The 51,271-nt window shown below is 37.3% G+C and overlaps 1 protein-coding gene across 1 annotated transcript; it reads left to right on the forward strand.

Moving 5' to 3' along the window:
- Positions 1 to 14,263: 14,263 nt before the first annotated feature.
- On the forward strand, positions 14,264 to 41,712 carry LOC146000008 (uncharacterized). The gene is made up of 7 exons (XM_083137313.1): positions 14,264 to 14,608; positions 30,745 to 30,860; positions 32,129 to 32,283; positions 35,629 to 35,790; positions 37,601 to 37,853; positions 39,843 to 39,957; positions 40,709 to 41,712. The coding sequence occupies exons 1-7, from the start codon at positions 14,354 to 14,356 to the stop codon at positions 41,009 to 41,011; spliced, it is 1,359 nt and encodes a 452-aa protein (XP_082993439.1). The 5' UTR covers positions 14,264 to 14,353; the 3' UTR covers positions 41,012 to 41,712.
- The last annotated feature ends 9,559 nt before the right edge of the window (positions 41,713 to 51,271 follow it).

The following is a 51,271-nucleotide window of genomic DNA, read 5'->3' on the forward strand; positions in this document are numbered from 1 at the left end:
GGGGTAACAAGGGCCACTGCAATGTCTAGTTTATAAAAAGAGCTATAAGAATCATAGCTGGAGTAAAGAAAACTTTTTCATGAAGAACACTTTTCCGTAAATTTTATGTGTTAACTTTCCCTTGCATATACATTTTATGAATGCTTAATGTACGTTAAGCAAAATATTTCCAACTTTGCCACAAATGAGGAAATACATGGCCTAAACACAAGAAATAAAGATAAACTACACATAAAACACTGCCGCCTTAAATTATGTAAGAAAGGCACAGCAAGTTATGATGCTATAATTCTGTGCATGTGGGTGTTCTATGTGAATGTTCCTTTATCAGTTTCATCATATCATCATTCATCCTCGTGATTAGCCAAAACTGGCAGAAAAGCGAAGTAAAATAAACCAAATGAATATATTATTCTCTCAATCCATATATTACAAATTCGTCTTGCGATATTTGTTCACAAGTGTGATGGTCTTTATAAGTTGCAAAACAAATTAGTAAAACTTTGCAGATTTTGTTATGAAATAAGAAACCTACTCCGAGAAGGCTTGATGAGAAATTTAATAATTTTCTGTGAACATTAGGGATCAAGATTTCAACTTTTGGCTCAATATGGGTTTGAATTTTAAAAAAGTGATATAGCCAAGCCAGGGTGCAAAATCATTGAAGACTGGTGGGGGATAGAAAATCTTAATTTAGATATACTCACCCTCATATATATACATATATACACAGAGCTCGAAAAATTTTCTTCAAAGCTAGGCGCCAACTCTGAAAATCAGGCGTATTGACCGTAGTGCGCGCGGAGCCGTCATTTTGTTAATTTGTTCCAGATTGATGGAATCATTCTTAATGTTGCCACCAGAGGTCAATAGAATCGGTTACGCAATGTCCGCGCGTTCATTATATCCCCAGCGGTTAACAAAGGGAGCGGTGCTCTTTGTTAAAAGAAACACCCAAGCGGGCGGTTTTCTCTTGAAGAAACTGGAGTAGGAAAGCGATGTTGCCAAATTGAAGGAAAGGGTAAAGAAAGGGTAAAGAAAAAGAAAGAGAAACAAACAAATAAAAGAATATGTAAAGAGAAAAGAAATACAGATAAAGATTAAAAAGGACAATATTAATAAAGATAGGAAAGAGGCATATTATAAATCCTCATATTTACACTGAATACCCCTAACTTTTCTACTCGAAAAATATATTATTCAGAATATACATATATAGTTAACTTACCTTCACTCATCGTCATCATCATCGCTGTCTCCCACGTGAATCACGAATCTCTCCTGGTTACTATCCGTGTCGTGGTTAATATATTTTCTCTCAATTTTGATGGTGTGTTGAATACAGGACAACCAAAGCTGGGCATCAATTGTCTCTGTTCCATCACGCAACAGCTGGCATACACTGGCACTTAGAGTAGGAGATACATTGTTTTTTCTTCACATATGATTTTTAACTTGGCCCACACCAGTTCTATGGGATTAAACATGAAGTGTTGCGACTCCCTCCCTACCATTGCATGTCCACGTGAGGCTGCAAGCTCATCCACTACGTACTTTTTAGTAATGTTTGCCGATTTAATTATTTCTAATAAAAGGGCTTTTATAGGAACAGGTTTCGGTAATGGAATGTCGTGCCTCTCCATGAAGGAAATAATATCCTGCAGTTTTGTCTTCATAGTTGGGATTTTCACTAGCAGCCTCGAGTGGTAACTTGCATTATCGCAAATTATGATACACTTCTTATCACTCGTGGCAGCAGATTATTGGTAAACCAATTTTCAAACACTTGTGCGGTCATTTCGTCATGGCTATCAGCTTTACAATCTTCAATGTTCTTAGCTGAAAGATACAGTAGAATAGGCAAGACAAGAAACTCCTCGTGGCCTCACGCTCAAGCCATACGTAGGGGAGGGACGCACAGAAGCAGGGTTGGCAGTGCATACGGGCCAAACTGTCTACGCAGAACGAGAACACAAGAAAAGTAAGCAAGAAGATCTGGGTGGTATGGCGGTAAACGTACAACGGAATGACCGTGTTCAGCTAAGATGGAATCAATTTTGAACATCTTCAAACGGGGTTTGTTTCACCAATGAATACAATTCTGGTTTGAACATGTGTGCGTCAAAGGGGGGTGTTGTTTTGAACGAGCCACTGAATCATAGTATATTTTCGGGAGGAGGAAGAAGGCGCAGGATTTATTTGTACGTTATTGTATGAGGCGTTGTCAACAACAACCATACTGTTTAGTGTCAAATTTGGGATTAACTTCTCTCGTAGCCACTTCTCAAAATTTTGGGCATTCATATCATGGTGATAATCGCCAAAGAATTTTCCAGATTTGAACATTAACAGTGCACCTGGAACAAAACCCTCTTCGCCGCCAGCATGTACAACAATTACACGTTGCCCTTTAGACACCGGTGCTTTGACGGCAGCCAAGGTTCCATCCACCCAAGCTTCTTTCTTTGTTGTCGAGCTGTGAAAATAAGTCTCGTCAACGTAACGTGAACGTAAACGTGAACTTCTTATTTCGTCCTTTTCTATAAGCAGTTGTCTATTATTTTCTGCTTTTTCCCACTTAAACTCTAGGTCACGTATTATCTTGCGCGCACACTAGACACTACCTTGGAAGTCTATTATTTGTTTCAAAACCCTTCGGATACCTTCCCCGTCCGTAAGGTGAAAATCGTACACAACACGCCTAACAACACACTTATCGAACTCGTCTATATCACTTTTGATTTTTCGGCGAGGTCGTGTTGTATGCGTATGAAAGTGTTTCTTCAACGTAGTGCATGCTTTACTTTCTATTCCAATTCTTCTAACACTGCTGAATGAAAGACCACATGCGCGAGCCACCCTCCTTTGCAAACTATTTTTCGGACATACGAACTCCCCCCTCGTCTTTCATAAATGCATATACATCATATACAATTTTTCGCCCTTGGCTGTGAATTACTTTCCGTCCACCGAGTTTACTTGCTTTCTCTGAACTGCAAGCTTCCATGCTATCAAGTACACTGCACACAAAATCACACACAAAAGAAACACACCTTTAAATGGAGACAAGGAAGTCGATCACGTTGTTTCTTCGTGCTCACACAACATTTATGACTTTCGGCAACCATGCCTGTGCGCACGATAAGGGAAGTTCGCGCATGCGCTTGCCGCGTTTCCGATCCAACACACCGGTGGGAGAGTTTCTTGTCTCACCTCTTGTACTGTACAAACAATTTGGGACCCACCCGTCACAGCTCCCAGCATGGAGCACCATGATGCGTTTTCCTCGTGCTGACGGCGACTTCAAAATACAGTTGCAAGAACCATCGTCCCACCCTTTTTTGACGACGTCGTGAGTGTCGAACTAAGTTTCATCTAAATAAATAATCTGGCAGCCGTCTGATCTCAACTTGTTGAGTTTGTGAAGGTAACGATACCGCCAAGCAACAATTCTTGTCGACTCCATTATTGCATTTCTTTTCTTCAGCTGACGAAAAGAAAAACCAAGTTTCTTCAGAAGCTCTCGAAGCGTCGTTTGTTTGTAAGGGAAGTCTGATATTAGTTTCAGTTGTGTTAATAATTCACAGACACTTGGTGCGCGTCCCTTAGAAAAAAAAATTGTAAATCTCTCTCCTAACAAAATCGCAAACAAATTCGTCCACTTTATGAAATTTTCTCTTTTTATTACCAAGCTTCTTTGGTGTAACTGGGCCTATTTCTGTGTTCTTTCGCACTGTTTTCCTGTCTAATTTCAAAATATTTGCTGTCTCCGATATTGGTCCTCTTCCTGAATTATTCCTGGAGACATATTCGTGCACACTGCATACAAATTCTTGAGCTTGCTTGTTCAGAATTTTCTTTCTTTTCCTCAGCACTCTGGAAGTGCCGCTGCTAGTACTTGGCTGGGGGTCACTTTCGTCAGTTAAATTCTCCCACGGTCTCCACATGATACAATACAATACAATATATTTATTCATCGTTAGACATTGTACAATGCAATAGATGTCGTCAGTTATTGGTTACATATTTGTTATTGTATATATGTAAATATATAATTATATATAGAGAGAGGGATTACATGGAACTACAATATGTTATAGATACTAATATGAGAGTATATGCATATATAAAGTAAGAGTACATAGACATAAGACAATTATAATATTAGTGACGATGAAATAATATAAATATGGCAGTGGCAATATACATAACAATAAATCATAAAACAGGAAATAAACAATACAATACATTCTAGAATATTAAATCATTTTTGGGGTGGATTTCGAATTCTTCTAGATTGTAGAAGACCTTTTCTTTTAACCAGGGTTGAAGTACACTTTTAAATTTTTTAAGAGAGACACTGTGAGCAGCTTCTGGTAACATGTTGTATAACTTAATTCCTAAATACTTGTAACTATTTTGTGTTTTACTTAATCTGATTGATGGTGTGTCGAGCTTGTAACAGAATCTTGTATTGTGTCTGTGCACAGTGTGTCTTGCGTTATAATTAGGTACATTTTCTTTTGTATACACTAGACAGGTAAATATATATGAGCTTGGCACAGTCATTATCTTTAGTTCTTTAAAGAGATTTTTACAGGAAACAGACTGATCAAAGACTCCTGCCATGCTTCGTAAAGCTTTTTTTTGCCAGATAAATACATCCCCAGCACCCGATGAGTTTCCCCACAAGAGAATTCCATAAGTCAGAAGGCTATGAAAATATGCATAATATGATTGCAGCAACAAATCCTTGCTAATGCATGTTCTAAGCTTTTTAAGTAGAAATAGCACCCTGGCAAGTTTGGAACACAGGTGATTTGTTTGCGACTCCCAAGATAATTTGGAGTCTAAGTGTAAACCAAGAAGTTTTACAGAAGTCCATTCATGGCCATTTCCTAATGTAAAAAATATTTTCTCTGTTTTATTTTCATTAATTGCAAGTTGATTTGTTTCAAACCAAAAAGTGGACCTTTCCTCTATTTCCTTATCAAGCTTCTCAACTGTAAATTTGTCACTGCCCACCGTAAGGAATGTGGTATCATCTGCATATAAAACAGTCTTATGAGGAATAATATTAGGTAAGTCATTTATATAAATATTGAACAACAATGGGCCGAGGACAGAACCTTGCGGAACTCCACTTTTTATATTTAAGAATTCTGATTTTATGTTGTCTACAGTGACCATTTGTTGTCTATTTGATAAGTAGGATTTTATTAGAGCAAGTTCCGTTTCTTTGATGCCATAGAAGTGTAATTTTTTTATTAATATTTGATGGGAAACAGAGTCAAAGGCTTTACTCAGATCGATAAGTGTTGCACTTACAGAAAGTTTGGATTCAAATGCATCTAACACTGTGGAAACAATGGTTTCATTCGCTTTCACAGTGGATAGATGGGCTCTGAAACCATATTGTGCACTTGTATATAAATTATTATTTGTGAAATAGCTATCGAGTTGATTATATAAACAGTGTTCTATAATTTTGGAGACAATGGGAACAAGTGATATAGGACGGTAATTGTCGGGGCTCGATTTATCACCCTTTTTATACACGGGTATGACGACCGAGAGCTTGAGGCAGGAAGGAAAGTGCCTACAATACATCATCCAGTTTATGAGAATGCAAAGTGGGTACTGTAGAATATCAATGATTCCTTTTAAAATAAAGTTCGACATTCCATAAAAGTCTTCAGATTTTGAATTATTTAGTTTTTGTGCTGCTTTTAAAATATCAGCAGGTTGGGTCACCGGAAGTCAGTCAAAATGTTACCGATGTCTTGTGACATGAGATTATTATATTCATAATCAAATTGATTCATAGAATTGTGGTTTGTATCCAATTTGTTACCTACCCTGACAAAGAAATCATTAAATTCGCTTGGAGTAATCGGAACATTTTCTTTTCTTCCTGGTTTCCCTCTGCCTAATTCTGCCTTAATGACATTCCAAGCTGCTTTGCATTTATTATTGGAGTTATTAATAAATTTATCATTTGCTGTGCATTTAGCTTTTCTAATTTCTGATCTGTAAATATTTCTTAATTTGATATATTTGTTCTTATCTGCGTTACCATTTTTAAATCCATTATAATACATCATAAGCAAGATTTTTAATTTACTCAAGTGTGGATTATACCATTGACCTAAGTGTCTTTGTTCGCGTTTAGCTTTAATTGGTTTCTCCTTTTTTTGAAATCTAGGACAGCAGTCGTTACATATATCAGAGATGGTACTCATAAATTTCTCAAATGATGCATCAACATTTGCACTTGAGAAAATTAAATGAATCCAATCAACGTCTTTTAATTTGTTTCTTAGTATATTCAGTCTGTTATCATTAATTAGTCTAACATATTTAATTTGTTTATGTATAGTATTCAGAGGTATATTATTGTTCAATTTTAACCATAAGCCTTTGTGGTCCGTTAAATAAAATGTATTGAATATCCCTATCTCATAGCAGTATTTATCTAGGTTTGTTAAAATGTTATCTAGACAAGAGTCTAGTCTTGTTGGCCTATTGTTTGCGCAGTAATAGTTGAAAGATTTTAAAATATTTAGAAGATGTATTTGCTTAGGGGTACTGTTTCGAATGTCAAAATTGATGTCTCCAAGAATAATTATTTTATGTTTGTTAAAGTTTTTGTCTAGGTACGAAATAATATTTTGCACACACTCGATAAAAAATTCTACATTACTTTCAGGTGCTCTGTACACCGAGATAACAATTGTTCTTAAATTTGGCAGTGACATAGCAGCCACTTCAAAACACCATTCTATGCAAAACTGACTAACATCTAAGATTTTAAAGCTGGTATCTAGGTTGTCACTGATATATAGTGATACACCACCATGATTCATATTTGATCTGCAATAGCCAGTAATTAACCTGAAACCTGGAGGTACATATATTTGCAATTCTTCATCCCGTAGCCAGTGTTCGTTTATGCTTAAAATACAGTAATTTATTCCCCCCATTAATATTTCTAGTTCATCTAATTTATTTCTAATGGATCTAATGTTCAGATGCAGTAGTAAGATATCATTTCCATTACAAGGTGGTATCCCTAACTTGGCTTGCCGTAATAATCGTGTTTGAATATTTTCGTGGATTAATCTCGCATCATAATTATGAATTATTGGATTGTCCACCACCCGACTCAATTAGGGCCTGTCTTTGCTTATGAGGCCGGGTGGGGCAGAAAGTTTCCCTGCTTTGGTTCCGTTTCTTGCCATTTCAGCTCGATAGGTTTGGAGCTTTTACTTTGATTTGCACTATGATTTTTAATTATCGTACATAATTGATCACATACCCCCTGCTTACCTGACCAATTTAAATGCAAACCATGGTTTGTGTGTTTATCATTCCCTAACCTACTTATATCTAACATTTCTACATTCTTATACTTTTTACACAAATATTTGATTTTCCTGTTTGTATTATGTACTGCAATATTTACACACGAGTCAGACCGCAGATCATATCTATGAGGTATATTTACAACAATCACTTTCGACATGGCCAGATCATTCAGTTTCTCTTCCAGTGTTTCTGCAACATCCTGTCCTTCGTTGCAGGCCACATTGTTTGCACCAGCCATGATAACTACACACTTTTTTTCCAAATTTACAGGTTTTATGCCACTTACGATCTCTTGTATTTTAGCTCCAGGCTTGATAACACCATGGACTGGAATTTCACCTAGTTGTTTCTTCATTACACCTGCTAGACCTCTGCCGTGACTGTCTGCAAAAATGTGCACTTGCAGATGACTAGGTTTTTGCCTATTTCTCTTCTCAATTTTAGTTGGATTTACTGCTGAGGCATATTTACAAAGATTGCCTGTATCTTTCACTGTACACATGTCTTCCACTGGGAGTTCCTGCAAGATGCTGAATCTATTCTTGTTTATGAAATTTACAGTTTCGTTGCTTTTGCTCGATTTTCTGCCATGCTTCACAACTTGTGTCCATGTATGGGTGGAGTCATTACTTTTGTTTCTTTTTTCGATGGTTTCTAGTTTGTTTCTCAGCATTTGATTTTCATTTTTTAGTTCCAAAATATCACTTTCAAGTATTTTAACAATTTCTAGAAGAGTTGAACCATCATGATCTTCATTGTCCTTTGGGGAGATAGTGTGGCCGCCATCTTTGATGCACTGGGGACAAAACCATTCAGTATTTTCTTCAATTCCTCCATCTTTCGGGACATTTCCACATCTAAAATGCAGCCACTTATCACAAGAATCACACAAAATGCCGTTTTTTACTACCCTCTTACATTTTGCACATTTATCATCACACTTTATACGTAAATTTGTAGGAGCAGATACACACACATCTACGCTAGTCGGCGCCATTTTTTTTTTTAAATAATAAAACCAAAATCTAATATAAAAACTAAAAGCACAACACTATAACAAAGCAACAACAAAGAAATAACACAACACAACACAACTAGTTAAGAAAATCAACCCCGCACGTGGTTATTGCGCAAAAATAACGAGAGGCTCACGCACCCGCCTGCTCCGCCTTGCAACTACAAGAAATGTAAAGAAAATGTGGCAACAACGTCTGAGTGCACGTGGTTATCGGGGGCGGTTTGGCTATAACGACGTAGGCTATAATAACCGAAACAGACAATATGAGTTGCTGTATTGTGTTGATCAATCACCATATTCTGTAACTGATCGACAATACTGGAGAGTTCAAAGATTTCTTGAAACTTGAAGTACGTCTTGTTAAGACACGTCGTTAAGGGGCCTGGAGACAATGCACCCCAAAAGTCCACGTGGCCCCCGGCGGTTTTTATCCCCCTGTATTTTACTGAAAATTTTACTTTGATGACAAATATTGCCAAATATTTTTTCTGTTCTTCGGTAAATTGTCTTTGCGGTTTGAAACACTGCTCTTGGAATTTTCCGTCGCAGGGCAGGGGCGCTGGAACAGTAACAAGTACAATCGATGTTTTATGAGGTGTTAGTGGAAATTATGTTTATTTTTGTAATTAGTGGGGGGGCAAATGGTAATATATTTGCCTTCCGTGGGATTTTTGTGGTACAATAATGGGAGTTAGTTTTTCTGAAAGGTATTGGCACAAGGAAAACGAATATGGATGTTGCCAGTCCCAAAAATTGTGCAGGGGGGGTGGGGGTGGGGATTCAAAATGGCCGACAACTCGTTTCACCGAAACAGCAATATCTTCATCATTTAAACGACTACAATAAATTTTCAAAGCTTTAAATACTTCTTGATGCAGTTTATACAATTACTAAAATATTGCGAATAATATAAATGAACCTGTTAGCCTCTTAGGGATTGCTTAATACAGCTCTTCTGGTTTTCGTTGAAGGGTTACTTTCTGTTACAGAGTATAAAACATATTTTGGAATGAAACAAAATATTCATTGTGTACCTTTCATTATTTATTTTATTTAATTATGCCATCATCATAAATTTTAGATACAAGAACAGAAAAACTCCATGGCATCATATTGATGTATTTGTTTGTTACCGAAAACACAATGAAATGAATTAAATATTATAATAATCTGTTGCAGAAGATCATTACTACAAAGTGTTTGAAAACAGGAGGTCATCCAAATAAAAATAATGTAAAATAATAATTACACTTATTAATCAGTTTCTTTGTCTTCATCTGAACTACTATCCCCATTCCGGTTAAAACAGTTATTTACATCATCGCCGGGGTCCACACATTCACACATGTCACTGCATGGAAAGCCATGACGTCTGCATTTACATACAAGTGTTGAACATCTACTCTTTTTGCATGAACATTTCATTAGTTCCAGAATGGCCTGTGGGTCAGGTTGCATCGTCTTCATCTGGGGTACAAATGTACCGTTTTATCTTTCCCATCCATAACAAGCATCTGGCTGTGGAATCTTCGGATTCGCAACATAGATAGATAGATAGATAGATAGATTTATTTCCTGTAAGAACCATACATGTAACACTAATTACAGATTGGTATAGGAAACGTCATATAACATTACAATGTATTATATACGTATTATACATTACTAATACAAAATGTAGATAAATGTAGATAACAATTGATAATTAATCAAATTTGATTTGAAAAAAATCCACAACCGAATAAAAACAATGATATATAAGCATACTTTTAAGTTGATTTTTAAATATGTTGAGTGGACAGTCTTTTAATTTCTTAGGCAAATGGTTGTACAATTTATATCCATTAAAGTAAACACTCTTATTAAAATTAGATGTCCTGTGGCTTTCATAATGAATGTCATCTTTCTTCCTCGTTCCATACGAATGTACGCTGCTATTTGTTTTAAGATTGAGAATATTTTTCTTCATAAATATTAATGCTTCATATATATACAAACATGGTAATGGTAAAATCTTTAGGCTTCTAAACACCTGCCTACACGATTCACGATAATTGGCACTGATTATTATTCTAACGTAACGACTCTTTTCTGTAAGATAAACAACTGTTTGGCACCAGGTGTATTTCCCCAAAACATAATTCCATATCTTAATCTTGAGTGAAAGTTTGCATGATAAGCCATAAGAACGGTTTCTTTACTACATATTTTGCTTAATACCTTAAGTCCATAACAGACTGAGCTTAGTTTGGAGAGTAATACATCAGTATGAGTATTCCATTTCATATTTTCATCAACAACACCTAAAAATTTTGTATGTTGTACACAATTAATAATATCATTATTTATTTTTAGTATAGGTTTGGGACAATTAATCTTTTGTAGATTGTGGAATAGTATATAGGCAGTTTTTGATCTATTCAAAATTAGCTTATTTTCAATACACCATTGTGTCAAGTCGGTTAGTACTTTATTAGTTATAATTTCCAATTGGCACAAGTCACCATGCTTAGTTATGATATTAGTATCGTCAGCAAAGAGAATTATATTGGAGTCGTTATTATTAGCTGGAAGATCATTAATAAAGATAAGAAAAAGTAAGGGTCCCAAAATGGAACCTTGGGGTACACCATGTTTTAGAGGCAAAACATTTGATTGATAATGACTAGCATTATGAGTAACTTCAACATACTGCATTCTTTGTGATAGATATGATTTAATCCAATCATTGGCTGTGCCTCTAATCCCATACTTATATAATTTCTCAATTAGTATTTTATGGTTAACACAGTCAAAGGCTTTTGAAAGGTCACAGAAAATATTTACAGTATTTAATTTTGAATCCATTGAATGTAAAGTGTTAGAAATAAATTCATAAAGTGCAGTTTCTGTAGACTTATTTTCTATGAATCCATGCTGACTAGATGTAATTATATTAAATTTTGTAAGAAAGTCTTTCAATCTTTTATGCATTAGTCCTTCTAGGATTTTATCTAACCATGACAATAGAGATAACATCATTTCACCATACCATGGCTTGATAATGTGCTCTCAATATAGCATAGTGAAGTGCTGACTGTGTTGGTGGTATTTTCTCTGATTCGGCAATTTTCTTTTGAAACAAGGTAAACCAGACAGCTCCAACATCCGATTTTGCAGCGTTTGGCATGTAAAGTTTGCAAACAAACCATTCTAACGAATCAAAAATACCATTAGATGGTGTTGCATTCAATCCCAAGTTTGAAAAAGCTTGCAAAATATGTGTATCACATGACAGTTTACCTTTACCAGCGAAAGCTCCTGTGGTATCGCTTCCAGTGAAGGCATGAAACCCAGGGAATTCATTCACTTTTTCTTCACCTAAAGCATTGTAGATTGGTTTTAGAGCAATCTGTCTTTTCTTCTTACCACTCCCTACAATATACGATGTTCTAGAACATAGCATGGGGTATCGCCGAAGAGCCAATATAACAACATCTGTATCTGGTGAGTGAATATCAATAGTAAGGTTGCATCAATTTTGTGGCAGCTTCCTCGTGTGAGCTTCGTAGGTGCTGTACTGTGATGTGAGTAGCTGCGTGCCGCAATGACATGTAGTTTCAGTTCTTTAAACCGACTGATAATTTTATTTCTCAAGTAGGCAGTTAACTCTTCTTTAGTCTGCACACTAGACAGCAATGTTTTCATGGTAATGTTCTTTATTCTTGTATTGTCAACGATATGATATGCGATTGATGCACTTCCTCCGAGACGTTTTTGGCGAGTTACATTCTTCAATGAAACCGGAATATTATATCTATCAAAAACAACTTGCACTTCGTCATAGGAGTTATAGTATGTCTGTAATCTTTTAAGGAAATGATTGGACAAATCTTCACAAGTATAGATAGAATGAGGCTTATCAAGGCTCTGCAAAAATTCCATACCATCTACAATTGCAACACACATGTGGTTGGGCGGCTCTGGATCTTCAGGTGCTTGGTCACCAATTTGAGATTCTAGAATGGCAAGAAGGTTGCTCTTGCTACTTGATAACAGCAGGTTACCTTCATTTCACTTGTCTCTCATTATATTTCATGGATATTGCAGTTTGTGATATGCTCATGACAGCCTTGTTAACACTTGATTGCTTGCGTTCTGAAGACATATGTTCAACAGTACCACAAATAAGCCATCTGAAAAAAGAATACACTTCTCGTGGCACATGTTCTTCTGTTGCTTCTAATGATCTTGTGAATTCCCACTTCTTAGTGTTCATTATAGACTTACGAAGATAACTAGCAGCATCATACAAACTCCTCATAATCAAGCCCAAATCTTCATCATTCTGTGATGTCATAGCAATATCTCGTGCATACTTCATACTAACAATTTCAGGTTGATTTCTTTGTGATGGACTGTGAAATTCAATATCTGTAACATTTTTCTGCACCAATTTCTTAATTTCTTTCCTTGTTATAGATGGTTTGATTGATTGATTTAGTTTATTTTACTTCGCATTTTGTGCCTCTTGGCTAATTTGCGAAGATGGGGATGAGTGATGAAATTGATGAATGGACATTCACAAACAACCAAGCCCGACCGGGATTCGAACCCGGGACCCTTGGCGTCGCAGCGCGATGTGCTAACCACTCGGCCACAGGGTCGGGCTTGTTATAGATGGATAAGCGACATTATTCATAACACGAATGTTTTCATAAGTGGTTTGCACATCAGCTATACTCAAGGAACCAGTCTTTAAACACTCATGAATCATACAGACGAATTCAATCTCTGATGTAGCTTCAGGGGCTGTAGATATATTGGGTGCACTGGTATCAGGACATCGTAGTACATGTCACATTATTTGCCCAGCACGGCAAATGGTATCTAATCTCGATAGCGTGATCATCTTCAGGGTTGATTGCTGTATTGAGCTTTATCTGGAGGGCTTCATTTCCACTTTTAGCAATAGCATCACTCAGGCTTTTTTGAGCATAATCAACCGACAGCTTCCTGAGGGAATTTGCACGTGTCTGACCACCATTACAGAAGAAGCATTCATCTTTGTTGAATGGAATGCAATGCGAACGTGTTAGTCTTGGCGTGCTGCTTTCCGTCACAGTTGGTGTTTGCTGATTTTGGCTTTCATAGCGCTTTTTCATACGCTGCAATTTTCCATTGTGAGTGACATCTTGATAACGACTTCGGTGCCATGATGCCCTGTTTTCTGCCAGCATATCAGCAGTCATTCCACGTAGACGAATATTAGATGATACATACTTCACGTTTTCGTATTCAGCATTCTCTTGCACACTTTGTAAAACCTTTTCATGTGTGGTGGGGTTTGTGATTAGTCCTTCGGTTAATTTCTGTTGACATATTATACACAGTGCATAGTTGATTTCCATGTTTAGCCTCGAAATCCATCTGAAAAAGAAAGTTTTTTTGTATTTAATTATGCATAACTTATGCATAACATGAGCTTGTTAAAGCTTTTTTAAAATAAATATGTAGCGTTACCGCTAGTTTTTACACAATTCCCATTATTCCTAATAATCATAATTGTATAAACTGCATCAAGAAGTATTTAAAGCTTTGAAAATTTGTTGTAGTCGTATAAATGATGAATGTTTCGGTGAAACGAGTTGTCGGCCATTTTGAATCCCCACCCCCACTCCCCTGCACAATTTTTGGGACTGGCAACATCCAAACTAACTCCCATTATTGTACCACAAAAATCCCACGGGAAACTACATGCTCCCCCACTAAATCGCGATTTGAATTTTTCTGAATCGAAGGGACACTGTATGAAAGCGGGATTTTGTTTTTACCTTGGAAAGGGAAATGGTGATTGCTTGGTGGTTGGCAACGCTGGTATTATCACCTGTGGAGGGACACAGGTACTCATTAACCTGTGTTGCCACTGATAAATACTGTAAACAAACATGTTTACTTATGAAATGATGCTATAGTCATATCATAACTATGTCACGTGTACGAAATTTTAAGTACATATGCCCTTCTTTCGTACGAGAATTCAGCGAACACCTCAGGAACAAAATGGAGTATAATAGTAGTGCACATGTGATAAAGGATCCAAAATTGAATCATCTATTTGATGGTCCTGATATTTTAAATGTGTATAATTCTACAATAACAAATTTGTCTGCAGGAGCTCCCGGTCCAGACTTACTACAAAAGTGTGTTCATATATTTCAGAGAGCAACAGAACATCGATTGGTATGTTATTGACCGACACACGTATTTATGGTGAAAAGATTTCAGTAAAAACGGAATTGCCGGTATCATAAACATATAAATTGGCATTTCTATGTTAATATGGTGAATAAAATACCAAAATTGATCCAAAAAGAATAATAATAAATAAAAAGTTAAATTCAGAAAGAAGTATGTGTAGTTATTGCTGTAATATTAAGTATTTTCCTGTGTAAGAAAGTACATTTTTCAGTATCAAATTTTGCAATATAATTATTCGATGTTCAGTGATGTTTATTTCGGATTTTACACTTGATTTTCCTCATTTCGAGACAAAATATGGCTGAAAAAGGTACTATTATCGTATGAGGGAAACACCTACGAATCATATATTTCAGACTTCTTTATATTGCTAACGTGTTATTTTCGAATGCGGAACATTTCTTAAGGTGAAATAATGCATTTCTAGGTAAGATAATGTCTATTTCTTCTATTTACGAGTACTTACTGTTACTTGTTTCGAATCTGTAACACATTATGGCCGTGATAGCGTAGGTTTAGGGGGCGTTCTGAGAGTGTTTTGTCGAATTATGCAGTTTTCCATCACCAGAAAATATCTACTTTCGTGCCCGGATTTGAAATTATGCTAATACGTCTAAAACCATTGACGTTAGCCTCACAAACCATTGACGTTAGCCCCACAAACCATTCACGTTAGCCCCAAAAACCATTCACGTTAGCCCCAAAAACCAGTTTCCATAAGTTTGGGGTAAGTTAGGTTAGGCAAGCATAGTTAAAAAAAAATTAAAAATACTCGACACCTCATGTTCTAGTGAAAACACGGCGAGGCTGAAACACTGGCTGCATCATCTTAACACATGGAACATTGCACTCTCGTGCAGAAAGCGAATGGCGGGAGCAGAAACAGTGTGTCGGACAGAGATTTTCGCAGAAAACAAGACGCATTCACATTAAAATGGATCAAATCTACATTCAGGAACTTCCACAACGCTAAAGAAAATGATTTCCGTAAGTACTTTCTCCTGGAAATTTGAAGGAATCCGTTTCCCTCATACGATAATGTTACCCATTTTTTTATAGTTCTTTGCATCATTTTCATTTGTGTTACGATAACAAACCAATGTATGGGGAGTACCGAAATATTTATTTCCTGAAAAGAAATCCATTGATATCTCTATTGACCATGCCATGAGAATAATTTAATGTACGAACCAGTGGTAATGAGTAAAATAATGCAAAATGTAGCATCTTGTATTCATTGCTCAAAGTGAGAATTGTTAGGTGGAGGAAGATGCTTGCTTGAGCCTTGGGCTTGCTGGGGGTTACATAACATGATTTTCCTAGCTGGGACCCCCCACCCCCACCCCTTTACACATACACGTCCCCCTTCGTTTACTATACCGGAGACGGATTTCTTCAAATTTACAGGAGAAAGTACTTACGCAAATCATTTTCTGTAGCGTTGTTGATGTTCGGGAATGTAGTTTTGATCCATTTTAATGCAATGCATGTGGTTTTCTACGAAAATCTATTTCCGACGCACTATTGCTGCTGCCGCCATTTGCTTTCTGCACAAGAGCACAATACACGCTATTGCTGCTGCTACAACATGATGTGTCGAGGATGCATCGTGAAGTTGTTGCTGGGTGTGGAAGATGCCGTGGAATTTGCAATTCCGATGTTGTCCGTATATGCTAAATTGAATGAAAGGAGTGCTAATGGAACCTAACCTAACAGGCCTAACCTAACCTAGTAGGCATACCTCGTCCCCGTGATGGTTCGTGGGTCTAAGAAATAAATATTATTTTCGTTAGAAATCCATTATTTCACCTAAAGAAATGTTCTGCAATGCAGAAAAGTACGTTATCAATGTAAAAAATTGCAAAATAAATCATTGATAGGTGTCTCTGGTATAGTAAAGTAGTACCTGGAAATGACTTTCTGTAGCATTTTGAAAGTTCGTGGAGGTGTTTTCTTTCATTGTGGAATCTATTTGACCGGGAATTCATGTGTTTTTCAAGAAAAATATCTCTCCGATGCACAATAGAAGTTGTTTTTATTTGCTTCCTCTACATGTACCGGATGTTGTGTACGTTTTATGACGTAACTCCCTGAAAATGTTTCCAACCACGCCGTTGTTTTGGTGCATTTAACTAAGCTTGCCTAACCTAACCTTACCGGAAATGGTTTGTGGGGCTATCCGTGAATGTTTTTTTGGGGCTATCCGTCAATGGTTCATGGGGCTATCCGTGAATGGTTTTTGGGGCTACTAGCCCCGGTAAGGTTAGGTTAGGCAAGCATAGTTAAAATAAAAAAATAAAAATCTGTGCAAAATGTACAATTTGCACACGTGGAACATGAAAGTAGGTATTTTTCGGTGAAGAAAGTTGGAAACACTGCATACCCACTGATGATGCACAACGCGACTCAAGCTGAGCCTACCATATTGTGTGTTCCGCAAGCGAAAAAAGGAAGAACAATAATTACTGTTAATGTGAAAAATTGAAATTATTTTCGTGAAAAAAGCAAAATGCAACCTTCACGAATCTTTCGCAATGCAGAATACTTAAGTACGAATGTTAAAAATGAGAAAATAAACGAGTGAGAGGTGTTGTGCCCATACTACATTGTTACCAGAACAAGTCCCTATTAATATACGAATGTGTAAAAGTGGGCTAAGAAACAATCTCTGCCTTTACTTACATCTTATGATCAGGACTCTAGAAATACTTTACAATGAGAGTCATGGCTAATGTTGAATATTTACAAACAAAACATATAAAACATGTATGTTTCCCCAACACCATTGATGGCATTATTCTACTGCAGCATGATAATAATTAATAAGAAAAGACAATGTCGTGCCTGTGCACACAATATTGATATTGAATAACTGAGATACCACCGACACATGTAACGTGTTTGAAATGTTGAATGAGAAGTTGAAATGAGAGATTATACACTCTAATGTTCACTTATGGATTTTTTAAAGATTCGAGGTAAAGAAGTCCGAAATATATGATTCGTAGGTGTTTCCCTCATACGATAATAGTACCAAAAAATGTATTAATTATCCTGGCTCCAATTGCTGGAGATGCTAATATGTCCATCGGTCAAATTCATGTGTGACGTACATGACTGACTTATTTCTTCTATGTAAAAAGTGTTAAACTGACATGTTAGAGTAAATGATATTTGAATGAAGAAATATTTTTATCTCATTTTATTGTAAACCACTCTCGTAAAGAAAAAGTGTGTTTTTTATGCTTTGTTTCTCCTTCTGACTTACATGGAAAGAAAGGAACACATTATACAACCTGTGTTAAATAATATAGAAATTCTGCTCTTGTAATGACCCTAGAATAACAAAGCATGATAGGCATATTCTTTACATTTCAAAGTATATGAAACAGTGTAGTATCATTAACATAAGATTTATCATATTGTACATTCAGTAGAATTTTTTACATTCAGTATCGTATCTTAGAAACCTTACGTACAAATTATTTGACTACTCAAAATATTTCCAATGAAATATTTAAATATTTGATGCAACTTAATTCCAATCGCCAACTGAGAATACTGCTTGTATTTTCATCTGTATGCTCTATATCTAACATCTATAAAATGCTCATTCAATAAAATTATATGTCTTCCTTGGGTGAAGAGTGTACTGAAATGAGTGCACATTCAATTATGTACAGCAAAACAGAATGAAAATAATGCTACGTTACGTATATCAGGATTGTTAAAAGTTTCCTTGATGTGAGGTTTCAATTCCTCGAATAGTTTTGGAATGTTAGCTGTCCTGACTGCAGCAAATTACGTGAATGGAGGACACCTTTTCTGATCATGTTCATCAAATTCAAAGGTGTGTGATTTTATCTCGCATCATACAGGTGCTGTCCACTCACCATCACGGATTTTGTAGACAAAAAAAAATATGTGTTAAAGGACCATATGACACATGCCTAAAAATAAAATATTTTCCTTTTCTGTTGATTTGTTATAGTGTTACAAGCTTACAAAGAAAGACTGTTTGGTAAAAAAAAAATTATGGAAGGAAAATGATGCAATTTTCAAACCATTATAAATGAAAAACAAAAAATGGTAGAGACCTAAGATTTCTTTTATTTGAAAGCTTGTTCAAAGCACTTTCAAAACCTTATTAATGAACATAATTATGAAACCCTCTTTAACTCTAAATTTTTGTTTGGAAAAAGTGAAGAACCACAGGATATGAGTTTTGCTGCTATAATGAAATATGGAAGCTGTACTATTTGCAATGCCATTTCTGCACTAACTTGTAATGTCATGTAGAAAATTCTTGGTAAAAAATTAACAAAATCCATTTTGAACCTTCTTTAGAAACCATTTTCTCAAAAGCACCAATCTCAAAACTTCTGCAAATTGCACAATGTAGTCTTTGGTTACTGTAATTGCAGAAGGTGCAACTAGACCTTTCAAATTCAAATTCTTTATTTGCGAGGGCGAGGTTCAGCCTGAGGCTGTTCTGCCACCTAACCCGTGTCATCGATTACCTTGCAATGGGTAAAACTGTCAAAGCTGGGAATCGGATTTCTTCAAATTTACAGGAGAAAGTACTTACGGAATTGAGTTTCTGTGTAATTTCGGAAGGTCGTAGAAGTGTTTTCTCGCATTTTTCAATGTATTTGGCCGCTAATTCATGTATTTTTCTATAATGTCCGTTCGATGCATGAAAGCTGTTGCTTGCATTTCCATCCATGTACTTGAACCGGATGTTGGGAGCATCTGATGACGTAATCCCCTGTAAGTGTTTCCAAACACACAGTTTTTTTTTTTTCACTATATTGGCCACCTAAAGCAACCTAACCTAACCTAAGCTTGCTGTGATGGTACGTGGGGTTATCGTGGATGGTTTTTGGGGCTATTCGTGGATGGTTATACAATCCAGAATGTTTTTTTGGGCTATGCGTGAATGGTTTTTGGGGCTATGTGGGAATGGTTTTCAGGGCTATGCGGGGATTTTTCTCTTAAGAAGGTTGAAACACTGCTTTGGTGTTTGAAACACAACGCTAGTCAAGATTTGCCCGTCATTTTGCGTGTTCAGGAAGCGAGAAAAGAACAAACAATAATTACTCGATATGTCTACAATAAGTTAGATACTAATTTCTTTACTTACTTACTTACTTACTTAGTCGCGTCCTCTTCTACCTGCCGGTGTCGAGGGGTTACAGAGAGTTCTCCAGACGTTTCTGTCCATAGCCTTTTCCTGTGCCTCTTTCCATCTTATGCTTCGTTTCTCCAAAATCTCTTTGACACTCATATTCCATGTCTTTCTTGGTCTTCCTTTTGGTCTTGTTCCTTGTGGACGTGCTTCCCATATCTGCTTTGGCAGTCTCGTCTCACTCATTCTGCTCAAATGGCCGAACCATCTGAGTTGATTACGTTCAACTGTTTCTTGTAGTGGCTGAGCATTTAAAGATTGCCGAATGGTTTCATTCCTTATCCGATCTTTCCTGGTTTTCCCACTTATTCTTCGAAGGTACCTCATTTCCATTGTTTGTACATTTTGCAGGTGTTTTCCAGTCATTGTCCAATTTTCACTGCTATATGTAAGTGTTGGTATATAAATTGTTTTATATACAGTGAATTTTGTTTGGGTAGATATTTCTTTTTTGCCTATAAATCCTCAGTTTATCATTTGATATAGCTTTCCTGTCTTCATGATTCTATCTCTTATTTCTTCCTCTTCTTTTCCTTGACTGTTTATAATTACTCCAAGATACTTGAAATTTGTCACTTGTTCTAAAGGTTTGTTATTCAGTTTTAACTTATGGTTTGTCTTTTCTCTGCTAATTATCATTGTTTTAGTTTTCTCCGTATTTATTTCCATATTCTTTTTCTTTAATTCTTCATTAAGAATATTTAGGTTATATTGTAAACTAGCCTGTGTATTAGCTATTAGTATAATATCATCAGCGTATATGAGCTCTGTTAGTTTAATTGATTTCATATTCCAGTATCCTACATGAAATTGTTTCATTTTTATATGGCATTCCTTTATCACTTCATCTAATAGGATTATAAATAGATATGGTGATAGTATATCTCCCTGTTTAACTCCTGTTGTTATTTCAAATTCCTCTGACTGGTGGTTTCTCGTCCTCACGTAGCATCTGCATCCTTTGTACCAACTTTGGATTGCTTTTATTAGGTTTTTATCCACTCCTTTCTTCTCTAAAGATTTCCATATCTCATTCCAAGGAACTCTATCAAAAGCCTTTTGTAGATCTATAAAACATACATGTGCCTTTTTATTGTATTCTATTGTCTTGTCTGTTATTTGTTTGAGGGTGAAAATATGGTCTTGTACACTTCTTGCTGGTCTAAAGCCTGCTTGACTTTCTTCCAATTGCTCTTCGACATATTTTCTGAGTCTGTTCTCCAGGATTCTTGAATATATCTTCCCTGGCACACTGAGCAATGAGATTCCCCGATGGTTTCTGCATTCTCTATTATCCCCTTTCTTGAAGATTGGGATTATTACTGATATCTCCCATTCCTTCGGTACAGTTTTCTTTTCCCATATAGCATTCAATAGGTTCAAAAACAGTTGCTCTCCAGCATTTCCCATGTATTTAAGCATTTCTGGTGTTAAACCATCATGTCCACTAGCCTTACCTAACTTCATTTTCTTTAATGCTGCTTTTAATTCTTCTACTTTGATATCATTTATTTCCTCTTCTTCATCCTCCATTTCTGTATCTTCTGTTCTTTCGTTTCCTGTTTGAACCTCCATCCTGTTAGTTTGTGTTTCATCCTTCAGCAATTCTTCGAAGTATTCCTTCCATCTTTGCATGATTTCTTCTGGTTTTGTTCTTAGTTTACCATCTTTTCCTTTTATGTATTTTAATGGGCTTTCTTTATCTTTTCTCATAGTCTTTAAAACTTTGTAGAATAGTTTTTGATTTTCTCGGCTGTTCTCTTCCATACTTTCCCCAAATTTTCTCCACAAGTTCTTTTTAGCCTCTAACACTTTCTTTTTTACTATATCCCTTTGCCTCCTATACTCTTCGAAGCTTTCTAAATCATTAACTGATAGGTACTTTTTCCACAATATTTGCTTGTGCGTGACTTCTTCTTTCAGCTCATCTGTCCACCATGCCGTTCTTTTCATTTTGTTTCCAATGTATGTTGTCCCGCAGCTTTCCTCTGCAGACTGTAGCAAAATCTTCTTAAATTCATCCCACAATTTATCTACATCTCTTTCTTCCTTTTCATGTTTCTCTTGTATCTTTGCTTCTATTAGTTGCTGATATTTTTCTTTAACTTTTGTATCTTTTAATTTATATGCCTTTATTCTTATTTTATTTTGTTTTTCCTGTCTTCTTTTTCCTTTAGTTTTTAGCACTCTACTTCTTTGTACTACTCTTTCCATTATTAATAGTTTATGGTCACTCCCAATTTCCGCCCCTCTTTTGACTCTGGCATCTCTTATCTTTCTCATCGTATTTCTCTCTACTATGAAATAGTCAATTATAGATTTTTCCCTTCTTGTTGGTTCTTCCCTAGTGTATTTATGAATTTCTTTATGTGGGAATTTGGTATTTACCACTACCATGTCATTTGTTACACATAATTCTAAGATTCGTGTACCATTATCATTTAATGTCTCTTCTCCATATTGTCCTATTACCTGTCTCCATTCTTCCGTATTGTTTCCTACTCTTCCATTTAGATCTCCTACTATCAATACTTCTTCCTTTCTTTCATCTATGATTTTCTGTAGTGAATCATAGAACATGTTTTTATTCTCTACTGTATCATCTTCATTTGGACCATAAACTATTATCATTGCTATATTTTCTTCTTCTTCTTTAATGTTAACAATCATTATTCCCTCACTTATGAATTCCCAATCTATTATATTGCTTTTCTTTTCTTTGTGGATCAGAAGTGCCACCCCTCCTCTAGCTCTTTCCATTCTCGGTACTCCACTATATATCAGTACATATCCGTCATCTAACTCAATTTCTCCATTTCCTTTTTTATTGGTTTCAGTTAGGGCTAAATATTTTACTTTGGTGTTCTTCATTTCTTTTACTATTTCAACTTCTTTTCCATTAAGGCCTCTGATGTTCCAAGTTCCAAAAGTCGTATACCTTAGTCCTCGCCAATTATCTTTCCTATAGATCCATCCGGCCAATTCTCTGTCTTTTCTTTTAATCATCTTTATTTAAGAAGTGTAGGTGATTGGCCTGCAGCTTCCTAGCATAGTGAAGGGGCTGCCTTCTTGTTGCTGCTATGCCAGCAATGGGGTTTGGATGTTTCTCCCCTTTTTTCTTTTGTGGGCTCTATGCTCCAACCTCCACTTCCTTGGAGGACCTGGGATTTTCTGATAGGGGTTTACTCCCCTTAGAAGGATCGGCTTCTCTATGCCTAAGAGTTCCTTCCACCCTTTGGTTTTCTGTTGGGGTGACCTTCCCCTAGCCTTTGGAGATCCCTCTCCTCCCTGCAAGGCAGTAGGGGCAGTGCTTATTTAATGGCGGCACTTTCTCGCCATGTCGTAGTGCTGTTATGGGGCTTTTCTGGGATTTTATGAGGATGATCTTGCCATAATCCGTCCTCCCCAGACCTCAACAGCACTACCGCCTCGGTCCGGGACTGCTTATTTGGTATTTCCTTATTCGCAGCTAACCACCATATCTGATGGCCGTTCGCTATCCGCCACCTGCGACCCGCCCAGTAGCTGAGGCTCGCCCTGGGACTAATTTCTTTAAAAAAGCGAAATCCCTTGTTAAACAATCTTTCGCAATGCAGAATAAGTAAGTACGAATGTCAACAATTACAGAATAAACGAGTTACAGCCGATTCCCGGCTTTGACAGTTTTACCAAATCTAAACGCAAGCCTGAATGTTGATTTTGAACACTTGAAGAATATAGAAATTAGTAATTCAATAATTAATATTTTTTAAATTATGATGCAACAAGGGTTGGTTAAATGGGGTATGGAATGATCCTATTTTAAGTAGTTTCCCACCACTACACACTCGTGTAAGTGCATGCACACACAAAATGTTACCAATAATATATTTGATGCTCTACAGGTTTCCTGATAAGCAGCAGTTAGAAACAGTGTAACATATTTTACAGTAAAAACCCAAAACATTTTTTAAAAATTTCTCCCTGGTTGCAAACAAAAACATTGCAAGGTCTGATTGCATCTCTGCAAGTACAGTAAATAAAGACTATATTGTACAATTTGCAGAAATTTTGAGAAAATGAATTCTAAAAAAGGTCAAAATGGATTTTTAAAGTTTTTACAAAGAATTTTCTACATAACGTTAGAAGTTAGTGCAGAAATGGCATTGCAAATAGTTAGTACAGCTTCTACAGAGCATTCCCTGACATTTGCTATGAGACTTGGCAGCAAGCGGCTCGGCGTCAGCGCTTGTCTTTTTCGGTGAATGGGGTCTGCGACAGTCGCACGCTACAGTCTGTTTCTTTCGCTCTCCCTGCCTTCCCTCTCTTTCCCTTCCTGTTGACGTTGCAGACTGATGCCAGTATAATCCTGCCTCGGAAGTTGTGTTGTGTCGTGTCCGTGTGTTGAAGACTGTGGCTTAATATGGCACCACAAAAGTTTACATTACAACAAAGGATTTATCTTGTTGATTGTTACTTCGGTAAGAGGAATTGTGGAGAAGTGCGACCATGTTTTGCAACAAAATGTCCTGGTGTTCCCGTCCCACATAGGACCACTATATTAAACCTCGTAAAAAAGTTTAGAGTAACATGGTCAGTTCTGAATAAAAGTGGAAAGAAAAACCCACGTTCCAGAACAGTCTCCTCGGAAATCTATCGACCACCTCTCACAAGAAACGGGTGTTTCAAAAACCCTCTAGGTCCCCTGATTTGTCAGTCTGCAATTTTTATTTATGGAGAAATCTAAAAAATAAAGTATACAAAGACAATCCGCACACCATCCGTGAGTTAAGAGAGAGTATTGTATGAGAAATTGGGAGAATTACAGTAGACGAACTTGCACGTGTAAATGCCAATTTCCTTTGGAGATGCCAGGAATGTGTTGCAGCAGAGGGACATCATTTTCAACACCTTCTGTAGTCAAGGTTAGTACACAATATGAAAACTGTAATTTAATAGCCGACTGTCGCGAACCCCGTTCGCCGGGAAAGACAAGCGCTGACGCCGGGCCGCTTGCCGCCGAATCTCGTAGCGAATGTCAGGGAACGCTCTGTATATTCTATTATCACAGCAAAACTCGGGTCCTGTGGCTCTTCACTTTTTCAAAAAATAATTTAGAACTTTGAAAAATTTTAATTTTAGAGTTGAGGAGGGTTGTACAAATAGGTACCGTAATAAGGTTTTGAAAGTGCTTTGAACAAGCTTTCAAATAAAAGAAACCTTAAATCTCTACCAGTTTTGGTTTTTGATTTATAGTGGTTTGAAAATTGCATTATTTCCCTTCCGTATTTTTTTACCAAACATTGACTTTCTTTGTGAGCTTGTAACACTTTAACAAATGATCAGAAAAGGAAAATATTTTATTTTTGGACATTGTCATGTGCTCCTTTAACGTATATTTTATTCAGCTAATTTTGTAATTCTAAGGTGACACATTTATTACGTACCTGTATGATTTGAGATGAAATGGCCCAGGTGCACTTTGGATCAGCTTGTCTGACACCTATTTCATTCATCAATAGGCCCCCTGCCCTGTGCTGTTGCCGAAAAATGCTATGATATCTCCTTATCTTGCAGTGTTATTAAACAAAGAGTAATTTTGCCAACCAATGGCATTGAATGTTTTGTACTACTATTTTTTTTTTTTTCCCCCGGTCATCCGTTTAGAGGGTTATGTCCCTCTCTTCAGCACGTGCTAGATACTTTAAATATATAATAATAGTAATAGATAGGCTAAGTGCACTTACTACTATTCTGGATGATGTGTTTGAAAGTCATGCAAAATCATGTAATTGAAATGTCTAATGGCAAATTTCTCATACTTCATGTAATTCGAAACAATAACATATGAATCACTTGATACCACTTCATTCTGGTATCGGCTGATACTGATTCAGTGGCATTGGTGTCGGCTCAGCTTTTATAATTTCAGGTTGTTATGTTCAGAGGTAGAATTTCAAGTGTTGCCTTGATCGGATTGTGGACGATTTTGGAATATGTATAGGTGTGTTTCACCTACGTCACAAACTCTTGCATTGTGGTAAAATTTGCCGCAAACATGGTGGCTGTGCACATCCTGATGTCCCATGAAACCCACCTATATCCAGTCTTCTTCCAGCTTAATTCCAGCTTTAGAAACTTGAATTTTAATTTTGCCTGTTCAGATAGTAGTTTTTCCTGACTATCAGTTATTTGCCAAACCATTGAGATAGATTTCTGCCTACAAATGATTCAATGGATCTGATTCTATAGGCTAGAAGGTTTAACCTGGCACAGTTCGTGTCGAACTGTAGATTTCCTTCTGCTAGCCGACTTTTCCAGCCATCATCTGGGGGTTTTCCTCCATTGGCAGAAGCCTTGGAGACAGCACGAGATTTGTACTCCACCTACCAGGGGTTGTCGTTTCCTTCATGTGGTGGAATCTGAGTCCTTTGTTGCCACATTGTCGTAGACGTGAATGTTCTGGCAGTGGAGACATCTGTGCTTGCACTCCCAAATGACTGCTCGTAGTATGGTCTGGAGCCACACTTGCTCACTTGCCAAGTTTCTAGGTGCTTTGCCTAAACCTAAAAGTGAAAGGAAAATATGTATGTAAGCAGAAAAGCACGGGGGGGAAACTCCAGCATCTTTTGATGAATAACAGTTCCCGTAATTTTTTTTGTTTGTCTTCAGCCTGTCTTTCAACTTGGCAGTCAATTTTAGGTGATCGTAAACACTATACATCTCATTGATTAGAAAATATGACATCACGTCTTGAATTTTCTGCATGTTTCAGAGCTCGAAAATATAGGAAAAAGGATCCAGATAGGAAAATTACTGAAATATGTTGTTTTATGTAAAGTAAATTAGCAAACATGTAAAATATGTAATATCCTGGCAAATATGTAAAAATATGTAACATAAAACTTATGCAAAATCATGTCAGTTATGTACCAGGGCAAATCGAAAAGTCTTTGCACGTAATTTTTTTTTCTAGCTTGTTATAAGTGTTATTACAAAAGCTAGATATACGAGTGATGCAGTAGGCTTTTCTTGGAATGGCTCTATTGTAACTTCCGATTTCTTCCACGGCACGGTGCTGTTATCAGTTGGCAAAGATGGCCAGAGTGCTCAGGAAGTCCACGCCATATGAGCAGCGAAGTTTTATTAGTTTTTTATGGTGCAAAGGACAAACAGCTACAGATATCCACAGGGAAATGGGGACAAGTGTTTATCAGTGCAATGTGTGCACTGGTGGTGCAAAGAGTTTGAAAATGGACGGGAAAATGTGGAGGACTCATTGTCGACCTCATTCCTCGCTGACACCGGACAACATTACACATGTTGATGTAATGGTGAAAGCTGATCGACATGTTCATCTGAAGGACATTGCCACTGAACTTGGTATTTCCTACGATCAATGGTTGTCGGTTAATAACGTCTGTACACGTGTCCCCATATACTGGCTCAATTTCCCTGTGGCTGTTTGTCCTTTGCACCATAATAAATGAATAACACTTTGCTGCTCATATGGTGTGGACTTCCTGAGCACTCCGGCCATCTTTGCCAACTGATAACAGCACCGTGCTGTGGAAGAAATCGGAAGTTACAATAGGGGTGTTCCAAGAAAAGCCTACTGCATCGCTCGTATATCTCGCTTTTGTAATAACACTTATAACAAGCTAGAAAAAAAAATAGGCGCAAAGGCTTTTCAATTTGCCCTCTTAATTCGTTGACATTTTCCTGTTCAAGGTATGTATCTATACCGCGTTTGTTGGAACCCGTCCCGTTTCCCGCGCTAGCGATCGCTCGACAGTTTCGGTGCCAATAAGAAACGAGGAAAAAATCGTCTGCTGGGCAGCAAGGAGCGAATGGAAGCCAGAAGAGAGGTGCTTACGTAGACACTGTTGCGACGTTGCGCATTTTAATTGGCTGCCTGGCTTTGACTTTCCCCAGCACGGAGAAAAGCCAGTGACCAGCTAGCGCGGGAACCGGGACAGGTTGTAACAAACGCGGTATAGGAAGGAATAGAATATGTAATTACGTACAAATCCCGTCTCTAATCATGATTTACCACCATTATAGAAAGTCAGATCTGTAAATTTTTCTGAAAAGATCCATCGCCTGAGTTTTTTGGGATGCTAAATGGATTCTGGTGATTAATTACCTTCCAAGGGGTGTAAGGGGTGACCTTCCATGTAGTACACCCAATTGTCAACTTCACTTTTATGTAGTACACCTTGGACTGCATTTTGCAGACAAATGAGGCTCTGGCGACTGGCCCTATGGCCAGTATAATTATGTCTGTTGTCCTGTTTTTTGTCCTTATGTGTGCTGAGTGCCCGTTTACAGCCTCAGCTTTTAACGGAAGTCAGAATATTTTAAGATTTTAGTTATGCAATGTTAAGAGTTGTTATTTGTAACGATAAGGGCTGGACCCCGTATAATGCGATGGGTGCAAAATAGCCTAAGTGCTAACGCACCCAAAATTTTAAAATCAAATCAAATAAAGAAATAATTACCTTCCAACTGTTTCTGCGATTATGGGACAAAATGATGCTTTTTTTCTTTTTTACCACTTCAGTGGAGAAATTTCAAGAGGAAAAAACATAGATAGCCAAATAGAAAGTTATCTGTGCTTGTCTCTATGCAAGTGTTCATTGCAGTCATAGTGATAATTTAACAGGGGTAAAGGGGCACTGATCCCCAAAATTTTCAGGTTTATTAAAATTTACATTTATATTATAAGTTGCCCGCGGTGGCTCAGTTGGTAACGCGTCTGACTACCATGCTAAAGGTCCCGGTTTCGATCCCCAGCCGGTTCAAATCCGGGAACTTTTCTAACGGAAGTGGCCCCAGCGTCCACCCAGCGTCGAATAACATGGGTACCTGGGGGGTAAAGGCGGTCAGGGGCATGATGCTGATCACATCATCCCCACTCACGACCGGATCAAGAAAGTGTTGGGCATTACCCCCACACTCCCTATATGCCTTCATGGCATTGTGCTAAGCACAGGGGAGCACTTTACCTTTTTTTTTTATTAAAATTTATATGTTAAGGCAGTGGTTACCAAAGCGTGTGCAGTGGTGCCCTGAGGAGCTGTGTGACTGGGTTACAGGAGCACCGCAAAATCCAAAATGTGTCCCACTAATTACAATTGTAAATTAAATGATATGATTTTCTAAATATGTGCTTATTCAGCACTTTTTACACATAAAATGTTTCTAAATTTGAAAATGTGTTTATTTTTTAACTTAAGGCAAGCAACTTAAGCACACTAACTGAGCGTTGCAAGTGTTAGATAGGCCTACATTCTGTCTTTTTCATATTTGCCTTTTCATCCGATTTGGCTCTTACTGTAGCTGTAATCATCCCTTAGTAGAAAACGATTATTATTATTAAAGCAGCTGCAGAGAGGATTGGTGTGGGACACATCCAGCTACAAACACTTTGTGAAAAATCTTAAGTTGTTACCTTAGGAGCCAGGTTTAGGACTGTTAGGAACCTATTTGGTCTAGGAATTAATTCGTGCACCTGGACAAGAGATGGCGTAACGAGCGTATCGTCTCACAGTTCCGTGTACCCACACATGCGTTGAAAACTCCTGTCAGCGTGCATCGTTCGTAGTATAGGGCAGTTGATTGACGCGTCAACAACAGCATTTTGTAGTCAACTGAACATGGCGCAGTTCGTGCCAGTTAAAGTGTTTTTGCGGGGTGTTCTGCTTCATTACTTTAACATGCAGAAAAGTGCTACCGAAAGTCATCGTATTTTGGTGGAAGTGTATGGTGACCATGCGCTAGCTGAGCGAACGTGTCAGAAGTGGTTTGCAGGGTTTAGAAGTGGTGATTTCAGCCTGGAAGACCAAGAGCGACCTGGACAGCCAAAAAAATTTGAATACGAAGAATTGAGAGCATTGCTCGATCAGGATTCGTGTCAAACGCAGGAAGAACTTGCAGAAGCATTAGGCGTTGATCAAACAACAGTTTCCAAACGCCTCAAAGCCATGGGAATGATTCAAAAGATGTCACATTGGGTTCCACATGAATTGAAAGACAGAGACGTTGAAAGACGAAAAACCATTTGCGAATTGCTGTTTCAAAGACAGAAAAGAAAGGGTTTTTTGCATCGCATTGTTACTGGCGATGAGAAGTGGATCCATTACGAGAACCCGAAACGAAAAAAGGCCTGGGTGAAGCCAGGTGAACCAGGTCCTTCACAACCAAAACGAGATATTCACTGTGCAAAGGTTATGCTGTGCATATGGTGGGATATGAAAGGTGTGGTGTACTATGAGCTGCTGCAACCGGGTGAAACTATTAATGGAGAACGTTATCAACGACAATTAATGCGTTTGAAGCAAGCTCTGGCCAGGAAACGACCAGAATGGGAGAACAGACATGATAAACTTATTTTTCAACATGATAATGCTCGCCCACATGTCGCAAAACCGGTCAAAACCTATTTAGAAAATGTCGGATGGGAAGTTTTACCCCACCCGCTATATTCACCAGACGTTGCTCCTTCGGACTACTACTTGTTCGATTGCATGAATAACGATTTGATTGGACAGTGGTTCACTTCTTCAGAAGATATCGAAAAATAGGTGTCTGACTGGATCGCTTCAAAGGATGAGGACTTCTTTCGCCACGGAATCCGTAACTTGCCTGACAGATGGGCGAAAGTGGTGGCTCGCGATGGACAATATTTTTTTTAAGGTATTTATGTATTTTGTGTTTGAACTACAGCTTCAATGTGTGCGTAACAACCGCACGAATTAATTCCTAGACCAAATATTTTCGGGATGTGTTAGCAGCTGCTGTGCCCCCCTGCTGCAGAGTAGAATTTTGCAAGGTTTTAAGTGTGTTATTGTTAAGGGAGACTATATAGAAAATTTCAAATGACCATTTGTGTACATAAATAATGTTGATGAAATTATGTAGTATACTGTTTCATAATGATTCATTTCAGGAAAATGAAGTAGAGAAGAGTTTTCTCTTCCAATATGGCATTGCAGCAGGTCTATGGGACTTCAGAGAGGAACTTGCAAAGTTTCTTTGTAAAAACTATGGTGATAATGTTTGTAGGTGAGTTTTGTTTTCCAATTTGTCATTAAATTCCTGGGTATATATATTTTTTGGCACCAGGTTTCATGACATGCGTTCATTCTTTTGTGGGTCTATTCACTGATTTTAAAATATGTGCTCTAAAATATACACTTGCATCAAGGTTAAATAAGGATTTTCTGGGAAATTTATTTTCCCAACGAGGCAATTTGAAGAACATATGACAGACATCTTCCTGTCAACTTCAAATTCCCTTTGACTTCTTATTGTGAGTGGAAAAACACTTGCTAGAGACTTGTCAGCTATGTTGAAGATTCTAGTATTCATTACATCAAATACATCATTGATCACTAGAAATACATTTAGAGGCTCTTGTATTTCAGGAACACAGTGTGTTTTAAAAATAACTGACAAACAAGGAAATACATTCTTGATCTCTAACCGAAATGGACAGCTGGTGGTCTGTGAATTTAGGACAGTATAATTTATCCACACAATCGACAGTTTGGAGGCATTCAATGATTTCTTATGTGTGCCTATATGTTTCTGTCCAGGTAGATTAAGCTCCTTATTTATGAAGTAGTTTTGGAGAAACTTGATTACATCTGGTATGTAACAAAAACTTATACTCGTGAACTTAGTTCTGCGTGATTTGTGAAGCAAGGATTTATAGAGGTCACTGCTATCATTCCTGGTACCTTGGACAGTATTTTGCAGACTTTCAAGGCTCTGGCATCTGGGCTCATGTCTAGTATAATTCTCTGTGGGTCTTTTATTATCTCCTGCCCATGTGTGTTTCATCAATTTCCTCTTATTGCCTTTCATTGATATCTTTGCAATTAGCCGAAAGTGGCGGAAAAGTGAAGTAAAATATAGCAAATCGATGAATCAATCAATGTTCACAGATAGTTTACTTGCGCATTTTCTGCACTTCACCTGCAGATCATGCAAGTAACTAACAATGGTTTGTTATTTTGAAACATGTGATTTTGAAAGAAACCATCTGCCCATGTGCGAAACATATTATATTTGACACAGATCATGAAAAATATGCATTTTTGACGGCTTAGGTGTTACAACCACCATAACATCTTTTGTGATGAACAAATCACCTATTCACATACCAGTTCCATGTTTATGTATGCCTGGAAACTATAATAGTGTACACTAAATAAAGCACTATAGCTTAATTAGATATTTATGTTCATATATAGTACTTTACATTATTGTGTAAATAAAACTGCTTCCTAATGTGTTAGTTTAGACAGTAATTTAATTTTATTTTTCAGAGAAAACCTGATTCAAACATGTGGTGCTACACATGGATTACAGCTAGCAATGGATACATTTTTACCTTACAATGCGGTAATATTTGTTGAAGAAGTAACTTACATGATAGCATTGGATGCATTTAAGCATTTTCCAGACATGAAGATAGTGCCAGGTTTGTTCTTTAACATTGATATTATGCTGTTGATTGATTGCTATTCATGTTATTGCTTCTGCAGGCAAATACACTGTGATTCAAAATTATTTGAACAATTTCAACTCGTTATATTTTAATCATGAATTGTCAAAATAAGATACAACTTCACACATATGTAATGTAACTGCCCAAGTTTAAGTGCCAATGGTTATCGCGACGTTAACTCACAAATGCTCAATGTGAGCTCCCTTCGTTATCTGCACACATCAATATGGTAATGTAACTTCGTCCAGACACTTTTCAGCATGTTCTCACCAATGGTTTGCACAGCAGCACTAATACGGTAGAGCTCTTTACTCGTGGATCTCTATGAAATCATGTATGAAACTGACGTTGCACAGTCACGACCAATCTACTCTCGCAAAATGCTTTCCCCTCACCACTGACAGCCATTTTGCGACTGGTCAGCCTGGCACCTGGCGGCAGAATTTAGAACTACTGGGACCTTTCCAAAAAGAACCTTAAGAATGTGTTCAAATGTATTTCATGGGATATTCGGTCGGTGATTATGTTGCATTGCTCATGGAACGTATTTTTATCGTTCAAATAATTTTGGAACAGGCTTTACATGTTACAATCATTGTAATCATCTTTCTGATTATATAAATATAATATATTTCTTCATTTGTATAAAATAATAATAATAATAAATAATCCTTTGCGCAACAGCCCATGAAGGGCCTGGGCATACCTACCGACTGCCGGTCTCCCTCCCACACTTTCTCTCGTCACCTCTAAGCGTGGAGATCTTCAACCAGTATTGGAATAGTCGGGGGGTCAGCCCGACGTATCCCCAGCCGTTATAGTAGGTCGTCTCGACCGGATTACGCTCACTCACTCGGAGCTCCCCAATTTCCTCACGATGGTGGGTTGCCACCGGCCCTATACGTAGGCCGAATAAATTCCGACCAGAGCCGGATTCGAACCTACGCCGTCCCGCAGCGAACGATCTCAAGACGAGTGAACACCTTAACCCGCTCGACTACGGAGGAGGACATTTGTATAAAATTCGTAACATAATTTTTCAACACTATTTTTCAAAACTTAAATTTTAGACAACTGTAATTTCGAGACTATGATTTACAATAATTTTTTGTATACACTATAGACAGGGTGTCTACCAGTGAAGAATGTCAAGAAATTATGCTTATGGTGAAGAATTTTAGCAATATTTAAAAAAAAAAAAATCAACCGAAACTAAGTAATAAAATATGTATATTATTATTTTTTCATTTATTTGCACACACTGTATAAATTTCGACATCTGTTTTCTTTTTGTGATTTTCCTCGTGTAGTAGTAGTTTTGGTAAAACTTCGGTATGGTCCCAACACCTCTCACTCGTTTATTTCGTCATTTTTAACATTCATACTTACCTATTCTTACAAAAGATTCTTCAAGGTGATATTTTGCTTTTTTCACGAAAATAATTTCAATTTGTGACATGAGGAGTAATTATTGTTCTTCCTTTTTTGCGCTTTCGTAAGACACAATATGGCGAGACAGCTTGACTAGCGTGGTAGATCATCAGTGGGTATGCAGTGTTTCCAACCTACTAAATCAGATCGTTTGATAGCCTTGCATCAATGATTATAGAACTAAAATAGTCCAATAGTGCAGACTGCCTCTGTCCAGAAACAACCTATTCATTTGTGCAAGGACAAAATCGAAATTGATGCAAAATTTGAAAAACCATCTACGTAATTTTTGTAGGTTTTTGTAAGCTCAAATTTAAATTTTTCATGGCTCGAGGGGGGAGGGGGCATGACCCCCCCCCCCTTGGGCACGGGCCTGACTTATGCTCGTAATTGCTAATTTTCAACTTCACCTAAGTAGGAGTCGATTAAATATAGGTTAAGAAAAATTGGAAGAGGTCAATAATTTTGAATTTGTAAAGTTCTCTGTTCTACCTTGAAACATTTCCCTGAAGTTGCATAAAAGAACAGAACTTGTGGATTTGCTTTGTTCTCATAAACAGTATCGTGAACTAAGGAGAAGTGGGGCAAGGGTCACTTGCATGGATATTTCCAAAGTTCTCTTAGAATTTTTCATATATTTGTTACTTTCTGCATGTTCTATGAAAGGATAAAGTGTCCAAAATCTGAAGCCACAATTCCGCTTCATTTAGAGTGTTTTCATGCTTCCTTTTTGACTGATCTGGTTCTCTTCAGGAAATATATGATTCTATGTTCATATTTTTCCTTGTCTATGCTGCAGACTTATGTCCTTTTTTCTCACGTTTCACCTGATAAGTTTATGCAAGTCTCAGTCTAGCTGAAAATCAATGGAGATTTCTTTTTTTTTTTAAATGAGTGTCTGCAAGATTTGCAAACTCTACTATGTATAGTGGCCGCGGTGGCTCAGTCGGTAACGCATCTGGCTACCATGCTAAAGGTCCCGGGTTTGATCCCCGACTGGTTCAAATCCGGGAACTTTTCTAACGGAAGCGGCCCCGGCGCCCACCCAACGTCGAATGACATGGGTACCTGGGGGAAACCCTGGGGGGTAAAGGCAGTCAGGGGCATGATGCTGATCACATCACGCCCACTCACGACCGGATCAAGAAAGTGTGGGGTACCCCCACACCCCCTATACGCCTTCATGGCGTAGTACTAAGCACAGGGGAGCACTTTACCTTTTTTACCTTTTACTATGTAGGTCATTTATCTCACTTCATCACGGAATGAGTGACAGAAGTCTTTCAAAAACATTTGAATCTGCTACATTTCACATGGTGCCATAGAAACATTAATATATTGTTTTTTTCTTTTTTTGTAAGAAATAAAGTTGTGTACATATTCATGAACGTGAGTTGTTTAGTTCCAGTGAAAGGGGCTTAGAGTATGCAACACTGTAATAGGGTAGGGAATATCAGGAATAAAACTGTGACCTTTGGCTGACTTGCTAACATTTTTCTTTCTATTATTTTCAAATTATGCTTCAATCTTGCAATGCCTAAAACAGTGAACAGTTTTTTTTAAAAGCAGTAATTTTTAAAGGTTTTTTTTTTGCTTGTCAGGATTGGAGACTGAAGACAGATTTCGAAATTTCCTCCAAACTGGCTTCTTTTTGAGGAATATTTTGTATAAAAACATTCTTTTATTTTCAACAATATTAAATAAACTGGATTTGTTTGTTTAACGTGCTAAATATAAGACATAAGTGTTATTTATTAGTATGTTAAATCATAGCCATATCTGGAAAGTTAGTTAAAAGTCAAGGAATTTGGCTTTGCAAAATGAGTCAAAATCCTTTAAGAGCTTGTTGATATGTATGAAAATATTCCTAATAGCTCTGTATTGCAGTTCCCATCACAGATGAAGGAGTGGACACAGCTGAATTGGAGAGAATTGCATTAGAGGAAAAATCCAAAGAACATTGGAACCTAAGTAATGAAAAGCTTTTCTGGGCCATGTTTTACACCATTCCAACTTTCCACAATCCATGTGGAATATCGATGTCAAAGGGTAGGTATTTGTAGTACTGCAGAATAGTAATTAATTAAGATTGGTTCCGTTGCAGTGGGATCTATCAGTAATAAAATTTAAAGAATGGTTTTCAGAAAACATATGTTGAAATAAATCATCTGCATACAAATTATGCTTATGAAGATGATGCTATAAAATCACAAAACTGTAATTGTTCTAATTCCTTCAGTAATTCCACACCAATGGACATAATAAATTAAATTCTGTGACTTTGTTTCTTTTCCTTTTTTGAATCTTATTGTTGTTTTTTTTTACTTACACTAATACATCATTTGGCCGACTTGGTGGCTGGTTGTGTCAAGTGGTCGACTTTTGAGCTTGGCACCGAAGTTTCGAGGTTCGAGTTATGCTGTGGGCATTGATGTTACTTTCGAGTGTCCCTTCATCAATTTTATCTAATCATCAGGTATCCTCATTGACACGATTAGGCAAAAGTGCAGAAAAGTGACGTAAAATAACAAAAATATTACATCATTGTCTATGTTAACTTTACTCACCAAACAAGGGTCACTAGAAATGTTTCTGTGTACGTGAAGAAAGTATCCTAACTTTTAGATGCTTGTGCAGAAGAGTTGATATAGCTGATGGTTTAACATTTAACATTTCAGCAAGGCATATGCTTTCTTCCACCACAGTCACTGGCCTACGTCTGGAGGGGGGGGGGGGCTTGCCCCTTCCCCCGGAAACCGAAAAATGAATGTCGACCTACAAAGTATATATATTTCTTTTTATAGGTTTGTCGCGTGTTACTCACAAATCCAGAATATAAAAATAGGAAAGTTAAAAATTGTACTTACGTATGTGAGTATAGTGCTCTTATTGTAGAACGACGTTTCAGAGATTGACTATCTCTTTCCTCAGGTTCGAATAAAAACTAAGTACTTGGCACATATGTAAGTACAATTTTTAACTTTCCTATTTTTATATTTAGTATATATTTCACATAATTTTATTTCAGTCAGTGTAATTTATGTTAATTATTATAAGGGTGTTGAAGGAACATGATAATTTCAGACTGAATCAGTGTTTTTTGAAGGGGAATCACTATTTTGGGGGCAAATATGCCTCCTTTGCCCACCCATGGAAAAAAATTACCTTGCTTTCCCCTCCCTGGAAAAAATCCTATGGATGTCCATGGCCTACCATTACCCCACGCTAGTGGAACACTATGGGATAGATGTAGATTGCCAAAAGCATTTTGGGTATTTGAAGTGTATGTAAAAATATTTGTAAAAGTTAGAGATAAGAAAGTTGTATAGAAGAAAATAAACAGAAGAATTGGAAAAAAAGAAAGTAGACATGTCAACGTTCATCATGATGGATTAAAATTTCACTACAAATTTAATAATAACCTGTGGTGCAATAGCCCGTGAGCGCCAAGGCCTACCTGCCAACTGCTGGCCTCACACCCACTTGCTGAGGTGGGAGATCATCCAACCTGTTATGGGGTGACGTGTGATCAGCACAAGGGACCCCCATTTTGTAGTAGGTTTTCCATGACCAAGTTACGCTACTCATTCGTAGTTCCCCAATTTCCTCATGATGGTTGGTTGCCACTGCTCCCATGCACAGACCCAAAATCTCAGGAGAAAAGTTGTTATGCTTCCTCCCAGGAGACTCGAACCTGCGCATGTCCAATAGTCGGAGCCCAAAGCTTGACACCTCAGACCACAGCCACGGTGCGGGACACAGAGATTTAATAAATTTGTTTATTGTCAGAGTAAGGAAATCCATTTTTCTTTGTTACTAAAAATGCTCCTGTCTCTTAATAACATGACTTTTTTCTTAGCTTGCAGTCAAAATGTGATAAATATTGCAAGGAAGTTGGGTATGATGGTGATATGTGATGATGTCTACAATTTACTGTACTATGGAAGTGAATCCTTTCCACCAAAGAGACTGTTCGCATATGATAATCCATCTGATGAAGGCTATGAGGGAAATGTGGTTTCCAATGGGTCCTTCTCCAAGATTCTTGCTCCAGGGACTCGTGTCGGCTGGTTAGAGCTTCCTCCTCGACTGGCTGTTATCATGAGAAATAGGTGAGTGAATTGAAGATCATTTTCCCTTTGGATCATTTGCCATTTTCTGATATTGTGTTCAAGTCTTTCTTTGCTCATGAAAATGGCATGTATGTGAGTCATTGCTGCTAAAATTGTGCAGCACAACATCTGCATCAATGTTGTTTAGCATATAAGATATTAAAATTATAAACATTTATCTATCTCCGCGACAAACTGACATTTAGAAATTCAATACATTCATACAATATGAGAGGTTGGCGAAAAAATTGACATTCTGCACTATTCTGCTGTCAGTTTCGAAGGTTCCTTGTCCCTCTGGTCTGCAAAGGTTTTGGATGCTCTTTCCAATTACGTTTCATCTGCTACATCACCCAAAAGCTTCAAAGAATAAGTTATATTATTTTTATTGCAAAACAATTCAGCTTTAGCTCATATGGCTAAGCAACAAGAACCAAGTGAAACCCTGTATTTTGCAAACACTTCCTGACACAACAAATATTGCAAATTGTGTAAAAGTTATTTTAGTCTTGATTTGGAAAGTGCATATGTACACATGTGTATGTGTGTGTGTGTAATGTGTATTTCATTGTATTCTCTCTAAAATTGTATTATTTTTCATTTGTGTTAAATTAATTCATGTTATAGATTTTATTTTAGTGTTGTAAATATATGTGTTGTAACTTTCAATTTTCAGAGGAAGGTGGTAGAGCAGCCTAAGGCTGAACCTCACTCTGTAGGAAATAAAAATTATTTTCTATTCTATTCCATCAAACACTTGTGCCTTAGTTTTCAGGGTATAATTGTGCATTGCTCACTGCCATAAGGGCAAAAAGGGGTGTGGATTCTCGATCTCAGCTGTAGTGGAGGTGTTGCAAGTAGAGTTATGTGACCACTTTTATCCACCTGTCCAGATTACACCAGGTACCCGTTGACTGAGCCCCAGAGATGCTTATGAATGGACAGTAATTAAAAATTCCCACCCACCCACCTTCCTGATGTATTTTTTTTTACAAAATTTGAATGAATAAGCATGCTTTTTTTTTACCTTCAATACTTTCCAGTATTGTTATAACAAGTTTTGCAGCCAACCTTCGTGGTGGAGTGGTTATCACAGCATGCTAAGATACCAATGGTTCCAGGTTCGAATCCCAGCCAGGATATGGGTCTGTGTGAGTGTCCCTTCATCAATTTCATCATATCATCACTCATCCTCATCTCGACAATTAGCCAAAAGTGACAGGAAAGCAAAGTAATATAAACCAAGTCATTAAAATCTACCATTCAACAAGTTTTACCAAAATTGGGTGGGTGTCTCTCCTTTGGACACCCACATTTCTATAACTGCAAACAGCATAGTCCTCATTTTTAACTTCAATTAGATCAAAATAACAATAGAAACTAACCAAACAATACATATTTGTGCATCTAGTGATGATATCAATGCTGCCAAATGTGAATCTAGTTTAACTGAGAACAGATAGTACTAAGTGTCTTGGATAAGAACCAAGTCCGACAAATTACTTTTAGAAACATTGGTTACAATGTCGGAGGAGGTCTGACTTACAAGTGGAACAGCAAGACATCTCGACCAGGTCCTACTTATGAGAGGAAAGGATTAAGAGTGAAAAACAGGTAGGCAGGTAACATGGGTACATGCAGTTGTGCACAGACACCTGATTCAATTTAGATCATTCATGTTCTGTTATCTTGTGAGTGCGATGCTTGGTGTTGCATTCGTTTTTGAAAATGATTGGTAATTGTGTGAATGATTTGGAAGACACTACACAAATGAATGAGAAGGCACTGTACAATTCTTTGAAAAATGAGCACAATTAGGCATGCTGTTCCAACAGACCTGTTACTAGGTGTGGAAAGACTGCAGCTGTGAATGGAAGACTTAACTATTTCATTTTGAGGTGAGAATCTGGAACTATTTGCTTACCTGAAACCAGATTTGTGTTTATCGGTACTGACTCAGTGTAAAGAAGGTCTTCACTTCCTTTCCAGTGGCATTTTGAAGAGTGGCGGTGCATCAAATGCCTATGTATCTGGCATTGTAACAAGCATTCTCCAGCTTGGTTTGCAAGACAGTCACTTAGAGCTTCTAGTAAATACTTTTAAGGTATGTTCACAGAAAACTATCTGCTATAATTTTGTGATAATTCTATTGATAGATTTCATTCAAGAATATATACCTAGATATGACATAGCATCTAACCAATTGCCTATCTGAATTCATATTGTATGTCATGATTAATTATTTATGTAAAAATTGACTGAAAAAAAAGGCATTATACCAGATGAGAGAACAATATTTTAATGGTTCTTCAACCCTTGTAACATCAGTGTACATATACTGGATATCCCTTGGATGTCCAGGATTGGACATGGCGTGAATATGCAGGATTTTATATCCTATGGATATCCAATGATTATACCATGGACGTCCAGTGTATATCCTTTAGTAGAGATTTATGGATGTCCATGATTGGAGATCCTATGGATATCCAGAAATGGATATACACCGGTTTAGTGGCTGAGTATGTTAGGTGGTGGACTTTTAATCTTGCCACCAACTTTCCTGGGTTCAAATCCAAGCCCGGGCATGGGTGTTCTTTGAGAGTGCTTTCTTACCAATTTCATCTAATTGTCACTCATCCTCGCCATCATGATTAGCCGACAGAGGCACAAAAGCGATGGTAAATAAAGAAAATACAAAATACGGAAATGAATATCCATAATATTTTGGATATTCAAAGGATATCTCTTGGAGATTTGTGCTGTATGACAAACACATTAATATAAATGTATTTATGCAGACTTATATTTTGATTGGATGTGAAACTATTTTACACTATTAATTTTATCCCTAGGAACGAATGGTAGTTTTGTGTGAAACACTGGAGAAACATTTACCAAACACCTGCACATTTGTAAAGCCTGAAGGAGGATATTTTGTGTGGATTAAGCTTCCTGAGAGCATTGATGCTGTGAAATTCATTGAGTGGAGTCAAGCAAAGTATCAAGTAACTGCCATACCAGGAAGTAGATTTTCTCCCATCAAGAGTCACAAGAATTACTTGCGACTTTCAATTGCATTTCATGGCAAGGATAAGCTAAAGTCAGCTGCAGTGACATTGTGCCAATCGCTGAAGGAGTTCATGGATAAAAGCTGAGCTGCTACATTTATTTTGCCCATCAAACTTTTTAAGAAGGGCTTTCTTCTTTTTATGTACTACATCGTATTGTACTACAAAAAGATAAGAAGATATATATTTTTGTAAGACTGATTTTGTAAATGCTGGATAATGCATTTCAGTAGAATAGTATGAATTTTATATTCAGCGGGCAAAATTGTTAGATTTTTATATATTAGAGGTACTATAAAATGTGGTCATGATTGAGCAAGTATGGCATTCTATTTAACATTTCATTTCCAAAATGCAAAATTGAATTTAAGATTTCTGTCACTCTTATGTGTGACAAAAACTGGTTACAATGAATATAAGATGTAAAAAGGTAAAAAAGAGAAGTAAAGTTCTCTATGCCATGAAGCCACATTTAGGGGATGAGAGGGTAGGGCCCCCACACATTCTCGATCTCGGCCATTTTTGAAGGTGATGTGATCAGCACTGCACTCTGGCCACCTTTACCCACCCCCCATGGTTGCCCACAGGTGCCCATTGATTTGAGGCTGGGTGAACCCCAGAGCCGCTTTATGTGGGGACAAGGCCAGAAAAATTCATCCTTAGAAGCTGTTAAGTACTGAACTGTTATTAATACCATAAGTGTGAGATTAGGCTGATGTAAGGTTTGCCTGTTTTCTACCACTGCAAATTTTGTGCCAAAGATGCTTTATTATAAACAATAAATGCATTTAAACACACTGTTTTATTTCTTCTTCTAACACATAACATGTGCTCTATTCACAATGTTTTGGCTGTATCAATCCATCTTCGTCAAATGGGTATGAACAGTGAGTGATTCATAGTCAAGTATTGGGTTGAGCCAGATTAGTTTTGATATTTTTTCTTTTTGTCTTTCTTTTTCTTCCTCCTTACTTCCTCCTTGAATATTAATTAAGATTTTCATAATTTTCCATTCCAAACAATATGCCTGTTCAAGGTTCTTATAAAGTAGCTACATTGTTTTCTTATTTCTAATACCAAAAAATAGTTTAACAACATTCAAAGAACCTGACTAATATGTTGTTTTCAGCAGAACTAAATTTGTGTGATTTCTTTTCAAAACCATATTTAGCTTGGTCGAAAAAGAATGAGACTGACAATGTGAATAGAACATGTTTCACGTTACCCTAATGAAAATTCTGTCTACTGTTTTCAGTAGATCAATGGGTGTTTTGAAACATCTACTGTTTTCAGTAGATCAACTGTAATGCTACTGTCTTCTACTGTTTTTAGTAGGCTACTGTTTTCAGTAGTTGAACTGTACTGCTAATGTTTTCTACTGTTTTTAGTAGCTAAACTGTTTCTACTGTTTTTAGTAGCCCAACTGTTTCTACTGTTTTCAGTAGATGAACTGTACTGCTAATGTTTTCTACTGTTTTTGGTAGTCCAACTGTTTCCTCTATCTTACGTAGTTGAACTGTACTCTTAATGTTTGCAGTAATATAATTGTACAACTAACATATTTTATTGTGTTCAGTGTATTGCTGTCTGAAAACAGTACTCTTGTCAGTAATGAAAATTGTCTTATCTATACAACTGAAAATTCAATGGAAAAATCATATAAACAACTAAAATAAATGTATGGTAAAGCATGTGGAACAATTGCTACTTAGGAATGCGTTCACACAACAAAGAAATCAAATAAAGTGAACACTTTTTTTAAGTGTGTAGCTTCGTTGTGGTTAACGCACTTGTAGAAAATTGAAAAAACATACTCTCTTATACATAAGTTGACATATTGTTATTCCTATATTCACATGAAAAAAAAAAAAAAAAAAGTTTAAATGAAGACCTGACCCTCAGTGCTTGAAAAATCAAAACAAGCAAACACTGTTGACTAAGTTGATCAAAAAATGGATCCTTTCTGCAATTGCATTACACAGATATAAGAATAACCATGGAAATTCCATGATGAATAAAAAAATCAACTGATTATTCAAACTGCTAGCTGTTACCCCCACACCCCCTATACGCATTCATGGCGGGGAGCACTTTACCTTTTTTTTTTGCTAGCTGCTTTAAGGTTGAGTTATTTCTTAAGAAAGAATTGTAGTAACTTATTAATTAAGATATATCTGACCAGTAGTATTCATTAGAAAAAACAGTAGAAATTCAGTTCATGTACTGTTTTTCCAATTCACTTCAAAATCACTGAAAATATAGTGTCAAGAATGAATTTGTCTATTCTTGGAGTCAATAAATGATTTTATAATATATGGTAGCAAGTATTATGCATTTTTATTTACATTGTTTTATTCAGTACAGTAGCCTTACTGCAAAGTACAATAGTCCTGCTGTAGAGTACAGTAGATCTACAATAGGATTTCAGTTACATTTCACAGTACACAGTAGAAGACATTTGAAAACAGTAGAATTTGTCTGCTGAAAACAGTAAACTTCCAGCAGGGTCTCCTGCTCTTGTGTCATCATGGATTATGACTATCACGAACAATGGTGGACAACCTAGTTTTTATGGAAAGAGTGTATAACAACATCAGAGATCGCAAATCAGTTATGGGCAGTGTGTGAATATGACGATCTTAGCTGAGCAGCTGCGTTGGGTTGGGTACAAGCTTTGAAGGACCAAACCAGGTTTCACGTGGATATCTGCTGATGGCATCCTGCTGCTGGAATGGTTCCCACATGATGAGAAGATCTGCAGTTTCAGGTAGTATGACCAGCTCCATTGTCTTCATCGGATAATTCAGCAAATACGACCGGGGAATGGGCCAAACACATCTTTCCTTTTCTTTTTTTCTTTTTTTTTTTTGGCGTGATAATGCTAGGCTCCAGATGTCTTCATAGACTAGGACAAATCTACAAGAACTTGGGTATAGCATCCTCAAACATTCTCCATACTTGCTCAACCTTGCACCCTCTGGTGATGTTAAGAAATGTTCATCATTTAATAACTTATTTGAATGAAGGATTGGAAATGCAGATAAATCAATTTCTAAAGTGTCTTTTTTCTATGATAGAAATGTTTTGCATTACTGGGCATGAACCAAATGACACACTAAGTTTCGTATTAATGCTGTTGCCTTGTAATTGAAGGGTTTCGGATTTGATTCTTGTTAGAGGCACATTGAAGTGGTTCAGATTCCACCCTAACTGTAGGTCTAGGTCCAATTAGCCCATCTGAGTACATTTTGAACTTTAACCAAGTTTTGACAAACTTTTGTTCAAACTTGTTTCAAAGTACTACTTGACTTGACCCTATACAAGTGAAATGGTAAAGCTCCAAATGTGAGAGAAGAAAGTTTTATAGTTTTGGAGAGAAACTTAATGTAAAAGTTTATACACTTTGTTGTAAGTACATTTTAGGAACATTGTGTAAATGGTGCTTGTTCTACATACATTAAACTAGTTTATTTTGAAAAAAATAGTTCGAAATATGATTGCTATAGTTTTTCTGTTGGTGTATATGGTGCACTTTTGTCAATTCAGTATCTGAATTAGTTTCTCAAGATATTCCACCTCCATTTTTTATAAGATTATTCAATTCGTGACTTGTTTAGGGCTAATATCCTTCTCTAAGACACAAATATTTGTTTTCATAAATTTCATTTTGAATTTTATTCCAAATTTGCATGCATTTTAATACTTCTCTACTAATACTATTGGGGAACATTTTTGACAGCATATTACATCTCAGATCTCATAAATAAAATTTGTGTTTACAGATCAAAGGACCTTGATCTATTTCACCAATTCAGCATTCACATATGTTGTTGCAAATAGTCTAGTTCTTGAAAGTAGGTGATAGTAACATAATGTAAAATATCCCCCAATACACACACACACATTTGTTTCAAGTCAGTGGGAAATTATGGAGTGTAAGGGCTGATCCTTTATCAAGACACCCAAATGTAAACCTCACTTCCACAACCCTGGACTGCATTTTGCAGATTAATGAGGCTCTGGCGCAGGCCCGTATCTGCAGGGGGCCAACTGCCCTCCTGTGAAAAACACAGAACACATTCCTACCTGGAATTCTCACTACTATTTACAATTATATCCTGTATTGCTCTAGCAACATAACAAGACATTTATTGATTTTGTGATTTATGAAGGTGTGTGGGATTCCATATAATGTATCAGTATTGGGGGGAGAAAAATTACCTTCCAGATTCAGATTTCGGGAAATGATCTCGCAATTTTAAGTAACAGTTGTGACATTTTGAGTAGTCTTGTATTAAAGGTGCCTAATGTATTTGGATTGTTTTCTTCGATGTGTTGCTATGAAGTTTGAACATACATTTTTTGTTTCCCAAGTCTACCTTTTGGTAATAGCGATCCATGTGGTAGAGAGAGGGAGTGGATATTTGATTTTTGTTACTTAGCGTTCCTTTCCTGCCACATCTAGCTAATCGCAAAAATGAGTGATGACGTGAAATTGATGAAGACACACTCACAAACAGTGCTGCAACCACAATGGGGGGCAGGGCATTGTCCCCCCCAATCTTGGACGGAAGTCCAATCTAGGGGGGGGGGGGCAAACATTGAAGTAAAGAAACATGACTAGCAGAATCTAAGGATAGCAGGACAAATCGATACTCAAGATGAAATTAGTTTTCAAGTGTTTCTTGTATTTTTCTTCCAGACGGTTAAGGGCACTTGCAGGAGGCACAGAGGGGCAATTGTACCCTCGATTTCAAATTTTATACAAATAAAAATACCTTTCGTAAAATTTTCTTACTCGCTTCGCTCGCAAGAATTAAACGACCGCATTTCAGAGACAATTTGACGGATGAATTGATCATGTAATGTATTTAAATAATATATATATATATATTAAAGAAACTTTGAATACGTACACAATTTAGCGTTAACATGTTGCACATGTATTTTCTTATTTTGCGTCGCTCCATGTTGCATATGTGTAAAATATATGTTGTTATGAAAGTTATACATGTCATATGTACAAAAAGAATAAAGTTCGTCATGCATATTCTGTCCTTCAAGAATACACTTTGTGTGCTTGTTTTCCATTATTAGCTAATATGAAATTGAACGTGTTGGAAAGATTATTTCAAATAATTTGTTCAAACACAAATGCTTTAGCACCGACTTCTACCCCCTTTTGCATGACTTATGATGATAATAACATCTTTTAATGCTACTATTAATATTACCACTCCAACTACTACTATTATTATTGGCATGTTTGTTATGGTACTTGACCCTCTCCCCTCCAGATAAAAATTTGTGGATTCGCCTCTGCTCACAAAGAACACTCATGCCCAGGCTCAAACCTGGAACCCTTGGCTTCGTAGTGTGTTATGTAACCATCCCACCGAAAGATGTAGGACAGCTTACTGCCGCAAATTATTATCAAACACAATGAAAATGTGATAGTGTTTCATATTTCGGTTAGAAAGCGATAAAATTTGCAGTGGCGATGCTACATAAAGGGCAACTAGGGCACTGCCCCACAACAATTTTAACATAAAAAGTTCATCTGAAGAGACGATCGGTATATATGCGTAACTAAAATTTTTGTTTTCCCCTCAACTCCTACGTTGCTGCAACCAGACTTACAGGGCATGAACCCCGTGTGAGGTTAATATATTTCTCCGTCCTGTTGGAGAGAGTCCAATCTCAGCTCTGCCCGGAGACGTGACGTCACTGACTGATCCAAACATTTACAGCATAGGCAAGTGACGGTCCCCTCACAATGGAAAAGCGCAAAATTCGTAGCCGTCTCTGGGCAGTGAACAAGGTGCCCTGCCCATTCATGTTTGCCTCGTTCACCGTTCAGTGTTTCCAATGCTTGGCAGGCAGCCAACGCCAGCCTGCAGCAATAAGCTTTTCTTCGTGTTTGTTCCGGCGACCTGAAAAGTTGACAACACTTTTTATTGCACAAACTAGTCCCTCGTATTTTCAAAAAAATCCTCCTTTCTTCCCATTGTAACACGGGTTTGGATTTGAGTTAGTGTGTGAGTTTGCGTTGCGTTCCGTCTGTACGTATTGGTCGCTTATGAAATAATTAGTTTTTCGCGAGTTTATAGTTACTGTACGTGTTTATTTATTTGTGTGATTGTGTCTGTGTTCCAGCAACTTGACATCCAGAATATCTTCGTAAGTATAAACGAACTTTTTGGGGGTACATGCCCAATGTAAAGTGTTGTAACTGAACTTAACGCTGCATCATCTTCCAAGTTAGTCACTGATATTAGTGGATACTTGGTGAATATAGAATATTTCTTTTCATTATTTTGGAAGACATTTTGCAATGCTAGTGCATGTTAAAATGACATTGAATCATGTAGAAACTTTAATATCTACGCCTTTCAATTCATTGACAATGGAAGAGAAACTGCAGATAAAGCTACTAGGACCAAATATTACAATTCAGCATACAACAACATGTAAGGGAATGCAAGTAAATCGGAATTTTAACATGGACTGGTATCAACGAAAAGTGTGGCTTTGTGATTGCGATAAACGCAGCGCTTTATTTTGCTTTCCTTGTATTTTGTTTGGGGGCGACTTTGCTTGGACACGTACACAGGGAATCGAATGAAACGCCCCCCCCCCTTACGGTTATGCAACCCGGAATTTTATATCATCTAGTTTCGCCTGGTAGAGTAGTTCCAGAGAGGAGCAGTGTTTCCAAACCTATAACCATAGTGTTTCTAACCCTGTATTGGTTGGTTGGTTGTTGATTTGGTGTTTTAGGTTCACAATGCACAGTATGACTAATCGGGACTGGACCTACAGTTTAAAGTGGGATCCGAACCACTTTGTGCCTCCACCGGGAGCCCTTGATTACAAGGCGACGACGCTACCACTGCGCCATCCAAGCCTGTATTGCTTCGTAGAAGACGAAACCTTCACGTAAACTTCTTTATTCGTGAGTTACATTTGGTTTACAGACTCACATTACAGGACACTCTTTTCCTGTATTGCATGTTTTCTGGAGCATTTATTTTTCCTTCTGCGGAGAAAATTCTGTTATTATTTTACATCTTACTTTTCGCAGCTTCTCTACCATTTATTGGCTAATCGCAACAATGAGGATGAATGATGACTCGGTGAAATTGATAAAAGGACAGTCATAAAGAAACCATGGGGGCTAGATTCATATTATTATTATTACTATTATATCTTTCTTTTTTTACTTTACTTTTGGCTAATCGCAACGATGAGGATTAGTGCATGATAAAATTCATGAAGGTACACTCATAAACTCGAACCCGGGAATTTCGGCAGCGAGATCAAAAGCCGACATTTTACAACGCTCGGGCACAGCGGCGACCAATTATTATTAGTGATATTGTCTCAAGTAGTGTATTTTTCCACCATATTCTTTCATACAATCATGAAACGAATGAAAATTAAAATGTTAAAATACCTGCCTACGTTTTTTTTTAAGCTTGCAATATGAACACCTACTGCACGAAGCCAAATTGTGGGAATACGAAACAGAACCAAGTTAACATATCTTGACCGTGGAAAGTGTTAATACAAAATCTATAAAAGAGCCATTTAACAGTTGCCTGATTGCTTTTCCATTTGTTGTATGGGAAGAATTGTGTGAAATGTGTGCGTAGTGGCAGGCAAAAGAGAATACAAAGATCGAATAGAGAGGCAACACTGTCACTGTTCTGCACTGCACAGAAACGCGTCTCGTCGAGTGGGCGGGGCACTGGGGTGCGAGCGAGCTGCTGTTGCTTCTGCAAAAAGAACACTCACAAACAACTGAATGACGCCAGAGGCCTGCACAAGACCTGGAGCAGACCCGTTCGCGAGACATCGCTCCTGAAATGCCATGCAACCTGCGCAACACCCTCGCTTGAGCAGCTTGTATTCCCACCTGCCCAGATCGTTCCTGGCAGGCATTGTAGACCCGCCCAGAGGGCTGCATATCGGTCAGAATCGCTTACTAGGCCCGCCTGGCTGGTCGGGTGGGCGAGTAAAACTATATACCTGGGTTTCGACCCGTCAAGCATCGAAAGCCCACGGGTAACTGGAAGGCCTTGCAAGACGAAGCTCCCTTATCTTCAGCGAACGCTCATTCCGGTTTTGCACCGTCTCCAGATAAATGAGCCACGCAGTCACCGTTGCCAACTTTTAGATTCTAAACTGTTCTAGGAGCACTTAAAATGTTCATAATTTTTATCAATTTGAAATTGCAGACATTTATTCCTTGGAAGAAAACATTTGTATCACTCAAACCCAGTGGCGGCGATTGGGTTCCAAAACTAGGGGGCCAAGGTGCAAAAGTGGGGGGGGGGGGGCAAGGACAGTTTAATTTCCCTTGATACATGAGGTTAGCGTGGTGCAAAAGTGTCAAAAAGTTCGGGGGGGGGGGTAACTGCACTCTCTCGGCCCCGCCCCTAATAGCCGCCACTGCTGACACCTGTAAAGGTGTACGAACCAAGTTTGGCAAAACGTGCTATCGTAAATATTTTGGAACTTTGTGTTACTGATGGTTGTTCTACATTATACTTTTGGGGGGGGGGGGGTGCTCCCCTATGGTGCAGTGGTAGTGTCGTCGCCTTGTAATCAAAGGGTACCGGGTTCGATACCCGGTGGAGGGACATGGTGGTTCGGATCCCACTTTAAACTATAGGTCCAGTCCCGATTAGCCTTATTGTGCATAAATTGACCAAATAAATGAATGAATCAATCAAACAGATTTTCTCTCTGGTGTAATTTTGCCAATTCAATATTCGAATTAGTTGCTCAAGATCCCTGAACACTAAGGCACGATGGTCCATAAAAGGGGAACATGAAATCAGAATTTGTATTATAAAAGGTTTTTGAATATTGTCATCTCTTTCAACAAATCGTCGTTCGCTCATGTTGTTGTAACACCATTAATCCTTGTTTCCATAATATGAAAAACTCAATATGCTGACCAATGCAGAAATTTATTTTATTTTAAAACATAAACTAAACGTAACGTTTCAACCTTCTGGCAAGGTTTTCTTCAGACTCTCTACCCAGTACAAAAAAATGTTGTTGCTAGTTATCTAGTTCTACAGACCGCATTGATAGTACGTAATACGATGCAAAATATAATTATTGTTAGCTTGTATCTTCATACGGGTGAAAATAGCAGGCAATGCTACGTACTAACACATTTCAACAAACGAACAACGTAAAAATGAAACGATTTACGATTTCAAGACCAGAAAAGTGACATAAAATGAACAAGACACACAAACATATTTGAAGACCTTCGAAACAAATTTGGAAAATGTGTGGTAGTTGGTTTGACATAATAATGAAATTAATTTGAGAAGTTACAAAAATCTTAGGTACAGTGGCGTAGCAACATATCGCGAGGCCCTGGACGAGATTAGAATGCAAGGCTCCATCCGTTCTTTAAGTTTGAAATATCAATATGAATCGATATACCTAGGTACAGTCATCAAGGAAACATCAGCAAATTATTATATTTATGTAATAGCCTATAATAATAATTAATTTCTGATGAAAATTATATTTAATAGTACGCCACAGAGAAATTTATACTTGGCAGAGCTACATTAACACGCTGCTGGAATTTTCATTAACCAAGGCAGTAGTAATAGTGCGTTTTTTAAGATGTTCTTTAGACAGTAAGACAACTGAAATATCCTTATGTCCTTAAATAAGAACCTTTAAATATAACCTATATATTATTTAATGAGTCGTTCTTTGTTTCCTCATTTCAAAATTTGTAGGATGTAAATGTCACAAACCATGGCTTAAGTAGAAAATATCGAAGGACGCACATAAAATGTCTGTGCTTCATAGAGTGGGGGGAAGGGGCTGCGCTAAACCACAATCCTGTCTAGGGACCCAAAGTATCTACCTTCAAGGTCTTCGACACAATCGGTTTCAACATCAACAACCCTTAAGACGATAGTCATTTGCACCATAAGTGTGAAATCTTTGGTGTAATCAATTGATACAGCTAATTTGACTTTTTTAATTAGCAATTTTGACTTTGTTGCACATTTATTGTACCAGTTTACTTTGAATTTTAGGGCTTAGATAATAATAATAATGGTGAATCTCATTTTGTTGTTACGTCTTAATGTTCTTGTAATATAAATCCGCAAGAAACAAATTTGGGTCCCTCAAGTACAGTCAGATTCTTCTAGCAAATGTATGTAATTACTTAGAATGGCTGGTTGTGGCTACACTTATATTAATAATTATACAAATCGATGCTCTACCTCTGAATTTTCACATATTACAACATATCTTTCTTTGACATTTATGGATTCAAAAGAAGAAAATACAAATACT

This window comes from Lepisma saccharinum, chromosome 16 (genome assembly GCF_977018435.1).
Source record: "Lepisma saccharinum chromosome 16, izLepSacc3.1, whole genome shotgun sequence".
NCBI lineage: Eukaryota > Metazoa > Arthropoda > Insecta > Zygentoma > Lepismatidae > Lepisma > Lepisma saccharinum.

Coding starts and splice junctions, on each gene's coding strand:
- LOC146000008 (XM_083137313.1), top strand. CDS start 14,354: ATGTCACGTGTACGAAATTTTAAGTACATATGCCCTTCTTTCGTACGA. Junction 14,609..30,744: donor GAGCAACAGAACATCGATTG/GTATGTTATTGA, acceptor GATTCATTTCAG/GAAAATGAAGTAGAGAAGAG. Junction 30,861..32,128: donor TATGGTGATAATGTTTGTAG/GTGAGTTTTGTT, acceptor TTTATTTTTCAG/AGAAAACCTGATTCAAACAT.